Source organism: Prinia subflava, chromosome 35, assembly GCF_021018805.1.
Source record: "Prinia subflava isolate CZ2003 ecotype Zambia chromosome 35, Cam_Psub_1.2, whole genome shotgun sequence".
Classification (NCBI taxonomy): Eukaryota; Metazoa; Chordata; class Aves; order Passeriformes; family Cisticolidae; genus Prinia; species Prinia subflava.
This window is the reverse complement of record NC_086281.1, coordinates 918,149-983,399: the sequence shown is the minus strand read 5'-3', so window position 1 is coordinate 983,399 and position 65,251 is coordinate 918,149. Positions and strand designations below refer to the sequence as shown.

The 65,251-nt window shown below is 50.0% G+C and overlaps 2 protein-coding genes across 3 annotated transcripts; one reads left to right on the top strand and one right to left on the bottom strand.

The window, feature by feature from the left end:
* The first annotated feature begins 4,581 nt into the window (after positions 1–4,581).
* On the top strand, positions 4,582–41,447 carry COPA (COPI coat complex subunit alpha). Its single transcript, XM_063421109.1, is given in 21 exon segments — positions 4,582–4,723; positions 5,951–6,090; positions 6,425–6,510; positions 8,349–8,487; positions 10,500–10,662; positions 12,527–12,673; positions 16,743–16,932; positions 19,187–19,282; positions 20,502–20,590; positions 21,963–22,086; positions 22,755–22,844; positions 24,432–24,541; positions 24,653–24,730; positions 25,769–25,837; positions 26,887–27,023; positions 30,596–30,782; positions 33,395–33,505; positions 35,384–35,545; positions 38,991–39,089; positions 39,091–39,186; positions 41,006–41,447. Coding segments are annotated over 21 exon segments (2,382 nt in total). The 5' UTR covers positions 4,582–4,714; the 3' UTR covers positions 41,066–41,447.
* A 1,148-nt stretch (positions 41,448–42,595) lies between these two features.
* On the bottom strand, positions 42,596–46,844 carry LOC134563339 (protein S100-A11-like). Of its 2 annotated transcripts, none has more exons than XM_063421207.1 (3): positions 46,685–46,844; positions 44,278–44,415; positions 42,596–42,869 (listed from the first exon to the last, which is right to left on the bottom strand). In XM_063421207.1, exons 1-3 carry the CDS (start codon positions 46,685–46,687, stop codon positions 42,723–42,725), a joined length of 288 nt encoding a protein of 95 aa, XP_063277277.1. In that variant the 5' UTR covers positions 46,688–46,844; the 3' UTR covers positions 42,596–42,722. The 2 variants fall into 2 exon arrangements, with proteins under 2 accessions (XP_063277277.1, XP_063277276.1); XM_063421206.1 differs by lacking the exon at positions 46,685–46,844 and adding an exon at positions 44,542–44,569 and having other exon boundaries at positions 44,278–44,480.
* Positions 46,845–65,251: the final 18,407 nt, after the last annotated feature.

Here is a 65,251-nt window from a genome sequence, read left to right as displayed (position 1 = left end):
TAAATCTCTTATTTCCATCCTTTATTTATCCCTAAAAATCCCTTTTTAAAATCTCATTTTCACTTTATTTATCCTTAAAAATCCCTTTTTAAAATCTCCTTTTTTTTGCTTTATTTATCTTTAAAAATCGCTTTTTAAAATATCATTTTTCACTTTATTTACCTTTAAAAATCCCTTTTTTAAATCTCATTTTCCTCTTATTTCTCCTTAAAAATCCCTTTTTAAATCCCATTTTCCCTTTATTTATCCTTAAAAATCTCTCCTTTTTTTTCCCTCTATTTTTCTCCCTATTTTAATTAAAAATCTCCTTTTTAACCCCCTTTCCCCCCTTATTTCTCTTTAAAAATCTCCTTTTTAAACTCTGTTTTTTCCCTTATTTATTATTAAAAATCCCTTTTTAACCCCATTTTTTCCCTTTATTTCTCCTTAAAAATCTCTTTTTTTTACTCTATTTTGCCCTTATTCATTATTAAAAATCCCTCTTTTAAATCCCATTTTCCCTTTATTTATCCTTTAAAATCTCCTTTTTTAAACTCTGTTTTTCCCCTTATTTATCCTTAAAAATCTCCTTTTTAACCCCATTTTTCCCCTTTATTTATCCTTAAAAATCTCCTTTTTAAATCCCATTTTTCCCCTTTATTTCTCCTTAAAAATCCTCTTTTTAAATCCCATTTTTCACTTTATTTCTCCTTAAAAATCCTTTTTAACCCCATTTTCTTCTTAAAAATCCTTTTTTAAATCTCTGTTTTCTCTCGTTTCTCCTTAAAAATCTCCTTTTTTAAACTCTGTTTTTTCCCTTATTTATTATTAAAAATCCCTTTTTTAAACCCCATTTTTTCCTTTATTTCTCCTTAAAAATCTCCTTTTTTAACTCTGTTTTTTCCCTTATTTATTATTAAAAATCCCTTTTTTAACCCCATTTTTTCCTTTTATTTCTCCTTAAAAATCTCTTTTTTTACTCTATTTTCCCCTTATTCATTATTAAAAATCCCTCTTTTAAATCCCATTTTCCCTTTATTTATCCTTTAAAATCTCCTTTTTTTAACTCTGTTTTTCCCCTTATTTATTACTAAAAATCCCTTTTTAAATCCCATTTTTCCCCTTTATTATCCTTAAAAATCCCTTTTTTAACCCCATTTTCTTCTTAAAAATCCCTTTTTTAAATCTCTGTTTTCTCTCGTTTCTCCTTAAAAATCTCCTTTTTTAACTCTGTTTTTCCCCTTATTTATTATTAAAAATCCCCTTTTTAACCCCATTTTTTCCCTTTATTTCTCCTTAAAAATCTCTTTTTTAAAAATCTTTTTGCTCTTATTTCTCCTTAAAAATCTCCTTTTTTTAACTCTGTTTTTTCCCTTATTTATTATTAAAAATCTCTTTTTTAACCCCATTTTTTTCCCTTTATTTCTCCTTAAAAATCTCTTTTTTTCCCCCAAAATCCCTTTTTTCCCCAAAATTCCCCTTTTTTTCCCAAATTTCCTTCCCCCCTTTCCCAAATCCCTTTTTCTCCGGAATTCTCCCCAAATTCCCCTCCCAGCTGCAAATTCCTGCAATTTTTCCTCCACCCCCTCCCGATTTTTTGGGCCGTTTCAACCAAAAAAAAAACCCTAAAAATTTATTTTTAAAAACCCCCAAAATTTATTTTATTTCCCCTCCTAAAATTCCCCATAAATCCCTTTTATTTTTTTGGGAATTCACATTCCAAGCTTTGATTTATCGGGATAAAACCTCCAAAATTCTCTTTATTTTTTATTTTTTTGGGAATTTCCAGCTGCTCCCTCTGTCAAAAAACACTAAAAAAAAAAAAGAATTTGGGGATTTTTCCAAGGATTTATTTGAATTTATTTTATTTCCCTGCTGGGGTGGATTTGGAAGGAAATAAAGCAAAAAATTCTCTTTTTTTTTGGGAATATTGGGAGGATCAATCAAATCCTTGGATTTGATGGAGGGAGCAGCTGGAGCCCGGGAAAATAAAAAATAAAAAATAAAAAATGAGGGAAAAAAGGAAAATTTTACAGCCGGGGGAGGGAGGAGGAAGGTTTGGGGGAAAAAACCTCAAATCTGGGAATTTTGGGGGAAAAACCTCAAATCCCAGAATTTTTTGGGGAAAATCCCTCAAATCCTGATTTTTTTTTTTTTGGGAAAAATCCCTGATTTTTTGGGGAAAAATCCCCCAAAACCCTGATTTTTTTGGGGAAAATCCCTCAAATCCTGATTTTTTTTTTGGGAAAAATCCCTGAATTTTGGGGAAAAATCCCAGATTTTTTGGGGAAAAATCCCTCAGAATCCCAGATTTTTTTGGGAAAAATCCCTCAAAACCCTGATATTTTTTTTTTTTTGGAAAAATCCCTGATTTTTTGGGGGAAAATCCCTCAAAATCCCAGATATTTTTGGGAAAAATCCCTCAAATCCTTGATTTTTTTTTTTTGGGAAAAATCCCTGATTTTTTGGGGGGGAAAATCCTTCAAATCTCTGATTTTTTTGGGGGGAAAAATCCCTCAAAATCCCAGATATTTTTGGGAAAAATCCCTCAAAACCCTGATTTTTTTTTTTTTGGGAAAAATCCCTGATTTTTTGGGGGGAAAATCCCTCAAATCCAGGAATTTTGGGGGGAAAATCACTCAAATCTCTGATTTTTTTTTTTGGGGAAAAATCCCTCAAATCTGGGAATTTTGGGGAAAAATCCCTCAAAACCCTGATTTTTTGGGGGGAAAAATCCCTCAAATCCCAGATTTTTTTGGGGAAAATCCCTCAAATCCTGATTTTTTTTTTTGGGAAAAATCCCTGATTTTTTGGGGAAAAATCCCCCAAATCTCTGATTTTTTTGGGGGGAAAAATCCCTCAAATCCCAGATTTTTTTGGGGAAAATCCCTCAAATCCTTGATTTTTTTTTTTTTTGGGAAAAATCCCTGATTTTTTGGGGAAAAATCCCTCAAATCTCTGATTTTTTGGGGGGCAAAAATCCCTCAAAATCCCAGATTTTTTTGGGAAAAATCCCTCAAAACCCTGATTTTTTTTTTTTTTGGGAAAAATCCCTGATTTTTTGGGGAAAAATCCCCCAAATCTCTGATTTTTAGGGGGAAAATCCCTCAAATTCCCAGATATTTTTGGGAAAATCTCTCAGATCCCAGATTTTTTTTTTTTTTAAATCCCTCATTTTTTGGTGGAAAAATCCCTCAAATCCCTGATTTTTGTGGGAAAAAACCCCTGAAATTTCACTTTTTTTTGGGAGGAGGAACCCTTCGAATTCCAGTTTATTTTTTGGAGAAAATCCCTTAAATCCCACTTTTTTGGGAGGGAAATCCCTCAAATCCCAAATTTTTGGGAGGGAAATCCCTCAAATCCCCCAAATCCCCATTTTTTGTGGGGGGGAAATCCCTCAAATTCCACTTTTTTTTTTAGGAAAATCCCTCAAATCCCACTTTTTTTGGAGGGAGAACCCTTGAATTCCACATTTTTTCCATTCCCTCGATCCCATTGATCCCATCCCAATCCCATCCCATAAATCCCGTCCTGATCCCATTAATCACATCCTATAAATCCCATAAATCCCATCTGATCAATCCCATTGATCCCATAAATCACATAAATCCCATAAATCCCATCTGATCAATCCCATCTGATCAATCCCATTGATCCCATCCCAATCCTATCCCATCAATTCCATCAATCCCATCCTGATCCCATCCTATAAATCCCATCCTGATCCCATCCCATCAATCCCATCCCATAAATCCCATTGATACCATCCTGATCCCATCCTGATCCCATCAATCCCATCCCATAAATCCCATAAACTCCATAAATCCCATTTGATCAATCCCATCCGATCAATCCCATAAATCCCATCAATCCCATCAATCCCATCCTGATCCCATCCCATAAATCCCATAAACCCCATCAATCCCATCATATAAATCCCATAAATCCATAAATCCCATCCCATAAATCCCATCCTATAAATCCCATAAATCCCATCCCATAAATCCCATCCTATAAATCCCATCCCATAAATCCCATTGATCCCATAAATCCCATAAACCCCATTCCATGAATCCCATCGATCCCATCCTGATCCCATTGATCCCATCCTGTAAATCCCATAAATCCCATCAATCCCATTTTATAAATCCCATAAATCCCATTGATCTCATCCTATAAATCCCATTGATCCCATCCCGATCCCATCAATCCCATCCCATAAATCCCATTTGATCAATCCCATCCTGATCCCATCCCAATCCCACTGATCCCATCCCATCAATCCCATCCCATAAATTCCATAAATCCCATTGATCCCATCGATCCCATCCTTATCCCATCCCATCAATCCCATCAATCCCATCAATCCCATCAATCCCATCCCATCAATCCCATCAATTCCATAAATTCATGCCATAAACACCATCAATCCCATTGATCCCATCAATCCCGGATTTATTCCCGGTTTTTTTTGGGATCACAGCTCCGGAGGGGAAGCGCTCCTCGGGGCTCACGGCCGTGTGGGAGCCCCACAAACCCCAAAAATCCCATAAATTCCATCCCAAAAATCCCAAAAATCCCATTGATCCTATCAATCCCATAAACCCCATCCCATAAATCTCGGATTCTGGGATTTATTCCCGTTTTTTTTGGGATCGCAGCTCCGGAGGGGAAGCGCTCCTCGGGGCTCACGGCCGTGTGGGTGGCGCGGAACCGATTCGCCGTCCTGGACAGGATGCACTCGGTGAGAATCCCAAAAATCCGGGAAATCCGGGAAATCTGGGAGATCTGGGAAATCTGGGAAATCTGGGAAATCCGGGAAATCTGGGAGATCCGGGAAATCTGGGAAATCTGGGAGATCTGGGAAATCTGGGAAATCTGGGAGATCTGGGAAATCCGGGAAATCTGGGAAATCTGGGATCCAGGGGGGGCTGATCCCAAAAAAATGGGTTGGGATAATGGGGATTGGGATAATGGGAATTGGGATAACTGGGATTGGGATAACGGGGATTGGGAAAACAGGGATGGGATCCAGGGGGCCTTATCCCAAAAAAAAGGGTTGGGATAATGGGAATTGGGACAATGGGAATTGGATCCAGGGGGGCTTATCCCAAAAAAAAGAATTGGGGTTGGGATAATGGGAATTGGGATAATGGGGATTGGGATAATGGGGATTGGGATAACGGGGATTGGGATAACAGGAACTGGATCCAGAGGGGGCGGATCCCAACAGGAAAAGTGGGAAATTGGGATGATGGGGATCAACTCCAGAGGCTCCTGATCCCAAAAAAATGGGATGGGAAAACCGGGAATGGGACTGGAGAGGGGAATGGAGGATCCTGAGGGAGCTGGGAATGCTCATCCCGGAGAAAAGGGGGATCCAGGGGGGATTTGGGATCCAGGGGGGATTTGGGATCCTCCAGGGGGATTTGGGATCCTCCAGGGGGGATTTGGGATCCTCCAGGGGGGATTTGGGATCTGATCCCAGGGAACGGGGCTGGGACAGGAGGGAACGGCCTCGAGCTGGGCCAGGGTTGGAAATTTGGGATGATTTTCCCTTCTGGAATTCCTGAAAAATCCCCAAAAATCCCCAAAAATCCCTAAAAAAATCCTGAAAAAATTCCAAAAAAAGCCCGGAAAAATCCCCCAAAAATCCCAAAAAAATCCCCAAAAAATCCCCAAAAAATCTCCAAAAAATCCCCAAAAAATCCCAAAAAATCCCCAAAAAATCCCCAAAAAATCCCCAAAAAATCCCCAAAAAATCCCCCAAAAAATCCCAAAAAATCCCCAAAAATCCCCAAAAAATCCTAAAAATCCCCCCAAAATCCCCAAAAAATCCACAAAAAAATCCCCAAAAAATCCCCAAAAAATCCCCCCAAAAATCCCCAAAAATCCCCAAAAAATCCCAAAAAATCCCAAAAAAAATCCCTAAAATTCCCTAAAAATCCGGGAATTCTCTTCCCGGGGGCAGATCCTGATCAAGAACCTGAAGAACGAAATCACCAAGAAGGTTCCGGTGCCCAACTGCGACGAGATTTTCTACGCGGGCACCGGGAACCTCCTCCTGCGCGACGCCGACTCCGTCACGCTCTTCGACGTCCAGCAGAAAAGGTGGGAATTCCCTGGGATTTTCTGGGATTTTCTGGGATTTTCTGGGAATTTTCTGGGAATTTCCTGGGGATTTCTGGAATTTTCTGGGAATTTTCTGGGATTTTCTGAGAATTTCCTGGGGATTTCTGGGATTTTCTGGGAAATTTCTGAGAATTTCCTGGGATTCCCTGGGGATTTCTGGAATTTTCTGGGATTTTCTGGGGATTTTCTGGGATTTTTCTGGGAATTTTCTGGGATTTTGGGACCCATGGGTGGTTTTGGTGTCCCGGGGGTGTTTTTGGTGTCCCGGGGTGTGTCTGGGGCCGTTCCCGACGCCTGATCCGTGTTTTTCCAGGACCCTGGCGTCGGTGAAGATCTCCAAGGTCAAGTACGTGATCTGGTCGGCCGACATGTCCCACGTGGCGCTGCTGGCCAAGCACGGTGAGCGCGGGGGATCCCGGCGGATCCCGGGGGATCCCGGGGGCCTGGGATTGCCTGGGGCATTCCCGCTGCCGTTCCCGTTATTCCATTCCCGTCATTCCCGCTGCTGTTCCCGTTATTCCATTCCCGTTATTGTCATTCCCATTGTTGTCATTCCCATCATTCCCACTGCTATTCCCATTGTTCCCATTGCTGTTCCCATTATTGTCATTCCCATTGTTGCCATTCCCGTTATTCCCATTGTCATTCCTGTTGTTCCCATTGTTGCCATTCCCATCATTCCCATTCCCATTCCCGTTATTCCCATTGTCATTCCCGTTGTTCCCATTGCCATTCCCGTTATTCCCATTGCCATTCCCATCATTCCCATTGTCATTCCTGTTGTTCCCATTGTCGTTCCCATTGTTCCCATTGCCATTCCCATTGTTCCCATTGCCATTCCCGTTATTCCCATTGCCATTCCCGTTGTTCCCATTGCCATTCCCGTTATTCCCATTGCCATTCCCATTATTGTCATTCCCATTGTTGTCATTCCTGTCATTCCCACTTCCATTCCCGTTATTCCATTTCCGTTGTTCCCATTGCCATTCCCGTTATTCCATTCCTGTTATCTCATTCCTGTTATTCCATTCCCACTGTTGTCATTCCCGTTATTCTATTCCCGTTGTCATTGCCGTTCCCATCATTCCTATTGTTCCATTGTCGTTACTCCATTCCCGTTATTTCATTCCCACTGCCGTTCCCGTTGTCGTTCCCGCTGTCATTCCCATTATTCCATTCCTGCTATTCCATTCCCGCTGTCATTCCCGTTGTCATTCCTGTTATTCCATTCCCATTATTCCATTCCCGTTGTCATTCCCGCTGTTCCATTCCCGTTGTCATTCCCATTACTCCATTCCCATTGTCATTCCCATTATTCCATTCCCGTTATTCCATTCCCACTGTTCCATTCCCATTGTTCCATTCCCATTGTCATTCCTGCTACTCTGTTCCTGCTGTTGTCATTCCCGTTGTCATTCCCACTGTTCAAATCCCATTGTCATTCCCATTGTTGTCATTCCCGCTGTTCCATTCCCATTCCCATTGTTCCATTCCCGTTGCTCCATTCCCATTCCCGTCGTCATTCCCGCTATTCCATTCCCGTTCCCGTTGTCCCATTCCCATTCCCGTTGTCATTCCCGTTGTTCCACTCCCATCGTCATTCCCGCTGTTCCATTCCCTCTGTTCCATTCCCATTCCCATTATCTCGTTCCCGCTATTCCATTCCCATTCCCGTTATCCCATTCTGGTTATCCTGTTCCCCCCACAGCCATCCTGATCTGTAACCGCAAGCTGGAGTCCTGTTGTCATTCCCGTTATCCCATTCCCGTTATCCCATTCCCGTTATCCCATTCCCGTTATTCCATTCCCGTTATTCCATTCCCATTACTCCATTCCCGTCGTCATTCCCATTTTTCCATTCCTGTTTTTCCGTTCGCAGCCATCCTGATCTGTAACCGCAAGCTGGAGTCCCGTTGTCGTTCCCGTTGTCATTCCCGTTGTCATTCCCGTTGTCATTCCCGTTGTCATTCCCGTTATCCCGTTCCCGTTATCCCATTCCCGTTGTCATTCCCGTTGTCATTCCCGTTGTCATTCCCGTTATCCCGTTCCCGTTATCCCGTTCCCGTTATCCCGTTCCCGTTGTCATTCCCGTTTTTCCGTTATCCCGTTTTTCCCCCCGCAGCCATCCTGATCTGTAACCGCAAGCTGGAGTCCCGTTGTCATTCCCGTTATCCCGTTCCCGTTGTCATTCCCGTTATCCCATTCCCATTCCCGTTATCCCGTTTTTCCATTCGCAGCCATCCTGATCTGTAACCGCAAGCTGGAGTCGCTGTGCCAGATCCATGAGAACATTCGGGTCAAGAGCGGCGCCTGGGACGAGAGCGGCGTCTTCATCTACACCACCAGCAACCACATCAAATACGCCGTCACCTCGGGGTCAGCGCCGGAACCGGGACAGGACCGGGATAAAACCGGGGATAAAACCGGGACAGAACCGGGACAGGACCGGGGATAAAACTGGGATAAAACTGGGACAGGACCGGGGATAAAACTGGGATAAAACTGGGGATAAAACCGGGACAGAAACAGGGATAAAACTGGGACAGAACCGGGGCAAAACCGGGACAGGACCGGGAGAAAACCGGGGATAAAACCGGGACAGAACCGGGGCAGGACCGGGACAGGACCGGGAGAAAACCGGGGATAAAACCGGGACAGAACCGGGGCAGGACCGGGACAGGACCGGGACAGGACCGGGGCAGGACCGGGGCAAAACCGGGAGAAAACCAGGGATAAAAACAGGGATAGAAACGGGACAGAACCGGGACAAAACCAGGGATAAAACCGGGGATAAAACCGGGGCAGAGCCGGGGAGAAAACCGGGATAAAACTGGGATAAAACCGGGACAGAACCAGGACAGGACCGGGGATAAAACTGGGGAGAAAACCAGGGAGAAAACCGGGACAGAACCGGGGCAGGACCGGGACAGGACCGGGGCGAAAACCGGGAGAAAACCAGGGAGAAAACCGGGACAGGACCGGGGAGAAAACCGGGGATAAAAACAGGGATAAAACCGGGGATAAAAACAGGGATAAAACCGGGAGAGAACCGGGACAGGACCGGGGAGAAAACCGGGGAGAAAACCGGGACAGAACCGGGACAGAACCGGGGAGAAAAACCGGGGATAAAACTGGGAGAAAACTGGGATAAAACCGGGGCAGAACCGGGAGAAAACCAGGGATAAAACCGGGGATAAAACCAGGACAGAACTGGGGATAAAACTGGGATAACACCGGGATAAAACAGAGATAGAAACGGGGATAAAACCGGGAATGAGACCGGGGATAAAACCAGGACAAAACTGGGAATGAGACTGGGGATAAAACCAGGACAGAACTGGGAATGAGACTGGGGATAAAACTTGGACAAAACTGGGATAAAACCGGGACAAAACCGGGATCACACAGGGTATAAAACCGGGATAGAAACGGGGTCACACAGGAGATAAAACCCAGAGAAAACCGGGGTCACACAGGGGATAAAACTGGGACAAAACTGGGATAAAACCAGGATCAGACTGGGATCAGATTGGGGATTCACTGGGATCAGACTGGGATCAAACTGGGATCAAACTGGGAGCGCTGGGGGTTCACCAGGATCAAACTGGGATCAAACCAGAGATCAAACCGGGATAGCTGGGATCAAACCGGGAATGCTGGGATCTCACCGGGAATTCCCCGGGAATGCCGGGATCTCACCGGGATGGGTGGGATTTCCCCGGGAACGCCGGGATCTCACTGGAATTCCCCGGGAATGCCAGGATCTCACTGGGAATTCTCCGGGATTTCCCCGGGAACGCCGGGATCTCACTGGAATTCCCCGGGAATGCCAGGCTCTCACTGGGAATTCTCCGGGATTTCCGTGGGAATGCCGGGATCTCACCGGGAATTCTCTGGGAATCCTGGGATCTCACTGGAATCCCCCAGGAATGCCGGGATCTCACTGGAATTCCCCGGGAATGCCGGGATCTCACCAGGATGGGTGGGATTTCCCCGGGAATGCCGGGCTCTCACCGGAATCCCCCGGGAATGCCGGGATCTCACTGGGAATTCCCTGGGAATTCCAGGATCTGACCGGGAATCCCCCGGGAATGCCAGGATCTCACTGGGATGGGTGGGATTTCCCCGAGAACGCCGGGATCTCACTGGGAATTCCCCGGGAATTTCAGGATCTGACCGGGAATCCCCTGGGAATGCCGGGATCTCACCGGGAATGCCAGGATCTCACCAGGATGGGTGGGAATCCCCCGGGAATGCCGGGATCTCACCGGGAATGCCGGGCTCTCACCGGGATGGGTGGGATTTCCCCGGGAACGCCGGGATCTGACTGGAATTCCCCGGGAATGCCGGGATCTCACCGGGAATTCTCCGGTTATCCCCCCGGGCAGGGACCACGGCATCATCCGCACGCTGGACCTGCCGATCTACGTGACGCGGGTGAAGGGGAACAACGTTTACTGCCTGGACCGCGAGTGCCGGCCCCGCGTGCTCACCATCGACCCCACCGAGTTTAGGTTCAAACTGGCCCTCATCAACAGGAAATACGATGAGGTCTGGAAATCCTGGAAATCTGGGATTGGGAATGGGGGAAAAACGGGAGAAAATGGGAGAAAACGGGAGAAAACGGGAGAAAATGGGGTTGGAATGGGGATCCCAATGGGCAGTGCCGGCCCCGCGTGCTCACCATCGACCCCACCGAGTTTAGGTTCAAACTCGCCCTCATCAACAGGAAATACGACGAGGTCGGGAAATCCCGGAAATCCCGGAAATCTGGGATCGGGAATGGGGAAAAAATGGGAGAAAATGGGAGAAAACGGGAGAAAATGGGGTTGGGAATGGGGGATCCCAATGGGGAGTGCCGGCCCCGCGTGCTCACCATCGACCCCACCGAGTTCCGCTTCAAACTGGCCCTCATCAACAGGAAATACGACGAGGTCGGGAAATCCCGGAAATCTGGGAAATCCGGGATTGGGAATGGGGGAAAATGGGAGAAAATGGGAGAAAATGGGGTTGGAATGGGGGATCCCAATGGGCAGTGCCGGCCCTGTGTCCTCGGCATCGACCCCACCGAGTTTAGATTTAAACTCGCCCTCATCAACAGGAAATACGACGAGGTCGGGAAATCCGGGATCAGGAATGGGAAAAATGGGAGAAAATGGGAGAAAATGGGAGAAAATGGGGTTGGGAATGGTGGGAAACCATGGATGAGCCTCGGGTTGAGCTCAGCATCGACCCCACTGAGTTTAGGTTCAAACTGGCCCTCATCAACAGGAAATACGACGAGGTCGGGAAATCTGGGATTGGGAATGAGGAAAAATGGGAGAAAATGGGAGAAAATGGGAGAAAATAGGGTTGGAATGGGGGATCCCAATGGGGAGTGCCGGCCCCGCGTGCTCACCATCGACCCCACTGAGTTCCGCTTCAAACTGGCCCTCATCAACAGGAAATACGACGAGGTCGGGAAATCCCGGAAATCTGGGAAATCTGGGATTGGGAATGGGGAAAAAATGGGGCAAAAATGGGAGAAAATGGGGTTGGGAATGGTGGAAAATGGTGGATGAGCCTCGTGTTGGGCTCGGCATCGACCCCACTGAGTTTAGGTTCAAACTGGCCCTCATCAACAGGAAATACGACGAGGTCGGGAAATCCCGGAAATCTGGGAAATCTGGGATTGGGAATGGGGAAAAATGGGAGAAAATGGGAGAAAATGGGGTTGGGAATGGGGGAAACTGGAAAAGCTGTTCCCGAGGATTTGGGAAGAGCTTTCCCAAGGATTTGGGATTTGGGAAGAGCCTTTCCCAAGGATTTGGGAAGAGCTTTTCCCGAGGATTTGGGAATTGGGAATTGGGACTGGCAGAGCCTTTCCCAAGGGTTTGGGATTTGGGAATCAGGGCTGGCAAACCTTTCCCGAGGATTTGGGAAGAGCCTTTCCCGAGGATTTGGGATTTGGGAATCAGGGCTGGCAAACCTTTCCCGAGGCTTTGGGAAGAGCCTTTCCCAAGGATTTGGGATTTGGGAATCAGGGCTGGCAAAGCCTTTCCCGAGGCTTTGGGAAGAGCCTTTCCCAAGGATTTGGGATTTGGGAAGAGCCTTTCCCAAGGCTTTGGGAAGAGCCTTTCCCGAGGATTTGGGAAGAGCTTTCCCGAGGATTTGGGAAGAGCTTTCCTGAGGATTTGGGAAGAGCTTTCCTGAGGATTTGGGAAGAGCTTTTCCAAGGCTTTGGGAAGAGCTTTTCCCGACGATTTGGAATTTGGGAATCGGGACTGGCAGAGCCTTTTCCAAGGCTTTGGGAAGAGCCTTTCCCGAGGATTTGGGAAGAGCTTTTCCGAGGATTTGTGAAGAGCTTTCCCATGGATTTGGGAAGAGCTTTCCCGAGGCTTTGGGACGAGCTTTTCCAAGGATTCCTGGCCCCCAGGTGCTGCACATGGTGCGGAATGCCAAGCTGGTGGGGCAGTCCATCATCGCCTACCTGCAGAGGAAGGGCTACCCCGAGGTGGCGCTGCACTTCGTCAGGGACGAGAAAACGCGCTTCAGCCTGGCCCTGGAGTGCGGGAATATCGAGGTGAGAGGGAAATTGGGAATATTCCTGGATAAATCAGGGTGTTCTGGGACAGAAACGCGCTTCAGCCTGGCCCTGGAGTGCGGGAATATCGAGGTGAGAGAATATTCCTGGGGAAATTGGGAATATTCCTGGATAAATCGGGGTGTTCTGGGACAGAAACGCGCTTCAGCCTGGCCCTGGAGTGCGGGAATATCGAGGTGAGAGGGGAATCGGGGATATTCCTGAGAAAATCTGGGATATTCCTGAGGAAATCGGGAATATTCCTGGATAAACCGGGGTGTTTTGGGGTGAAATCAGGGGAAATTGGGACAGAAACGCGCTTCAGCCTGGCCCTGGAGTGTGGAAATATCGAGGTGAGGGGGGAATTGGGAATATTCCTGGATAAATTGGGAATATTCCTGGATAAATTGGGAATATTCCTGGATAAATCGGGGTGTTTGGGGACAGAAACGCGCTTCAGCCTGGCCCTGGAGTGCGGGAACATCGAGGTAAATTTGGGAATATTCCTGGATAAATCAGGGTGTTTTGGGACGGAAACGCGCTTCAGCCTGGCCCTGGAGTGCTGGGAACATCGAGGTGAGAGAGAAATTGGGAATATTCCTGAGAAAATCTGGGATATTCCTGGGGAAATTGGGAATATTCCTGGATAAATTGGGGTGTTTTGGGACAGAAACGCGCTTCAGCCTGGCCCTGGAGTGTGGGAACATCGAGGTAAATTTGGGAATATTCCTGGATAAATCAGGGTGTTTTGGGACGGAAACGCGCTTCAGCCTGGCCCTGGAGTGCGGGGAACATCGAGGTGAGAGAGAAATTGGGAATATTCCTGGGGAAATCTGGGATATTCCTGGGGAAATCTGGGATATTCCTGGATAAATCGGGGTGTTCTGGGACAGAAACGCGCTTCAGCCTGGCCCTGGAGTGCGGGGAACATCGAGGTGAGAGGGAAATCGGGAATGTTCCTGGGGAAATTGGAAATATTCCTGGATAAATTGGGAATATTACTGGGGAAATTGGGGTGTTTGGGGAGAAATCAGGGGAAATTGGGGCACAACCGCGCTTCAGCCTGGCCCTGGAGTGCGGAAACATCGAGGTGAGGGGGAAATCGGGAATATTCCTGGGGAAATTGGGAATATTCCTGGATAGATTGGGGTGTTTTGGGGGAAATCAGGGGAAATTGGGGCACAACCGCGCTTCAGCCTGGCCCTGGAGTGCGGGCAACATCGAGGTGAGGGGAAATCGGGGACATTCCTGGGGAAATCAGGAATATTCCTGGGGAAATTGGGGTGTTTGGGGGTGTTTTGGGACAGAAACGCGCTTCAGCCTGGCCCTGGAGTGCGGGGAACATCGAGGTGAGAGGGAAATTGGGAATATTCCTGGGGAAATTGGGAATATTCCTGGATAAATTGGGGTGTTTGGGGGAAATCAGGGGAAATTGGGAATATTCCTGGGGAAATTGGGAATATTCCTGGATAAATTGGGGTGTTTGGGGTGAAATCAGGGGAAATTGGGAATATTCCTGGATAAATCGGGGTGTTTTGGGGGAAATTGGGGTGTTTTGGGACAGAAACGCGCTTCAGCCTGGCCCTGGAGTGCGGGGAACATCGAGGTGAGGGGGGAATTGGGAATATTCCTGGGGAAATTGGGAATATTCCTGGATAAATTGGGGTGTTTGGGGAGAAATCAGGGGAAATTGGGGCACAACCGCGCTTCAGCCTGGCCCTGGAGTGTGGAAACATCGAGGTGAGAGAATATTCCTGGGGAAATTGGGAATATTCCTGGATAAATCAGGGTGTTTTGGGACAGAAACGCGCTTCAGCCTGGCCCTGGAGTGCGGGGAACATCGAGGTGAGAGGGAAATTGGGAATATTCTGGGGAAATCAGGAATATTCCTGGATAAATTGGGAATATTCCTGGATAAATTGGGGTGTTTTGGGGGAAATCGGGGTGTTTTGGGGTGTTTGGGGGTGTTTTGGGACAGAAACGCACTTCAGCCTGGCCCTGGAGTGTGGGAACATCGAGGTGACATCAGCTCAGGGACATTCCAGGAGATCGTTGGGTTTTCAGGGATTTTGGGATGCTCGGGGAAGTTCGGTCTTGGATTTTTTGGGACATTCCCTGGCACAGATCGCCCTGGAGGCAGCCAAGGCCCTGGTGGACGACAAGGGCTGCTGGGAGAAGCTGGGGGAGGTGGCTCTGCTACAATCTCCAGTCCCATTCCCCACTCCTAACACCATTCCCGACCCCTCTGAGCCCATTCCCGACCCCTCTAATTCCCGGAATTCCCTGGAACAGATCGCCCTGGAGGCGGCCAAGGCCCTGGACGACAAGGGCTGCTGGGCGAGGCAGCTCTGCTGCAATCCCCGCTCCCATTCCCCAATTTTAACCCCTCTAATCCCATTCCCGACCTTTCTGAGCCCATTCCCGACCCCTCTAATTCCCGGAATTCCCGGAATTCCCTGGAACAGATCGCCCTGGAGGCAGCCAAGGCCCTGATGGACAACAAGGGCTGCTGGGAGAGGCGGCTCTGCTGCAATCCCTGCTCCCATTCCCCAATTTTAACCCCTCTAATCCCATTCCTGATGTCCCTAACCCATTCCCAACCCCTCTAATTCCCAAAATTCCCTGGAATTCCCTGGAACAGATCGCCCTGGAGGCAGCCAAAGACAAGGGCTGCTGGGGGAGGCGGCTCTGCTGCTATCCCCGCTCCTGGAATTCCAAAATCCCTGTTCCAAATCCCCAATTTTAACCCCTCTAACCCATTCCTGACCCCTCTAATTCCCAAAATTCCCTGGAATTCCCTGGAATAGATCGCCCTGGAAGCAGCCAAGGCCCTGGACGACAAGGGCTGCTGGGAGAAGCTGGGCGAGGTGGCTCTGCTGCAATCCCTGCTCCCATTCCCCAGTTTTAACCCCTCTGAGCCCATTCCTGATGTCCCTAACCCACTCCCGACCCCTCTAGTTCCCGAAATTCCTGGAATTCCCTGGCACAGATCGCCCTGGAGGCAGCCAAGGCCCTGGTGGACGACAAGGGCTGCTGGGAGAGGCAGCTCTGCTGCAATCCCTGCTCCCATTCCCCATTTTTAACCCCTCTAACCCATTCCCGACCCCTCTAACCCCATTTCTGATGTCCCTAACCCACTCCCGACCCCTCTAATTCCCAAAATTCCTTGGAATTCCCTGGAATAGATCATCCTGGAAGCAGCCAAGGCCCTGGGGGACGACAAGGGCTGCTGGGAGAAGCTGGGAGAGGCGGCTCTGCTGCAATCCCTGCTCCCATTCCCAACCCCATTCCCCATTTTTAACCCCTCTAACCCCATTTCTGACCCCTCGAATTCCCGGAATTCCCGGAATTCCCTGGAATAGATCGCCCTGGAGGCAGCCAAGGCCCTGGACTACAAGGGCTGCTGCTTCCAGGGCAGCTCTGCTGCAATCCCCGCTCCCATTCCCCATTTTTAACCCCTCTAATCCCATTCCCGACCCCTCTGAGCCCATTCCCGACCCCTAAAATTCCCCAAATTCCTTGGAATTCCCTGGAACAGATCGCCCTGGAGGCAGCCAAGGCCCTGGACGACAAGGGCTGCTGGGAGAGGCAGCTCTGCTGCAATCCCCACTCCCCGAATTCCAAAATCCACGTTCCAAATCCCCATTTTTAACCCCTCTAACCCATTCCTGACCCCTCTAATTCCCAAAATTCCCGGAATTCCCTGGAATAGATCGCCCTGGAGGCAGCCAAGGCCCTGGACGACAAGGGCTGCTGGGAGAAGCTGGGCGAGGTGGCTCTGCTACAATCTCCAGTCCCATTCCCCAATTTTAACCCCTCTAACCCCACTCCCAACCCCTCTAACCCCATTCCCGACCCCTAAAATTCCCAAAATTCCTTGGAATTCCCTGGAATAGATCGCCCTGGAGGCAGCCAAGGCCCTGGATGACAAGGGCTGCTGGGAGAGGCAGCTCTGCTGCAATCCCCACTCCCATTCCCCATTTTTAACCCCTCTAACCCATTCCCGACCCCTCTAACCCCATTTCTGACCCCTCTAATTCCCGGAATTCCTTGGAATTCCCTGGAACAGATCGCCCTGGAGGCAGCCAAGGCCCTGGACGACAAGGGCTGCTGGGAGAAGCTGGGGGAGGTGGCGCTGCTGCAGGGGAACCATCAGGTGGTGGAGATGTGCTACCAACGCACCAAGAACTTCGACCGCCTCTCCTTCCTCTACCTCATCACCGGCAACCTGGAGAAGCTGAGGAAGATGATGAAGATCGGTGGGGAGAGCCCCGGGGGAATCCCGGGAATTTGGGAGGGATGGGGGGTCCTGGAATTTGGGAAGGAGAGGAGAGGGCTCCTGGAAAAATCCCTGGGTTTTGGGAGGGATGAAGGGTCCTGGAAAACTACAGGAGTTTGGGAAGGAGAGGAGGGGGCTCCTGGAAAAATCCCTGGGTTTTGGGAGGGAGGGGAGGGATGGGGGGTCCTGGGAAAATCCCAGGAGTTTGGGGGGGAGGGGAGGGGGTCCTGGGAAAGCTCCTGGAATTTGGGAGGGATGGGGGGTCCCGGAAAAATCTGGAATTTTGGGAAGGAGGGGACAGTGGGATCCAGTGGGGATGGAACTCCTGGAAAACTCCTGGAAAACTGGAATTTGGGAAGGGAAGAGTGGGATCCAGTGAGGATGGAGCTCCTGGAAAACCCCTGGGATTTGGGAAGGAGGGGAGGGATGGGAGGTCCTGGGAAAATCCTGGAATTTTGGGAAGGAGGGGACAGTGGGATCCAGTGGGGATGGAGCTCCTGGAAAAACCCGTGGGATTTGGGAGGGAGGGGAGGGAGGGGGGGTTCTGGAAAATCCCGGGAATTTGGGAAGGAGGGGAGGGATGGGGGGTCCTGGAAAAATCCTGGGATCTGGGGGGGATGGGGGGGGGGGGTCCTGGAAAATCCCGGGATTTGGGGAGAGATGAGGGGTCCTGGAAAACCTGGGAGTTTGGGAGGGATGGGGGGTCCTGGAAAAATCCTGGGATCTGGGGGGGATGGGGGGTCCTGGAATTTGGGAAGGAGAGGAGAGGGCTCCTGGAAAAATCCCGGGAATTTGGGAGGGAGGGGAGGGAGGGGGGGTTCTGGAAAATCCCGGGAATTTGGGAGGGAGGGGAGGGAGGGGGGGTCCTGGAAAAACCCCTGGAATTTGGGAGGGAGGGGAGGGAGGGGGGGTTCTGGAAAATCCCGGGAATTTAGGAAGGACGGGGAGGGTTTGGGGGCTCCTGGAAAAATCCTGAAATTTGGGAAGGGAACAGTGAGATTCAGTGGGGATGGGGCTCCTGAAAAGCTCCTGGAATTTGGGAGGGAGGGGAGGGATGGGGGCTCCTGGCAAACCCCTGGAATTTGGGAATGAGGGGGCGGAGCTCTTGGAAAACTCTGGGAATTTGGGAAGGAGGGGATGAAACTCTTGGAAAACCCCTGAATTTTGGGAATGAGGGGATGGAGCTCCTGGCAAACCCCTGGGATTTGGGAAGAAGGGGATGGGGCTCTTGGAAAACTCTGGGAATTTGGGAAAGGGGTCAGTGGGATCCAGTGAGGATGGAGCTCATGGAAAACTCCTGGAATTCAGGAAGGAGGGGATGGGGCTCCTGGAAAACCCCTGGATTTCGGGAATGATGGGATTGGGCTCTTGGAAAACTCCGGGAATTTGGGAAGGAGGGGATGGGACTCCTGAAAAACTCTGGGAATTTGGGAAAGAGGGGTCAGTGGGATCCAGTGGGGATGGAGCTCCTGGAAAACCCCTGGAATTTGGGAATGAGGGCATGGGGCTCCTGGAAAAACCCTGGGATTTGGGAATGAGGGGATGGAGCTCCTGGCAAACCCCTGAATTTTGGGAATGAGGGGGTGGAGCTCTTGGAAAACCCCTGGATTTCGGGAATGAGGGGATGGAGCTCCTGGAAAACTCTGGGAATTTGGGAATGAGGGGATGAAACTCTTGGAAAACCCCTGGGATTTGGGAAGGAGAGGATGGGGACTCCTGGAAAACCCCTGGAATTCGGGAATGAGGGCATGGGGCTCCTGGAAAACTCTGGGAATTTGGGAATGAGGGGATGAAACTCTTGGAAAACCCCTGGGATTTGGAAAGGAGAGGATGGGGACTCCTGGAAAACTCCAGGAATTTGGGAATGAGGGGGTGGAGCTCCTGGCAAACCCCTGGAATTCGGGAAGGAGGGGATGAAACTCTTGGAAAACCCCTGGAATTCGGGAATGAGGGCATGGGGCTCCTGGAAAACTCTGGGAATTTGGGAATGAGGGGATGGGGCTCTTAGAAAACCCCTGGATTTCGGGAATGATGGGATGGAGCTCCTGGCAAAACCCCTGGATTTCGGGAAGCGGAAGAGCGGGATCCAGTGAGGATGGAGCCCCATGCAAACCCCTGGAATTTGGGAATTCAGGGATGGGGCTCTTGGAAAACTCTGGGATTTCGGGAACGCGGGGTCGGGCACGCGGGTGATTCCCGATCCTCCCGGGATTCCCGGGATTCTCCCGGCGCAGCCGAGATCCGCAAGGACCTGAGCGGGCACTACCAGAACGCGCTGTACCTGGGGGACGTGGCCGAGAGGGTGCGGATCCTGCGCAGCTGCGGCCAGAGTGAGACATTCCCAAGGGAATTCGGGAATTCCGGGAATGCCGGGAATGGGGAGACGCTCCCGGCGGGAATTCCGGGAAATTCTGGGCATGGGGAGATGCTCCCGGCGGGAATTCCAGGAATTCTGGGCATGGGGAGATGCTCCTGATGGGAATTTCAGGAATTCCGGGCACAGGGAGATGCTCCCGACGGGAATTCCGGGAATTCTGGGCGCGGGGAGTCATTCCTGATGGGAATTCCGGGCATGGGGAGATGTTCCCGACGGGAATTCGGGGAATGGGGAGATGCTCCCGACGGGAATTCTGGGCATGGGGAGATGCTCTTGATGGGAATTTCAGGAATTCCGGGCACAGGGAGATGCTCCCGACGGGAATTCCGGGAATTCTGGGCACGGGGAGACGCTCCTGACGGGAATTCTGGGCATGGGGAGATGTTCCTGACGGGAATTCGGGAATTCCGGGCACGGGGAGTCGTTCCCAGCGGGAATTCCGGGCACGGGGAGATGTTCCTGATGGGAATTCCAGGAATTCTGGGCATGGGGAGACGCTCCCGATGGGAATTCCAGGAATTCCGGGCATGGGGAGACATTCCTGATGAGAATTCCGGGAATTCCGGGCACAGGGAGCTCTTCCGGATTAGAATTCCAAGCGCAGGGAGCCCTTCCTGACAGAAATTCAGGAATTCCAGGCACAGGGAGCCCGTCCTGGTGGGAATTCAGGGAGTTCTGGGCACAGGGAGCCCTTCCCAATAGAAATTTGGGAATTCCAGGCACAGGGAGCCCTTCCCGACAGAAATTCAGGAAATTCAGGAATGGGGGGCCGTTCCCAAAGGGAATTCTCTCCTGGGTGCTCGGGAAAGGCTCTTGGGTCCCCAAGCACTTCTGTTATTCCCAAGGTCATTCCCGTTTTTCCAGTGGCTATTCCCAGTATTTCCCATTATTCCCGAGTCCATTCCCAATTTTTCCCGTGCCTATTCCCAGAATTTCCTATTATTCCCGGGGCCATTCCCAATTTTTCCAGTGCCTATTCCCAGAATTTCCCGTTATTCCAAAGTCCATTCCCAATTTTCCCAGTGCCTATTCCCAGTATTTCCCATTATTCCCGACTCCATTCCCAATTTTCCCAGTGCCTATTCCCAGTATTTCCCATTATTCCCGGGACCATTCCCATTTTTTCCAGTGCCTATTCCCAGAATTTCCAGTGGTTATTCCCGTTTTTCCAGAGTCCCTGGCGTTCCTGACGGCCGCCACCTACGGGCTGGACGAGGAGGCCGAGAGCCTGCGGGAATCCTTCGATCCCGAGAAGGAGACGGTGGGAAAACGCCGGGAAAACACCCGGAAAACACCGGGAAAACACCCGGAAAACGCCGGGAAAACGCCGGGAAAAAAACGGGAAAAAACCGGGAAAACACCAGGAATTCGGGAGGGAGGGAATGGTGGGGATGGGGGGAAATCCTGGAAAACTCCAGGAATTCGGGAAGGAGGGGATGGAGCTCCTGGAAAACTCCGGGAATTTGGGAAGGGAACAGTGGGATCCGGTAGAGATGGGAGAACTCCTGGAAAACCCCTGGAATTCAGGAAGGAGGTGACGATGGAGAGCAGGTCCCGATCCCTCAGGGCAGGGCCGGGATCCCGAGGATCAGGGGGTTTTCCCCTGGCTCATTCCGAGGTTTTCCTGCCTCACCCCGAGGTTTTCCCGGCTCATCCCGAGGTCTTCCTGCCTCATCCCAAGGTTTTCCTGAGAATCAGGAGGTTTTCCAGAGGATCAGTGGGGTTTTCCTGCCTCATCCCGAGGTTTTCCCGCCTCATCCCGAGGTTTTCCCCCCTCATCCCGAGGTTTCCCCCGGCTCATCCCGAGGTTTTCCGGGCTCACCCCGAGGTTTTCCGGGCTCATCCCGAGGTTTTCCCGCCTCATCCCGAGTTTTTCCCGAGGATCAGTGGGGTTTTCTGGGCTCATCCCGATTTTCCCCGGCTCATCCCAAGGTTTTCCTGAGAATCAGGAGGTTTTCCAGAGGATCAGTGAGGTTTTCCTGGCTCATCCCGAGGTTTTCTGGGCTCATCCCGAGGTTTTCTGGGCTCATTCCGAGGTTTTCCCGCCTCATCCCGAGGTTTTCCTGCCTCCTCCCAAGGTTTTCCTGCCTCATCCCGAGGTTTTCCTGAGAATCAGGAGGTTTTCCCGAGGATCAGTGAGGTTTTCTGGGCTCATCCCGAGGTTTTCTGGGCTCATCCCGAGGTTTTCCCCGCCTCATCCCGATTTTCCCCGGCTCACCCCGAGGTTCTCCCACCTTACCCCGAGGTTTTCCCGCCTCACCCCGCGGTTTTCCGGGCTCATCCCGAGGTTTTCCTGAGGTTTTCCTGAGGATCAGTGGGGTTTTCCCACCTCATCCCAAGGTTTCCCTGCCTCATCCCGAGTTTTTTCCCGAGGATCAGTGGGGTTTTCTGGGCTCATCCCGATTTTCCCTGGCTCATCCCGTGGTTTTCCTGCCTCATCCCAAGGTTTTCCTGAGAATCAGGAGGTTTTCCCGAGGATCAGTGAGGTTTTCTGGGCTCATCCCGAGTTTTTCCCCGAGGATCAGTGGGGTTTTCTGGGCTCATCCTGAGGTTTTCCCGAGGATCAGTGGGGTTTTCTGGGCTCATCCCGATTTTCCCCGGCTCATCCCGAGGTTTTCCCCGGTGCTCCCCAGATCCCGGCCGTGGATCCCGAGGCGCGGCTGCTGCAGCCGCCGGCGCCGGTGCTGCCCCTGGACACCAACTGGCCCCTGCTGACCGTGTCCAAAGGCTTCTTCGAGGGCTCCATCGCCGGGAAAGGTCGGAATTCCCGGAATTCCCGGAGTTCCCGGCGTTCCCGGGGCGTTTGGGATCAGCACTGGGACGATTCTCCCGTGAAAAACCCATGGAATGTTCTGGAACGTTGTGGGAAAAGGGGATGGGGAAGGAGGTGGGGTGGGAGGAACTGGGAATGGGATCGGGACTGGGATTGGGCAGGGCTGTGGGAATTCATGGAATGAGCTAATGAGCGGCTGGAAAAGGGAATGGGGAATTCCTGAGGGAGCTGGGAATGCTCATCCCGGAGAAAAGGGGGATCCAGGGGGGATTTGGGATCCTCCAGGAGGGATTTGGGATCCTCCGGGGGGATTTGGGATCCTCCGGGGGGATTTGGGATCCTCCAGGGGGGATTTGGGATCCTCTGGGGGGATTTGGGATCTGATCCCAGGGAACGGGGCCGGGACAGGAGGGAACGGCCTCGAGCTGGGATCAGATTGGAAATTTGGGATGATTTTTCCATGGAAAAAGGGTTGGGAATCATCACGGGGTCGGATCCCATCCCTGGAGGAATCCCTGGAATCCTGGGCGATCCACCCCACCCCGAAACTCTGCGGAATTCCAGCCCGAGGGAATCAGAATTCCAGGGGTTTTCCCCTCCTGGAATTCTTTCCCGAGGGTTTTTCCATGATTTTTTTTTTTGGTTTTTCCAGGGAAAGGAGGAGCCCTGGCCGCCGACATCGACATGGACGCCGTGGGCACCGAGGGCTGGGGCGAGGACGCCGAGCTGCAGCTGGATGAAGGTGGGAAAATCCCGGAATTCCGCTGATTCCCCTTGGAATCCCCTCTGGAATCCCCTCTGGAATTAATCCCTCTGGAATTCCCTCTGGAATTAATCCCTCTGGAATTAATCCCTCTGGAATTCCCTCTGGAATCCCCTCTGGAATTCCCTCTGGAATCCCCTCTGGAATTCCCTCTGGAATTAATCCCTCTGGAATTAATCCCTCTGGAATTAATCCCTCTGGAATTCCCTCTGGAATTAATCCCTCTGGAATTAATCCCTCTGGAATTAATCTCTCTGGAATTAATCCCTCTGGAATTAATCCCTCTGGAATTCCCTCTGGAATCCCTCTGGAATCCCTCTGGAATTAATCCCTCTGGAAACCCTCTGGAATCCCTCTGGAATTAATCTCTCTGGAATTAATCCCTCTGGAATCCCTCTGGAATTAATCTCTCTGGAATTAATCCCTCTGGAATCCCCTCTGGAATTAATCCCTCTGGAATTAATCCCTCTGGAATTAATCCCTCTGGAATTAATCCCTCTGGAATTAATCCCTCTGGAATCCCCTCTGGAATCCCCTCTGGAATTCCCTCTGGAATCCCTCTGGAATTAATCCCTCTGGAATCCCCTCTGGAATTCCCTCTGGAATTAATCCCTCTGGAATCCCCTCTGGAATTCCCTCTGGAATTAATCCCTCTGGAATTCCCTCTGGAATCCCTCTGGAATTAATCCCTCTGGAATTCATCCCTCTGGAATTCCCTCTGGAATCCCTCTGGAATTAATCCCTCTGGAATTAATCCCTCTGGAATTCCCTCTGGAATCCCTCTGGAATCCCTCTGGAATTAATCCCTCTGGAATCCCCTCTGGAATTTCCTCTGGAATTAATCCCTCTGGAATTCCCTCTGGAATCCCTCTGGAATCCCTCTGGAATTAATCCCTCTGGAATCCCCTCTGGAATTCCCTCTGGAATTAATCCCTCTGGAATCCCTCTGGAATTAATCCCTCTGGAATCCCTCTGGAATTAATCTCTCTGGAATTAATCTCTCTGGAATTAATCCCTCTGGAATTAATCCCTCTGGAATTAATCCCTCTGGAATTCCCTCTGGAATTCCCTCTGGAATTAATCCCTCTGGAATTAATCCCTCTGGAATTAATCCCTCTGGAATTCCCTCTGGAATTCCCTCTGGAATGAATCTCTCTGGAATTCCCTCTGGAATTAATCTCTCTGGAATTAATCCCTCTGGAATTCCCTCTGGAATCCCTCTGGAATTAATCCCTCTGGAATTCCCTCTGGAATTAATCCCTCTGGAATTTCCCTCTGGAATCCCCTCTGGAATTAATCCCTCTGGAATCCCTCTGGAATTAATCCCTCTGGAATTCTCTCTGGAATTCCCTCTGGAATTAATCCCTCTGGAATTAATCCCTCTGGAATTAATCCCTCTGGAATTCCCTCTGGAATCCCCTCTGGAATCCCTCTGGAATTAATCCCTCTGGAATTCCCTCTGGAATCCCTCTGGAATTAATCCCTCTGGAATTCCCTCTGGAATTCCCTCTGGAATCCCTCTGGAATTAATCCCTCTGGAATGAATCCCTCTGGAATTCCCTGCAGACGGATTCGTGGACGCCGGGGAAGGGTTCGGCGAGGAAGGAGCGGGAAAAGGGCAGGAGGAAGGAGGAGGATGGGAAGTGGAAGAGGATTTGGATCTTCCCCCCGAGCTGGTAGGAGGATCCTTGGGAATTCCTTGGGAATTATTCCTTGGGAATTCGGGGAGCGTTGTCTGGGATGGTCCAGCCGGGATTGCAGCTGGAATTCCGGGATTTTCCCCTCAGGACGTTCCCGCCGGCGCCGGGGGAGCGGCTGAGGACGGATTCTTTGTGCCCCCCACCAAAGGCACCAGCCCAGCCCAGGTAAAATCCTGGATTTCCTTGGAAAACTGGGAATTTCCTGCTTTTCCCCTTCTTTTTTGGTTGGGTTTTTTTTGGGATTTATGAGCCCAGCATGGGAATTTCATTGTGGGAACTCTGCCTGTCCCAATCCCACCTGGATCCTTTTTCCTTTTTCCTTTTTCCTTTTCCCTTTTTCCTTTTTCCTTTTCCCTTTTTCCTTTTCCTTTTTCCTTTTTCCTTTTTCCTTTTCTCTTTTCCATTTTCTCTTTTCCCCTTTTCCATTTTCCCTTTTCTTCTTTTCCCTTTCCCCTTTTCCCTTTCCCCTTTTCCATTTTCCCTTTCCCTTTTCCCTTTTCCATTTTCCCTTTTCCCTTTTCCCTTTTCCATTTTCCCTTTTCCCTTTTCCCTTTCCTTTTCCCCTTTCCCCTTTCCCCTTTCCCTTTTCCCTTTTCCCTTTTCCCTTTTCCCCTTTCCCTTTTCCCCTTTCCCTTTTCCCTTTTTCCCCTTTTCCCTTTTCCCTTTTCCCCTTTCCCTTTTCCCCTTTCCCTTTTCCCTTTTCCCTTTTCCTTTTTCCCCTTTTCCCTTTTTCCCTTTTCCCTTTCCCTTTTCCCTTTTCCATTTCCTTTTTTTCCTTTTTCCCTTTTCCCCTTTCCCTTTTCCCTTTTTCCTTTTCCCCTTTCCCTTTTCCCTTTTCCCTTTTCCCTTTTCCCTTTTCCCTTTTCCCTTTTCCCTTTTCCCTTTTCCCTTTTCCCTTTTCCCTTTTCCCTTTTCCCTTTCCCCTTTCCCTTTCCCTTTTCTTTTTCCCTTTTTCCTTTTTCCTTTTTCCTTTTTCCTTTTCCCTTTTCCCTTTTCCCTTTTCCCCTTTCCCGTTTCCATTTCCATTTCCCCTTTCCATTTCCATTTCCATTTTTATTTCCATTTCCGTTTCCATTTCCATTCCCATTCCCATTCCCATTTCCGTTTCCATTTCCATTTCCGTTTCCATTTCCATTTTTATTTTTATTTCCATTTCCATTCCCATTCCCATTTCCATTTCCATTTTCCTTCCCTCTTTTCCAGGTGTGGTGTAACAACTCCCAGCTCCCTGTGGATCACATCCTGGCGGGATCCTTCGAGACAGCCATGAGGGTGAGTTTCCCCTGGAATTTTTCCTGGAAAAACGCCGCCTTTCCCTTTTATTTTCCCTTTTATTTTCCCCTTTTATTTTCCCCTTTTATTTTCCCCTTTTATTTTCCCTCTTTATTTTCCCTCTTTATTTTCCCCCTTTCTTTTCCCCCTTTCTTTTCCCCCTATTTTTTCCCCATTTTTCTTCTTTAATTTTCCCCTTTATTTTCATTTTCCCCCTTCATTTTCCCTCTTTATTTCCCACTTTATTTTCCCCCTTTATTTTCCCCCTTTATTTCCCCTTTTATTTCCCCTCTTTATTTCTCCCCTTTCTTTTCTCCCTTTTTTTCCCCATTTATTTTTCTTCTTTATTTCCCCCTTTATTTTCATTTTCCCCCTTTATTTTCCCTCTTTATTTCCCCTCTTTATTTCCCCCTTTATTTTTCCTCTTTATTTTCTCCCTTTCTTTTCCCCCTTTCTTTTCCCCCTTTTATTTCCCCCCTTTATTTTCCTCCTTTATTTTCCCCCTTTATTTTCCCCTTTTATTTCCCCCTTTCTTTTCTCCCTTTCTTTTCCCTCTTTCTTTTCCCCCTTTCTTTTCCCCCTATTTTTTCCCCATTTTTCTTCTTTATTTTCATTTTCCCCCTTTATTTTCCCCCTTTTATTTCCCCCTTTATTTTCTCCCCTTATTTTCCCCCTTTATTTTCCCCTTTTATTTCCCCTCTTTCTTTCTCCCTTTCTTTCCCCCCTTTATTTCCCCCCTTTATTTCCCCCCTTTATTTTCCCTCTTTATTATCCCCTTTTATTTTCCCCTTTCTTTTCCCCATTTTTCTTCTTTATTTTTCCCCTTTATTTTCATTTTCCCCCTTTCTTTCCCCCCTTTATTTTCCCTCTTTATTTTATTTCCCCCTTCATTTCCCCCTTCATTTCCCCCTCTCCACCCGAATATTCCACATTTTTCTCACCCCCCATCCCCATTTCCCCACAGACCCGACCCCAATCGACGCCTGAGCTCTGCCCAATCCATTTTTTCCCAAATCCAGGATTTTATATCTTTATTTTTCCCCCATCAGCTGCTCCATGACCAGGTGGGGGTGACCAATTTCGGGCCCTACAAGCAGCTTTTCCTGCAGACCTTCTCCCGCGGCCGCAGCGCGTTCCAGGCCCTGCCCGGCCTGCCCGCGCTCTACGGCTTCCCCCACCGCAACTGGTGAGTGCTGCCCTCATTCCGGGGGTTTTCTGGGATTTTCTGGGATTTTCCAGGATTTTCCAGGATTTTCTGGGATTTTCCGGGATTTTCTGGGATTTTCCGGGGATTTTCTGGGGATTTTCTAGGGATTTTCTAGGGTTTTCCAGGGATTTTCAGGGATTTTCCAGGCTTTTCTAGAATTTTCCAGGGATTTTCAGGGGTTTTCCAGGCTTTTCCAGGGATTTTCCAGGGATTTTCCAGGCTTTTCTAGGAATTTTCCAGGGATTTTCCGGGGATTTTCTAGGATTTTCCAGGATTTTCCAGGGATTTTCTGGGATTTTCTGGGGATTTTCTGGGATTTTCTGGGATTTTCTGGGGATTTTCCGGGATTTTCTGGGATTTTCTGGGGATTTTCTGGGATTTTCTGGGATTTTCTGGGATTTTCCAGGATTTTCCAGGGATTTTCCAGGGATTTTCTGGGATTTTCTGGGATTTTCTGGGATTTTCTGGGATTTTCCGGGGATTTTCTAGAATTTTCCAGGGATTTTCAGGGGTTTTCCGGGATTTTCTGGGGATTTTCTGGGATTTTCTGGGATTTTCTGGGGATTTTCCAGCCTTTTCCAGGGATTTTCCAGCTTTTTCTAGGGATTTTCCAGCCTTTTCCAGGGATTTTCTAGAATTTTCCAGGGATTTTCAGGGGTTTTCCAGGCTTTTCTGGGGATTTTCCAGGATTTTCTGGGATTTTCCGGGATTTTCTGGGATTTTCCAGGATTTTCTGGGATTTTCTGGGATTTTCTGGGGATTTTCCAGCTTTTTCTAGGGATTTTCTGGGATTTTCTGGGATTTTCAGGGATTTTCTGGGATTTTCTGGGATTTTCTGGGATTTTCTGGGATTTTCTGGGATTTTCTGGGATTTTCCGGGGATTTTCCGGGATTTTCTGGGATTTTCCAGGGATTTTCTGGGGATTTTCCAGGATTTTCCAGGGATTTTCCGGGGATTTTCTGGGGATTTTCCGGGGATTTTCTGGGTTTTTCTGGGATTTTCCGGGATTTTCCGGGATTTTCTGGGATTTTCGGGGATTTTCCAGGGATTTTCTGGGATTTTCCGGGATTTTCTGGGATTTTCCGGGGATTTTCTGGGGATTTTCTGGGGATTTTCCGGGATTTTCTGGGGATTTTCTGGGGATTTTCTGGGATTTTCTGGGGATTTTCCGGGATTTTCCGGGGATTTTCCGGGATTTTCTGGGATTTTCCGGGATTTTCCAGGATTTTCTGGGGATTTTCTGGGATTTTCTGGGGATTTTCTGGGATTTTCCGGGATTTTCCGGGATTTTCCAGGGATTTTCTGGGATTTTCTGGGGATTTTCCGGGGATTTTCTAGAATTTTCCAGGGATTTTCAGGGGTTTTCCGGGATTTTCCAGGGATTTTCCAGGATTTTCTAGGGATTTTCCAGGGATTTTCCAGGGATTTTCCAGCCTTTTCCAGGCTTTTCCAGCCTTTTCCAGGGATTTTCCAGGGGTTTTCCAGCCTTTTCCAGGGATTTTCCAGGGATTTTCCGGGATTTTCCAGGGATTTTCCAGCCTTTTGCAGGCTTTTCCAGAGATTTTCCAGGTTTTTCCAGGGATTTTCCAGTCTTTTCTAGGGATTTTCTGGGATTTTCCAGGGGTTTTCCAGCCTTTTCCAGGGATTTTCCAGGATTTTCCAGGGGTTTTCCAGCCTTTTCCAGGGATTTTCCAGGATTTTCCAGGGATTTTCTGGGATTTTCCAGAGATTTTCCAGTTTTTTCCAGGGATTTTCCAGCCTTTTCTAGGGATTTTCCAGCCTTTTCCAGGGGTTTTCCAGGGATTTTCCAGGGGTTTTCCAGCCTTTTCTAGGGATTTTTCAGGCTTTTTCCAGGGATTTTCCAGCTTTTTCCGGGGATTTTCCAGGATTTTCCAGGGATTTTCCAGCTTTTTCCAGGGTTTTTCCAGGCTTTTCCAGCCTTTTCTAGGGATTTTCCAGGCTTTTCCTGGAGAGAATTCCCGGATTTTGGGAATTTGGGAGGTTGGGGGTGATTCCTGTGTGGACACCCGGAGGGAGGTGTGAGAATTCCTTGGGTTTGTGGAGAGAGCTGGGAATTGTTGGGATGTAGAAATGGGATTGGGGTAAAATCCAAACTGGATCCTCGTGGATCTGAGGAGAAAACGTGGGAATTGTCCAGGGAATGTGGCTGGAAAAGGGAATGGAGGATCCTGAGGGAGCTGGGAATGCTCATCCCGGAGAAAAGAGGGATCCAAGGGGGATTTGGGATCCTCCAGGGAGGATTTGGGATCCTCCAGGGGGGATTTGGGATCCTCCAGGGGGGATTTGGGATCCAGGGGGGATTTGGGATCCTCCAGGGGGGATTTGGGATCTGATCCCAGGGAACGGGGCCAGGACAGGAGGGAACGGCCTCGAGCTGGGATCAGATTGGAAATTTGGGATGATTTTTCCATGGAAAAAGGGTTGGGAATCATCGGGAGGGGCTCGGGGAGGGTCGGATCCCATCCCTGGAGGGAATCCCTGGAATTCTCGGACTGCCCTGGGGAGAAAAATGGGAATCCTGAGGGGAGAAATGTGGGAATTCCCGAGGGGTAAACATGGGATTTCTGAGGAGAAAATGTGGAATTTCTGAGGAGGAAACGTGGGATTTCTGAGGGGGAAGACGTGGCATTCCTGAGGGGAAATGTGGGAATTCCAATCCCAGGGTGTCCCAGGAACTCCCCTGGCTTCTCCTGGGATTCTCACAACCCTTCCCCTGATCCCTAAATCCCCAAAAAAATCTCCTAAAATTCCCCAAAAAATCTCCTAAAATTCCCCCAAAAATCTCCTAAAATCCCCAAAAAATCTCCAAAAATTCCTAAAAAAATCTCCAAAAATATCTCCTAAAATTCCAAAAAAATCTCAAAAAATCCCCCCAAAAATCTCCAAAAATCCCCAAAAAATCTCCAAAAATTCCCAAAAAAATCCCATAAATCCCCCAAAAAAATCTCATTAAATCCCCCCAAAAAATCTCCAAAAATCCCCCAAAAAATCTCCAAAAATCCCAAAAAAATCTCCCAAAATCCCCCAAAAAATCTCCAAAAATCCCAAAAAAATCTCCAAAAATTCCCAAAAAAATCTCATAAAATTCCCAAAAAAATCTCCAAAAATCCCCAAAAAAATCTCCAAAAATCCCCCCAAAAATCTCCAAAAATTCCCCAAAAAATCTCCAAAAATTCCTAAAAAAATCTCCAAAAATTCCAAAAAAATCTCCTAAAATTCAAAAAAAATCTCCAAAAATCCCCAAAAAAATCTCCAAAAATCCCCAAAAAAATCTCCAAAAATCCCCCCAAAAAATCTCCAAAAATCCCCAAAAAATCTCCTAAAATCCCCCAAAAAATCTCATTAAATCCCCCCAAAAAATCTCCAAAAATCCCAAAAAAATCTCAAAAAATTCAAAAAAAAAATCTCATTAAATCCCCCAAAAATCCCCAAAAAAAGTCTCCAAAAATCCCCAAAAAATCTCAAAAAATCCCCAAAAAAATCTCCTAAAATTCCCTAAAAAATCTCCTAAAATTCCCCAAAAACTCAGGAAGGAGGCGGGGGTGAAGAACGCGCTGCCGGCCGTGGGGCTGAAGCTGGGCGAGCTGATCCAGCGGCTGCAGCTCTGCTATCAGCTCACCACCGCCGGCAAGTTCGAGGAAGCCGTGGAGAAATTCCGCCTCATCCTGCTCAGCGTGCCCTTGCTGGTGGTGGAAAACAAACAGGAGATTGCTGAGGTGAGGGAGGGGAAATGTGGGGAAATGTGGGGTTATTGAGGGGAAAAATGTGGGGATTATTGAGGGGAAATGTGGGGAAATGTGGGGTTATTGAGGGGAAAAATGTGGGGATTATTGAGGGGAAAAATGTGGGGATTATTGAGGGGGAAATGTGGGGATTTCTATGGGGAAATGTGGGGATTTCTATGGGGAAATGTGGGGATTATTGAGGGGAAATGTGGGGAAATGTGGGGTTATTGAGGGGAAAATGTGGGGAAATGTGGGGAAATGTGGAGATTTCTATGGGGAAATGTGGGGATTTCTGAGCGGAGAAATGTGGGGAAATGTGGGGATTTCTATGGGGAAATGTGGGGATTTCTGAGGGGAAATGTGGGGATTATTGAGGGGAAATGTGGGGATTTCTGAGCGGAGAAATGTGGGGAAATGTGGGGATTTCTATGGGGAAATGTGGGGATTATTGAGGGGAAATGTGGGGAAATGTGGGGTTATTGAGGGAAAAATGTGGGGATTATTGAGGGGAAATAGGGGATTATTGAGGGGGGAAACGTGGATTTGTGAGGGGGGAATGTGGGAATTCCTAAGGGGGAAAACGTGGAATTTCTGAAGGGGAAAACATGGAATTCCTGAAGGGGAAAACATGGAATTCCTGAGGGAGAAATGTGGGAATTCCTGAGGGGGAAATGTGGAATTTCTGAAGGGGAAAACATGGAATTCCTGAGGGAGAAATGTGGGAATTCCTGAGGGGGAAATGTGGGGATTATTGAGGGGGGAAATGTGGAAATAACTGAGGAGATAATGTGGGAATTACTGAGGGGGGAATGTGGGGATTTCTATGGGGAAATGTGGGGATTATTGAGGGGAAATGTGGGGATTTCTATGGGGAAATGTGGGAATTTCTATGGGGAAATGTGGATTTCTGAGGGGAGAAATGTGGGGATTCCTGAGGGGGGAAATGTGGGATTTCTGAAGGGAAAAGTGGGGATTTCTGAGAGGAAATATGGGGGTTACTGAAGGGAAATGTGGGGATTCCTGAGGCAGAAAATGTGGAATTTCTGAGGGGAGAATGTGGAAATTTCTTAGGTGAAATGTGAGAATTAGTGAGGGGGAAATGTGGAAATTACTGAGGGGGGAATGTGGGGATTATTGAGGGAAAATGTGGGGAAATGTGGGGATTTCTGAGCGGAAAAATGTGGGGAAATGTGGGGATTTCTATGGGGAAATGTGGAAATTTCTGAGGGGGGAATGTGGGGATTATTGAGGGGAAAATGGGGGATTATTGAGAGGAAATGTGGGGATTTCTATGGGGAAATGTGGGGATTATTGAGGGGAAATGTGGGATTAGTGAGGGGGAAATGTGGGATTAGTGAGGGGGAAATGTGGGGATTATTGAGGGGGAAATGTGGAAATAACTGAGGGGAAATGTGGAATTTCTGAGGGGGAAATGTGGGGATTTCTGAGGGCGGAATGTGGGGATTACTGAGAGGGGAAACATGAGGATTTCTGAGGGGAAATGTGGGATTTCTGAGGGGGGAAAATGCGGGAATCTTGAGGACGGTATGTGGGAATTCCTGAGGGGGAAAATTGAGGAATTACTGAGGGAAAAAACCATGGAATTCCTGAGGGGGAAATGTGGGAATTCCTGAGGGGGAAAATGTGAGAATTACTGAGGGGAAAACCAGAATTCCTTGGGTTAAACATGCAAATCCTGAAGGGGGAAATGTGGGAATTACTGAGGGAAAAAACACAGAATTCCTGAGGGGAAAATGTGAGAATTACTGAGGGAAAAAAACATGGAATTCCTTGGGTTAAACATGGGAATCCTGAGGGGGGAAATTTGGGAATTACTGAGGGGGGAAATTTGGGAATTACTGAGGGAAAAACGAGAATTCCTTGGGTTAAACATGGGAATCCTGAGGGGGGAAATGTGGGAATTACTGAGGGGAAATGTGGGAATTCCTGAGGGGGAAAATGTGGGAATTACTGAGAGGAAAACCGGAATTCCTTGGGTTAAACATGGGAATCCTGAAGGGGGAAATGTGGGAATTACTGAGGGCGGAAATGTGGGGATTATTGAGGGGAAAACCAGAATTCCTTGGGTTCAACATGGGAATCCTGAGGGGGAAATGTGGGAATTACTGAGGGGGAAATGTGGAAATTACTGAGGGGGGAATGTGGGGATTTCTGAGGGGAGAAATGTGGAAATTTCTGAGGGGAAATGTGGAATTCCTGAGGGGGAATGTGGGAATTACTGAGGGAAAAACCAGAATTCCTTGGGTTAAACGTGGAAATCCTGAGGGGGGAATGTGGGAATTACTGAGGGGGGAAATTTGGGAATTCCTGAGGGTAGAAATGTGGATATTACTGACAGGGGAATGTGGGGATTTCTGAGGGGGAAATGTGGGAATTACTGAGGGAAAAACCAGAATTCCTTGGGTTAAACATGCAAATCCTGAAGGGGGAAATGTGGGAATTACTGAGGGGGGAAATGTGGGAATTACTGAGGGGAAAACCAGAATTCCTTGGGTTCAACATGGGAATCCTGAGGGGGAAATTTGGGAATCCCAATGCCGATGTCCCCAGGGCAGGGTTTGATCCCTGTTTTTGTCCCCAAGGCGCAGCAGCTGATCACCATTTGCCGGGAATACATCGTGGGATTGTCCATGGAGATCGAGAGGAAGAAGCTGCCCAAGGAGACGCTGGAGCAGCAGAAGAGGATCTGTGAGGTGAGGGAGGGCTGAGGGGAAATGTGGGAATTCCTGAGGGGAAAACAGGGAATTTCTGAGGGGAAAACAGGGAATTTCTGAGGGGAAAAAGTGGGAAATTCTGAGGGGGAAATACAGGGATTACTGAGGGGAAATGTGAGAATTTCTGAGGGGTAAAATGTGGAATTTCTGAGGGGAAAAAGTGGGAATTTCTGAGGAGAAAAAGTGGGAAATTCTGAGGGGGAAATACAGGGATTACTGAGGGGAAATGTGAGAATTTCTGAGGGGGAAACGTGGAATTTCTGAGGGAGAAATGTGGGAATTCCTGAGGGGGAAAACATGGAATTTCTGAGGGGAAAACATGGAATTTCTGAGGAAGAAATGTGGGAATTCCTAAGGGGAAAACGTGGAATTTCTGAGGGGAAAACAGGGAATTTCTGAGGGGGAAAATGTGGAATTTCTGAAGGGGAAAACATGGAATTCCTGAGGGGGAAATGTGGGAATTCCTGAGGGGGAAAATGTGGAATTTCTGAAGGGAAAAACATGGAATTCCTGAGGGGGAAAATGTGGAATTTCTGAGGGGGAAAACATGGAATTCCTGAGGGGGAAATGTGGGAATTTCTGAGGGGGAAAATGTGGAATTTCTGAGGGGAAAAACAGGGAATTTCTGAGGAGAAAAAGTAGGAATTTCTGAGGGGAAATATGGGAATTCCTGAGGGGGGAAAATACGCAATTCCTGTGGGGAAAACGGTGGCAATTTCTATGCAGAAAAGGTGAGAAATTCGGAGAGGAAATGTGAGAATTCCTGAGGCGAAAAATGTGGAATTCCTGAGGGGAAAAATACAGAATTCCTGAGGGGAGAAATGTGGGATCCCTGAGGGGGGCGATGTGGGAAAAAACTCAGTGTAAATTCAGAATTCCGCCTTCAACACAAAACACCGCAGGGGCTGCCTGGAAAAGAGGAATTCCCTGTCACAATTCTCTTTATCCCAAAGGATTTTAACTGGATTTTAACTGGATTTTAACTGGATTTTAACTGGATTTTAACTGGATTTTAACGGGATTTTAATGGGATTTTAACGGGATTTTAACTGGATTTTAACTAACTGGATTTTAACTGGATTTTAACTAACTGGATTTTAACTAGATTTTAACTAGATTTTAACTAGATTTTAACTGGATTTTAACTGGATTTTAACCGGATTTTAACTAACTGGATTTTAACTGGATTTTAACTAGATTTTAACTAGATTTTAACTAGATTTTAACTGGATTTTAACTAGATTTTAACTGGATTTTAACTAGATTTTAACTGGATTTTAACTGGATTTTAACCGGATTTTAACTAGATTTTAACTGGATTTTAACTGGATTTTAACTGGATTTTAACTAACTGGATTTTAACTGGATTTTAACCGGATTTTAACTAGATTTTAACTAGATTTTAACTAGATTTTAACTAGATTTTAACTAGATTTTAACTGGATTTTAACTAACTGGATTTTAACTGGATTTTTACTAGATTTTAACTGGATTTTAACTAGATTTTAACTGGATTTTAACTAGATTTTAACTGGATTTTAACTAACTGGATTTTAACTAGATTTTAACTAGATTTTAACTGGATTTTAACTGGATTTTAACTGGATTTTAACTAGATTTTAACTGGATTTTAACTGGATTTTAACTAGATTTTAACTGGATTTTAACTGGATTTTAACTAGATTTTAACTGGATTTTAACCGGATTTTAACTAACTGGATTTTAACTGGATTTTAACTAGATTTTAACTGGATTTTAACTAGATTTTAATGGGATTTTAACTGGATTTTAACTAACTGGATTTTAACTAGATTTTAACTGGATTTTAACTGGATTTTAACCTGCTTTTCCTGGCAGATGGCCGCCTACTTCACGCACTCCAACCTGCAGCCCGTGCACATGATCCTGGTGCTTCGCACCGCCCTCAACCTCTTCTTCAAACTCAAGAATTTCAAGAGCGCCGCCACCTTCGCCCGGCGCCTGCTCGAGCTCGGCCCCAAGCCCGAGGTGGCTCAGCAGGTGAGACCCCAAATGGCCTTGTCCCCAAATGGCTTTGTCCCCAAATGGCCTTGTCCCCAAATGGCCTTGGCCCCAAATGGCCTTGGCCCCAAATGGCCTTGTCCTCAAATGGCCTTATCCCCAAATGGTCTTGTCCCCAAATGGTCTTGGCCCCAAATGGTCCTGTCCCCAAATGGCCTTGTCCCCAAATGGCCTTGTCCCCAAATGGCCTTGTCCCCAAATGGTCGTGTCCCCAAATGGCCTTGTCCTCAAATGGCCTTGTCCCCAAATGGCCTTGTCCCCAAATGGCCTTGTCCTCAATGGCCTTGTCCCCAAATGGTCTTGGCCTCAAAAGGCCTTGTCCCCAAATGGCCTTGTCCCCAAATGGCCTTGTCCCCAAGTGGCCCTGGCCCCAAATGGCCCTGGCCCCAAATGGCCCTGTCCTCAAATGGTCTTGTCCCCAAATGGCCCTGTCCCCAAATGGCCCTGTCCCCAAATGGCTTTGTCCCCAAATGGCCTTGTCCCCAAGTGGCCTTGTCCCCAAATGGCCTTGGCCCCAAGTGGCCTTGTCCCCAAATGATCTTGTCCTCAAATGGTCCTGGCCTCAAATGGCCTTGTCCCCAAATGGCCTTGTCCTTGAATGGCCTTGTCCCCAAATGGACCTGGCCTCAAATGGTCCTGGCCTCAAATGGTCTTGTCCCCAAATGGCCTTGTCCCCAAATGGCCCTGTCCTTGAATGGCCTTGTCCCCAAATGGACCTGTCCCCAAATGGCCCTGTCCCCAAATGGCCTTGGCCCCAAATGGCCTTGTCCCCAAATGGCCTTGTCCCCAAATGGCCTTGGCCCCAAATGGCCTTGTCCTCAAATGGTCTTGTCCCCAAACGGTCATGTCCCCAAACCCAAGCTGAGGCTCTCAGGTGTGAAACCCCTGCTGTGACTCCATTTTTGGGGTGTCCCTGTCCCCAAACCTGAGGCCCTCAGGTCTGAAACGCCCACTCTGACCCATTCTGGGGGATGTCCCTGTCCCCAAACCAAATCTGAGGCTCTCAGGTGTGAAATTCTTGCTCTGATCCCATTTTTGGGGTGTCCCTGTCTCCAAATCCGAGCTGAGACCCTCAGGTGTGAAACCCCTGCTGTGACTCCATTTTGGGTGTCCCTGCCCCCAAACTCAATCTGAGACCCTCAGGTCTGAAACCCCTGCTGTGACCCCATTTTTGGGTGTGCTGTGACCCCATTTTGGGGGTGTCCCTGTCCCCAAACCAAATCTGAGACCCTCACCTGAGGAACCCCCATTTTGGGGGTGTGCTGTAACCCCATTTTGGGGTGTGCTGTGACCCCATTTTGGGGTGTGCTGTGACCCCATTTTGGGGTGTGCTGTGACCCCATTTTGGGGTGTCCTGTCCCCAAACCTGAGCTGAGGCTCTCAGGTGTGAAACCCCTCACCCATTTTGGGGGTGTGCTGTGACCCCATTTTGGGGTGTGCTGTGACCCCATTTTGGGGTTGTGCTGTGACCCCATTTGGGGGTGTGCTGTGACCCCAATTTGGGGTGTGCTGTGACCCCATTTTGGGGTGTGCTGTGACCCCATTTTGGGGGTGTGCTGTGACCCCATTTTGGGGTGTGCTGTAACCCCAAAACCCATTTTTGGGGTGTCCCTGTCCCCAAACCTGAGGCCCTCAGGTATGAAACCCCTCACCCCATTTTTGGGGTGTGCTGTGACCCCATTTTGGGGGTGTGCTGTGACCCCATTTTGGGGTGTGCTGTGACCCCATTTTGGGGGTGTGCTGTGACCCCATTTTGGGGTGTGCTGTGACCCCATTTTGGGGTGTGCTGTAACCCCATTTTGGGGTGTGCTGTGACCCCATTTTGGGGGTGTGCTGTGACCCCATTTTGGGGTGTGCTGTGACCCCATTTTGGGGGTGTGCTGTGACCCCATTTTGGGGTGTGCTGTGACCCCATTTTGGGGTGTGCTGTAACCCCATTTGGGGGTGTGCTGTGACCCCATTTTGGGGGTGTGCTGTAACCCCATTTTGGGGTGTGCTGTGACCCCATTTTGGGGTGTGCTGTGACCCCATTTTGGGGTGTGCTGTGACCCCATTTTGGGGTGTCCCTGTCCCCAAACCTGAGCTGAGGCTCTCAGGTGTGAAACCCCTCACCCATTTTGGGGGTGTGCTGTGACCCCATTTTGGGGTGTGCTGTGACCCCATTTTGGGGTTGTGCTGTGACCCCATTTGGGGGTGTGCTGTGACCCCAATTTGGGGTGTGCTGTGACCCCATTTTGGGTGTGCTGTGACCCCATTTTGGGGGTGTGCTGTGACCCCATTTTGGGGTGTGCTGTAACCCCAAAACCCATTTTTGGGGTGTCCCTGTCCCCAAACCTGAGGCCCTCAGGTATGAAACCCCTCACCCATTTTTGGGGTGTGCTGTGACCCCATTTTGGGGGTGTGCTGTGACCCCATTTTGGGGTGTGCTGTGACCCCATTTTGGGGGTGTGCTGTGACCCCATTTTGGGGTGTGCTGTGACCCCATTTTGGGGTGTGCTGTAACCCCATTTTGGGGTGTGCTGTGACCCCATTTTGGGGGTGTGCTGTGACCCCATTTTGGGGTGTGCTGTGACCCCATTTTGGGGGTGTGCTGTGACCCCAATTTGGGGGTGTGCTGTGACCCCATTTTGGGGTGTGCTGTGACCCCATTTTTGGGGATGTCCCTGTCCCCAAACCTGAGACCCTCAGCTGAGGAACCCCCATTTTTGGGTTGTGCTGTGACCCCATTTTGGGGTGTCCCTGTCCCCAAACCTGAGCTGAGGCTCTCAGGTATAAAACCCCTCACCCATTTTTGGGGTGTGCTGTGACCCCATTTTTGGGGATGTCCCTGTCCCCAAACCTGAGACCCTCAGCTGAGGAACCCCCATTTTGGGGGTGTGCTGTGACCCCCATTTTTGGGGTGTCCCTGTCCCCAAACCCCAGCCAAGACCCTCAGGTGTGAAACTCCTGCTCTGACCCCATTTTTGGGGTGTCCCTGTCCCCAAACCTGAGACCCTCAGCTGAGGAACCCCCATTTTTGGGGGTGTGCTGTGACCCCCATTTTTGGGGTGTCCCTGTCCCCAAACCTGAGACCCCTCAGCTGAGGAACCCCCATTTTTGGGGGTGTGCTGTGACCCCCATTTTTGGGGTGTCCCTGTCCCCAAACCTGAGCTGAGACCCTCAGCTGAGGAACCCATGCTGTGACTCCATTTTGGGGTGTCCCTGTCCCCAAACCAAACCTGAGGCCCTCAGGTCTGAAATGCCCACTGTGACCCCATTTTGGGGTGTCCCTGTCCCCAAACCTGAGACCCTCAGGTGTAAAACCCCTCACCCATTTTAGGGGTGTCCCTGTCCCCAAACCTGAGCTGAGGCTCTCAGGTGTGAAACCCCTCACCCATTTTTGGGGTACCCCATTCCCCTCCCTCACGTCTCCGCCGCTCCCCAGACGCGCAAGATCCTCGCGGCGTGCGAGAAGAACCCCGTGGACAGCCACCAGCTCAACTACGACCAGCACAACCCGTTCGACATCTGCGCCGCCTCCTACCCGCCCCATCTACCGCGGCAAAGCCGTGGAGAAATGTCCCCTCAGCGGCGCCTGCTACGGCCCCGAGTTCCGGGGACAGATCTGCCGCGTCACCACGGTGAGCGCCGGGGACAGCCATGCTTGGGAGGGGCTCTGAGGAGGGGTCCCTGTTGTGCTTAGGGCGGACATTTTGTGTTTAGGGCGGACATTTTGTGTTTCCTGAGGGGATTTGGGCCAGGAGAGGCCTGGGGGAGTTGGGTCCTCAAATATCTGTGGAGATATCTTAAATATCTGTGGAGATATCTCAAATATCCATGGAAATATCTTCAATATTCATGGAAATATCTCCAATATCTGTGGAAATATCTTCAATATCCATGGAAATATCTCAAATCTCTGTGGAGATAGCTCAAGTATCTGTGGAGATATCTCAAATATCTGTGGAGATATCTCAAATCTCTGTGGAGATATCTCAAATATCTGTGGAAATATCTTCAATATCCATGGAAATATCTCAAATATCTGTGGAGATATCTCAAATATCTGTGGAGATATCTCAAATATCCATGGAAATATCTCAAATATCTGTGGAGATATCTCCAATATCCATGGAAATATCTTCAATATTCATGGAAATATCTCCAATATCTGTGGAAATATCTTCAATATCCATGGAAATATCTCAAATCTCTGTGGAGATGCCTCAAATATCTGTGGAGATATCTCAAATATCCGTGGAGATATCTCAAATATCCATGGAAATATCTCAAATCTCTGTGGAAATACCTCAAATATCCATGGAAATATCTCAAATCTCTGTGGAGATATCTCAAAATATCCATGGAAATATCTCAAATATCCATGGAAATATCTCAAATATCTGTGGAGATATCTCAAATATCCATGGAAATATCTCAAATGTCCATGGAAATCTCTCCTCTCGGGAGATCTGGGCTCTGAGGGGTCCCTGTTGTGTTTAGGGCGGACATTTTGTGTTTCCTGAGGGGATTTGGGGTCTTTCCCACCAGGAGAGGCCTGGGGGAGTTGGGGCTGCTTGGTGTGGAGGAGGCTGAGGGGGGAAAATTGTCCATCCATGGAAATAATTCAAATATCTTTGGAGATATCTCAAATCTCCGTGGAAATATCTCAAAGCTCCATGGAAATATCTCAAATCTCTGTGGAGATATCTCAAATCTCTGTGGAGATATCTCAAATCTCTGTGGAGATATCTCAAATATCCATGGAAATATCTCAAATATCCATGGAAATATCTTCAATATCCATGGAAATATCTCAAATCTCTGTGGAAATATCTCAAATCTCTGTGGAGATATCTCAAATATCCATGGAAATATCTCAAATATCCATGGAAATATCTTCAATATTCATGGAAATATCTCCAATATCTGTGGAAATATCTTCAATATCCATGGAAATATCTCAAATCTCTGTGGAGATATCTCAAATCTCCATGGAAATATCTCAAATCTCCATGGAAATATCTCAAATCTCCGTGGAAATATCTCAAATCTCTGTGGAAATACCTCAAATATCTGTGGAGATATCTCAGATATCTGTGGAGATATCTCAGATATCCATGGAAATATCTCAAATATCTGTGGAGATATCTCAAATCTCTGTGGAGATATCTCAAATATCCATGGAAATATCTTAAATATCCATGGAAATATCTTCAATATCCCCTCATATCTCTCAAATTTCCACACAAATCCCTCAAATTCACACCCAAATCCCCCCAAGGGATCTCAGGATTGCCCCCAGACCCTTCCCAGTGCTCCCAGCACAACCCCAGCAGCAATAACCACAAACCCAACCCCTAAATCCCGAATTTTCACCCCTAAACCCTGAACTTCCATCCCTAAATCCCGAATTTTCACCCCCTAAATCCCAAATTTTCACTCTCCTTGTCCCCGCAGGTGACGGAGATCGGGAAGGACGTGCTGGGGCTGCGCATCAGCCCCCTCCAGTTCCGCTAGGAATTCTCCTGGATGAGGAAATTCCCACCCCAGCCCCTCCCCTTGGCCATTCCCATCCTTTTTTCCCGGTTTTCCCCCACTCTGGAATTCCGGGTTGTTCCCACGTTTAGCAGGAATTTTTCTCCTCCTTCCCAGATCCATTTTCCTGCGCTTTTATCCCAAGTTTTTTTTCCAGAGGGGGAAGGGAGGCTCTTCCCAAATCCTGCTCCCCTTTAAAATTCCCAAAAATTCCCTGGAAAACGCCGGGATTGGCTCCGTAAATCCTGAATCCAGGGAGATCCTGCTCCCTCTGGAAGCGGCTCCGCGTTCGTTGACTCCTTGCGTCGTCTTCGTGGCAGTTTAATGAGCTCCCCTCGTTAATAAAGCTCGTTAATCACCCGGATTTTCCCATTTTGCAGCTCAGGACACACAGAAAAAAAAATTTGGGATTGAATCCATTTTCCCAGCTCTGTTTGGAGGGCTGGGAATTTTCTAGAAGATGGGATTGGGCGCTCCTGGAGTGATTCAGAGCTGGGTGTGTTAATTAGTGAGGTGTAATTAACGCCCCAATTAACCCCCAGGGCTTGTCCTGCACCTCCTGGTGGAGTTTTGTCCTTTGGAATTCCCGGCTTTGGCCCCAGGGCAGGGAAAAGGCTCCGGGATTCCCAAATTTCCGGGATTCCCAAATTTTGGGATTCCCAAATTTCACGATTCCCAAATTTCACGATTCCCAAATTTCGGGATTCCCAAATTTCACGATTCCCAAATTCCGGGATTCCCAAATTTTGGGATTCCCAAATTTTGGGTTGGTTCCGATCCCTGGAGGGGGGAGAGGGGTGGGAATAAAAACAGGGGGAGGATCCAGGGCTGCGATTCCAGGGATTGTCCTGCTGGGAATGTCCAGGGAACAGCAGGAAAAGGGAATGGAGGATCCTGAGGGAGCTGGGAATACTCATCCCGGAGAAAAGGGGGATCCAGGGGGATTTGGGATCCTCCAGGGGGGATTTGGGATCCAGGGGGGATTTGGGATCCTCCAGGGAGATTTGGGATCCTCCAGGGGGATTTGGGATCATCCAGGGGGGATTTGGGATCCTCCAGGAGGGATTTGGGATCCTCCAGGGGGGATTTGGGATCCTCCAGGGGGGATTTGGGATCTTCCAGGGGGATTTGGGATCCTCCAGGGGGGATTTGGGATCCTCCAGGGGAGATTTGGGATCCTCCAGGGGGGATTTGGGATCCTCCAGGGGGGATTTGGGATCTGATCCCAGGGAACGGGGCCGGGACAGGAGGGAACGGCCTCGAGCTGGGCCAGGGGTGGAAATTTGGGATGATTTTTCCATGGAAAAAGGGTTGGGAATCATCGGGAGGGGCTCAGGGAGGGTGGGATCCCATCCCTGGAGGGAATCCCTGGGTGAGGATCCCTTTGGAATTCTCTCCCCACCTCGCCCATCCCGGAATCCCTCGGGATCGGCGCCGTTTTCCCGCCAAACCTCGGGCTTTTAAAACTTTTAAACCTTTTAAACCTTTCAACCTTTTAAACCTTTTAAACCCTTTAAACCTTTTAAACCTTTTATTTATCCACAAAAAGCCGGGCGGGGGGAAAAGGGGGAACGCGGCCGTTCCGTCACTTCCGTGGAATGTTCCAGAAGGGATCCGGGAGGATCCGGAGCCTCCGGAATCAGGGTTTTTTGAGGACCAGGGAGTCGTGGCAGGCCACGGCGATGCCCCCGATGAGGTTCAGGAATTCCTGGAAGTCCAACTGGCCGTCGCTGTTGATGTCCAGCTTCTTCATCATCCTGTCCACCACGCCCGGGTCCTTCTGGTTCTGGGGAAAAATCCGGGAATTGGCGCCCGGGATCAGCGGGAATTCCCTGCCCGGGGAGTGCTGGACTGGTTTGAGGTGGAAAAGCCGGGAATTGGCGCCTGGGATCAGCAGGAATTCCCTGCCCGGGGAGGGAGGGGAGCATGGGGATGGTTTGGGGTGGAAAAGCCGGGAATTGGCGCCCGGGATCAGCAGGAATTCCCTGCCCGGGGAGTGCTGGACTGGTTTGGGGTGGAAAAGCCAGGAATTGGCGCCCGGGATCAGCGGGAATTCCCTGCCCGGGAAGGGAGGGGAGCGTGGGGAGTGCTGGGATGGTTTGGGGTGGAAAAGCCGGGAATTGGTGCCCGGGATCAGCGGGAATTCCCTGCCCGGGGAGTGCTGGACTGGTTTGGGGTGGAAAATCTGGGAATTAGTGCCTGGGATCAGTGGGAATTCCCTGCCCGGGGAGGGAGGGGAGTGCTGGGATGGTTTGGGGTGGAAAATCCGGAAATATCCACAGTCCCACCCACTCCAAACCCCATCCCAGGGATCCCATGGATCCCATCCCATCCCACCCTATGGATCCCATCCCATCCTGATCCCATTGATCCCATCCCGATCCCATTGATCCCATTTATCCCATTGATCCCATCCCACTGATCCCATCTTAATCCCATGGATCCCATCCCATAAATCCCACCCCTTCTCCTTGCTCCCATGGATCCCATTGCTCCCACTGCTCCCGTGGATCCCAGCCTGTGGACTCTGTGGATCCCATTGCTCCCATGGATACCATTGCTCCCATGGATCCCACTGCTCCTGTGGATCCCATCCCGTGGATCTCACTGGTCCCATCCTGTGGATCCCATCCCATGGATCCTGTAGATCCCATCCTATGGATCCTGCAGATCCCATCCCATGAATCCCATCCCATGGATCCCATGGATCCCATTTCTCCCACTGCTCCTGTGGATCCCATCCTGTGGATCCTTTGGGTCCCAGCCCATGGATCCCATTGCTCCCATGGGTCCCATCCCATGGATCCTGTAGATCCCATCCCATGGGTCCCATCCCACTGCTCCCATGGATCCCATCTCATGGATCCTGCAGATCCCACCCCATGGATCCCATCCCGTGAATCCCGTAGATCCCGTGGATCCCGTAGATTCCCAACCTGTGGATCCTGTGGATCCCATCCAGTGGATCCTGTGGATCCAATGGATCCCATCCCCGTGGATCCCACCCCGTGGATCCCGTGGATCCCACCCCATGGATCCCATGGATCCCGTGGCTCCCATGAGTCCATTCCCATGGATCCTGCAGATACCATCCCATGGATCCCGTGGATCCTGTGGATCCCGTGGATCCAATGGATCCCACCCTGTGGATCCCGTGGATCCCATGGATCCCGTGGATCCCATGGATCCCGTACCTTGGTGAAGGCGGCCAGCTCGGTGTCCATGAAGGCGCGGAATTCCCGCTTGGAGAGGGTGCAGGCGTCGCCCTCGCGGCCGGCGTAGCGCTGGAACACGGCCAGCAGCGACTCGATGCAGCGCTCCGTCTCCGTGGGCTGCGGGGACAGGGGGTTGGGATGGGCCGGCTGTGCCAGGAGTGATCCCGGGGATTTTTGGGAACCTCCTGTGCCCATTCCAGCTGTGCCAGGGGCAATTCCAGGGATTTTTGGGATCGGGGGAACCTCCTGTGCCCATTCCAGCTGTGCCAGCGGCGATCCCGGGATTTGGGATCGGGGGAACCTCCTGTGCCCATTCCAGCTGTGCCAGGGACAATCCCAGGGTGTTTTCTTGGGATCAGGGGAACCTCCTGTGCCCGTGCCAGCTGTGCCAGGGACAATCCCAGGGTGTTTTTTTGGGATCAGGGGAGCCTCCTGTGCCAGTTCCAGCTGTGCCAGAGGTGGTCCCAGGATTTGGGATTGGGGGAACCTCCTGTGCCCGTTCCAGCTGTGCCGGGAGTGATCCCGGCGATTTTTGGGATCAGGGGAACCTCCTGTGCCCGTTCCAGCTGTGCCAGGGGCGATCCCAGGGATTTTTTGGGATCAGGAGAGGGTAGGGGAGTTTCCCGTGCCCCTTCCAGCTGTGCCAGCAGCAATCCTGGGATTTTTGGGATCGGGGGAACCTCCTGTGCCAATTCCAGCTGTTCCAGGAGCAATCCTGAATTTTTTGGGAAGCAGGGCAAGGCCCCCTCTGCCCATTCCAGGAACTATCCCGATTTTTTTTGGGATGAGGGAAAGGCCAGAGGAGCCTCCTGTGCCAGTTCCAGCTGTTCCAGGAGCAATCCTGAATTTTTTGTGCCCCCTCTGCCCATTCCAAGAGCAATCCCGATTTTTTGGGTCCCTTCTGCCCATCCCAAGAGCAATCCCGATTTTTTGGGTCCCCTCTGCCCATTCCAAGAGCAATCCCGATTTTTTTGGGCCCCCTCTGCCCATCCCAAGAGCAATCCCGATTTTTTGTGCCCCCTCTGCCCATTCCAAGAGCAATCCCGATTTTTTGTGCCCCCTCTGCCCATCCCAAGAGCAATCCCGATTTTTTGTGCCCCCTCTGCCCATCCCAAGAGCAATCCCGATTTTTTTGGGCCCCTCTGCCCATCCCAAGAGCAATCCCGGTTTTTTTGGGCTCCCTCTGCCCATTCCAAGAGCAATCCCGATTTTTTGGGAAGCAGGGACGATCCTGAGGCTCCTCCCGCGCCCACCCCGGCTGTGCCAGGAGCAATCCCGGTTTATTTCGGGACGAGGGCAGGGCTCTGCCGGACCCGTTCCGCCGCATTTCTCCCGGGATTTGGCTCCCGGGCGCAGCGGGAGCGGCTCCTGGAAAATCCCCCGGGGAGGCGGCGGCTCCGCCCTTTGGATCGCGCCGATTTTGGGGAGATAATCCCGTTTTTTCCCCCTCTTTTCTCCCGGTTTTTCCCTGTTTTTCCCCCTTTTACCCCATTTTTTCCCTTGTTTTTCCGCTTTTATCCCATTTTTCCCTTGTTTTTCCCCTTTTATCCCGTTTTTTTCCTTGTTTTTCCCCTTTTATCCTGATTTTTTCCGTGTTTTTCCCATTTTTCCCTGCTCTTCCTCATTTTCCTCCCGATTTTTTCCCCTCGTTTCCCCCCATTTTTCTCCCGTTTTTTCCCGTTTCCTCCCTGTTTTTTTCCCTGCTTTTTCTCCTGTTTTTTCGGATTTTTGCCCCTTTTTTCTCATTTCCCTTCCGGGTTTTGCCGCTGTTTCTCCCCGTTCCTCCCACCCCCATTTTTGGCCGTTATTTCCCTTTTTTCCCCCTCAGCTTTTCCCCAGTTTTCCCCCTGCTTTTTCCCAGTTTTCCCCCTGTTTCCCCCCTGTTTCCCCCCTTCTTTTCCGTATTTTTTTCCCTTTTTTCCAGATTTCACCCCTGTTTTTTCCCATTTCCCTTCCGGGTTTTGCTCCTGTTTTTTTCCCGTCCCTCCCCATTTTTCGCCTTTTTTTCCTTATTTTCCCTCAGCTTTTTCCCTGTTTTTTCCCCTGCTTTTCCCTCTTTTTTTCCCTGTTTCCCCCCCATTTTTCCTTCCCTCGGACCCATTCCCGGCCCCCTCCCCGCTCCATTTTTGGGCCGTTTTGTGACAAAATCCCCTTTTTCCCTCCCCTCCCCCTCTCCCAAACCCCTCAGGACCCTCATTCCCTTTTCCCTGGAAAAATCCCTTCCCTTGGGACCTCTCGCTCCCATTTTGGGGCCGTTTCGTGGAAAAAAAAAAAAAGAAATAAAGAAAAAAAATTCCCCTTTCCCCTCCTCATTCCCGGGAATTTCCCTCATTCCCGGGAATTTCCCGCATTCCCGGGAATCCCCCGCATTCCCGGGAATCCTCACCATGGCTGGGACAGGCGGCGCGCTCCGCTCGGGGTTGGAATTGTTTGAAAAAGAAAAAAAATTAAAAATAAAAAGAGGAAAAGTTGTGGAGCCCCGCCCGGGGTGAGTCAGCGCCGGCCGCGTTGGGCAATTCCCGTTTCCAGCGGCAACCGCGGCCCCGCCCGCGCCTCTGGAATGTGCCCGGCCCCGGCCCGGGCATTCCCAAAAATCCAGAATTCCCAAAAAATTGAGAATTCCCCAAAAATTTGAGAATTTCCCAAAAAATTGTAATTCCCAAAAAATTGAGAATTCCCAAAAATTTGTAATTCCCAAAAATTGAGAATTCCTAAAAATTGAGAATTCCCCAAAACTGAGAATTCCCGAAAATTGAGAATTTCCAAAAAAATTGAGAATTCCCCAAAATTGAGAATTCCCCCCAAAAAATTGAGAATTCCTAAAAATTGAGAATTCCTAAAAAATTGAGAATTTCCCAAAAAATGAGAATTCCCAAAAATCGAGAATTCCCAAATAATGAGAATTCCCAAAAATTGAGACTTCCTAAAAATTGAGAATTAATTCCCAAAAATCGAGAATTCCCCAAAAATTGAGAATTCCCAGAAACTGAGATTCCCCAAAAATCGAGAATTCCCAAAAACTGAGAAGTCCTAAAAATCGAGAATTCCCGAAAATTGAGAATTCCCAAAAAATTGAGAATTCCCAAAAATCGAGAATTCCTAAAAATCGAGAATTCCCAAAAATTGAGAATTCCCGAAATTTTTATCCCGGGTTGGTCCCTTGGGATGACCCCGGAGTCGAACTCGGGGTGGGGTGGAGGGAAAATCCCCCCCCAAAAAAATCTTCCTGGAGAGGGTGGGAAAGGAAAAGGGGGAAATTCCCAAAAAAAGGTGATTGGAACTGGGAATGTGTGATCGGAACTGGGAATGTGTGATTTAAACTGGGAATGTGTGATCGGAACTGGGAATGTGTGACTGGAACTGGGAATGTGTGATCTGAACTGGGAATGTGTGATTTAAACTGGGAACGTGTGATCGGAACTGGGAATGTGTGACCCGAACTGGGAATGTGTGATTTAAACTGGGAATGTCTGATCGGAACTGGGAATGTGTGATCTGAACTGGGAATGTGTGACTGGAACTGGGAATGTGTGATCTGAACTGGGAATGTGTGATCGGAACTGGGAATGTGTGACCCGAACTGGGAATGTGTGATCGGAACTGGGAATGTGTGATTTAAACTGGGAATGTGTGATCGGAACTGGGAATGTGTGACCCGAACTGGGAATGTGTGATCGGAACTGGGAATGTGTGATTTAAACTGGGAATGTGTGACCCGAACTGGGAATGTGTGATCGGAACTGGGAATGTGTGATTTAAACTGGGAATGTGTGATCGGAACTGGGAGTGTGTGATCTAAACTGGGAATGTGTGATTTGAACTGGGAATGGGTGATTTAAACTGGGAATGTGTGACTGGAACTGGGAATGTGTGATCTGAAGTGGGAATGTGTGACCCGAACTGGGAATGCCTGACCCAAACTGGGAATGCCTGATCCAAACCGGGAATGCCCAATCCAAACTGGAAATGTGTGATCTGAACTGGGAATGCCTGATCTGAACTGGGAATGCCTGATCTGAACTGGGAGTGCCTGACCCAAACTGGGAATGCCCGACCCAAACTGGGAATGCCTGACCCAAACTGGGAATACCTGACCCAAACTGGGAATGCCTGACCCAAACTGGGAATGCCTGACCCAAACTGGGAGTGCATGACCCAAACTGGGAATGCCCGACCCAAACTGGGAATGCCCGACCCAAACTGGGAATGCCCGATCCAAACTGGGAGTGCATGACCCAAACTGGGAATGCCCGACCCAAACTGGGAATGCCCGACCCAAACTGGGAATGCCTGACCCAAACTGGGAGCGCCTGATCCCAGCTGGGCCCCCCTCCCCGCCCTCCCGTCCCCCGGAAGGCGACGCACGGAGCCGCTGCAGGAATCAGCTCTTTATTCCCATTTTCCATGCGACAAAAGGGAAGGAAAAGGAAAAGGAGGAGAGGGAGAATCCCCCACCCACCACCGGCACCCTGGGGTGCTCCAAACCCCCGAGCCTGGAGCTGGAATTCTGCTGGAATCAAGGAAAAAAAGGTGATTTTTTTTTCCCAAAAAGGCCCCAAAATCAGGAATTATTTTGGGTTTTCAATTCAGAACTCAGAGGAGCCCCCGGGGTCCCAGGGGGACCTGAAGTGACACCCCAGGGTGCAAAAGAGGACAGAGGGACCCAAGGACTCCAATTAGAGCAGAAAAAGTGATTAAATATCGAGGGGCGCCCCCGGCAGGGAGGCGGGAGCCCCAAATCCGGGGGGATCGCGCTTCCTGCTGAGGATTTATTCCAGGGAAACGCCCCCAAACCCCTCTGGACACCGCGGGATCCTCTGGAATCCATTCCCGACCCTCCAAAGGACCCGGAGGGGCTCCAGGGAGAGGCAGATCCCCCTCAGGATGTCTCGGATTGATCCCTCGGGGCCTCCTGGCCCTGCTTGGTCCCACCTTGGGGATCGCCGGATTCCCGCGGGTTCCTCTCGCCCGGTTCCTCCCCGGGAGCCTCCTCTCCCTCCCGGGTTCCCTCCCCGCGGGTCTCCCCGGGATCTCTCCTCTCCCCATCCCGGCATTCCGGAGCCTCCGGAGCCGCGGGGCCGCTCTTGGCCCGGCCGTCCTCGCGCTCTCTCCGCTGGCGGCCGGATCCGGGATCCCTCAGGATCTTCTGGGATCCCTCAGATCCCCGGGGTTGATCCAACGGGGCCTTCTGGGATCCCTCACCCTGGGCTTGATCCCGCGGGACCTTCTGGGATCCCTCGCCCTGGGGTTGATCCCGCCGCGCCTCGGCGCTCTCGTGGCGCCGCCGGATCTCCTCGGATTTCACCCTCTCGCCTTTCGCCTCCTCCACCACGGCGGAATCTCCATCCTTCCCCTTCTTTCCGGATCTTTCCGGGCGCTCCTCGGGGTTTCCCTGCGGCTCGGGGTGGCCACCGCTGCGGTCACTCGGTGGCTGCGGGCACACGGAGCAGGTGCGGACGCGCACGGGCCGGCCGCGCCCGCCGGGCTGGTGGCACACGATCTCGTAGGTGGCGGCCTTGGTGTCATCCAGGTTCTGCAGGACGTGCACCAGGTAGGAAACGGTCTGAGGCTCCAGGGGCTCGGGGAGCAGCCGCACCTCGGGCCGCACCTCGGGGTCAGCGGGGCGGTACCGGACCCTGAGCTCGCTGACGGGCGGGTCCCGGCCTGGGGGACAGAGATCGGCCGTGTCCACGTCCAGGGTCTGGTACGGGCAGGATCCCTGCTCCAGCTCCTCTTCGTCTTCTTCCTCCAGGACCTCCAGCCTGATCTCCTCACGCGCCTCTCTCTGGTCACTGCTGGTCACTTCTGCCGCCCTGGCCCGCGTCCGGCGGCTGCGGCGCTCAGAGACCTCCAGGTCCCGCTGTCGATCGATTCTCCTCTCCCTCACGAGATCTTCCCTCTCTTGGACCCCAGAAATTCTCCTCTCAGTTTCCACTTCTCCTTCAACCTCACGGGGCCGTTCCCTCTGTCTCAGCTCCTCTCGTTGTTCCCATTCCCGGATCTCTCGGCGCACTTTGACGTCGGCTTCTGCTGCTGCTGCCACTGCGACCTCTCTTCTCCTTTCATACATTTCTCGTTCTCTCCTTGCATCAACTTCAGCTTCACGGATTTCACGCTCTCGTCTGTCCCGTGTCTCTCTCCGGTCAATGGCAGCCACTTCTTCCTCCCTTTCCCGTGTGCGGCGCTCAAACCCCTCCAGTTCCAGGTCCCGTTCCCGATCAATTCTCGTCTCTCTCACAAGATCTTCCCTCTCTTTTCTGGGGCAAATTCTTCTTTCTTCCTCCTCACGGGGTCGTTCCCTCTGTCTCAGCTCCTCTTGTTGTTCCCGTTCCCGGATCTCTCGGCGTACTTTGATGTCGGCTTCTGCTGCTGCCACCGAGGTCTCTCTGTCCCTCTCGTACCTCAGAGTTTCTCGTTCTCTCCTTCCCTCAACTTCAGCTCCACGGATTTCACGTTCCCGTCTCTCCCGTGTCTCTCTCCGGTCAATGGCAGCCACTTCTTCCTCCCTTTCCCGTGTGCGGCGCTCAAACCCCTCCAGCTCCAGGTCCCGTTCCCGATCGATTCTCCTCTCCCTCACAAGATCCTCCCTCTCTCTTCTGGGGCAAATTCTTCTTTCTTCTTCCTCATGGGGCCGTTCCCTCTGTCTCAGCTCCTCTCGTTGTTCCCGTTCCCGGATCTCTCTGCGCACTTTGACGTCGGCTTCTGCTGCTGCCACCGAGGTCTCTCTGTCCCTCTCGTACCTCAGAGTTTCTCTTTGTCTCCTCCCATCAGTTCCAATCTCGCGGATTTCACGTTCCCGTCTCTCCCGTGTCTCTCTCTGGTCAATGGCAGCCACTTCTTCCTCCCTTTCCCGTGTGCGGCGCTCAGAGATCTCCAGCTCCCGTTCCCGATCAATTCTCGTCTCCCTCAGGGTCTCTTCCCTCTCTTTTCTGGGGCAAATTCTTCTTTCTTCCTCCTCATGGGGCCGTTCCCTCTGTCTCAGCTCCTCTCGTGGTTCCCGTTCCCGGATCTCTCTGCGCACTTTGACGTCGGCTTCTGCCTCTGCCACTGAGGTCTCTCTGTCCCTCTCGTACCTCAGAGTTTCTCTTTGTCTCCTTGCATCAACTTCAGCTTCACGAATTTCACGCTCCCGTCTCTCCCGTGTCTCTCTCTGGTTGATCACAGCCACTTCTTCCTCCCTTTCCCGTGTGCGGCGCTCAAACCCCTCCAGCTCCAGGTCCCGTTCCCGATCGATTCTCCTCTCCCTCACAAGATCGTCCCTCTCTCTTCTGGGGCAAATTCTTCTTTCTTCCTCCTCACGGGGCCGTTCCCTCTGTCTCAGCTCCTCTCGGCGCACTTTGACGTCGGCTTCTGCTGCTGCCACTGAGGTCTCTCTGTCCCTCTCGTATCTCAGAGTTTCTCGTTCTCTCCTTGCGTCTACTTCAATCTCACGAATGTCACGTTCCCGTCTCTCCCGTGTCTCTCTCTGGTTGATCACAGCCACTTCTTCCTCCCTTTCCCGTGTGCGATGCTCAAACCCCTCCAGCTCCAGGTCCCGTTCCCGATCGATTCTCGTCTCTCTCACAAGATCTTCCCTCTCTTTTCTGGGGCAAATTCTTCTTTCTTCACCCTCTCGAGGTCCTTCCCTACTCCTCAGCTCCTGTCGATTTTCCCGTTCCCGGATCTCTCTGCGCACTTTGACGTCGGCTTCTGCTGCTGCCACTGAGGTCTCTCTGTCCCTCTCGTACCTCAGAGTTTCTCTTTGTCTGCTTCCATCAACTTCAGCTTCACGGATTTCACGCTCTCGTCTCTCCCGTGTCTCTCTCTGGTTGATCACAGCCTCTTCTTCCTCCCTTTCCCGTGTGCGGCTCTCAGAGATCTCCAGCTCCCGTTCTCGATCAATTCTCCTCTCCTTCAGGGTCTCTTCCCTCTCTCTTCTGGGACAAATTCTTCTTTCTTCCTCCTCACGGGGCCGTTCCCTCTGTCTCAGCTCCTCTCGGCGCACTTTGCTGTCGGCTTCTTCTGCGGCCACTGAGGTCTCTCTGTCCCTCTCGTACCTCAGAGTTTCTCTCTGTCTCCTTCCATCAACTTCAGCTTCACGGATTTCACGGTCCCGTCTGTCCCGTGTCTCTCTCTGGTTGATCACAGCCACTTCTTCCTCCCTTTCCCGTGTGCGGCTCTCAAACCCCTCCAGCTCCAGGTCCCGTTCCCGATCGATTCTCCTCTCCCTCAGGGGCTCCTCCCTCTCTCTTCTGGGGCAAATTCTTCTTTCTTCCTCCTCACGGGGCCGTTCCCTCTGTCTCAGCTCCTCTCTGCGCACTTTGATGTCGGCTTCTTCTGCGGCCACCGAGGTCTCTCTGTCCCTCTCGTACCTCAGAGTTTCTCGGTCTCTCCTTGCATCAGTTCCAATCTCACGAATTTCACGCTCCCGTCTCTCTCGTGTCTCTCTCTGGTTGATCACAGCCACTTCTTCCTCCCTTTCCCGTGTGCGGCGCTCAGAGATCTCCAGCTCCAGCTCCCGTTCCCGATCGATTCTCCTTTCCCTCAGGGGCTCCTCCCTCTCTCTTCTGGGGCAAATTCTTCTGTCCTCTCCCTCATGGGGCCGTTCCCTCTGTCTCAGCTCCTCTCGTTGTTCCCGTTCCCGGATCTCTCGGCGCACTTTGACGTCGGCTTCTGCTGCTGCCACTGAGGTCTCTCTGTCCCTCTCGTACCTCAGAGTTTCTCTCTGTCTCCTTGCATCAACTTCAGCTTCACGGATTTCACGCTCTCGTCTGTCCCGTGTCTCTCTCCTGTCAATGGCAGCCACTTCTTCCTCCCTTTCCCGTGTGCGACGCTCAGAGATCTCCAGGTCCCGTTCCCGGTCGATTCTTGTCTCCCTCACGAGATCTTCCCTCTCTCTTCTGGGACAAATTCTTCTTTCTTCCTCCTCACGGGGCCGTTCCCTCTGTCTCAGCTCCTCTCGTTGTTCCCGTTCCCGGATCTCTCTGCGCACTTTGACGTCGGCTTCCGCTGCTGCCACTGAGGTCTCTCTGTCCCTCTCGTACCTCAGAGTTTCTCGTTCTCTCCTTCCCTCAACTTCAGCTCCACGGATTTCACGTTCCCGTCTCTCCCGTGTCTCTCTCCGGTCAATGGCAGCCACTTCTTCCTCCCTTTCCCGTGTGCGGCGCTCAAACCCCTCCAGCTCCAGGTCCCGTTCCCGATCGATTCTCCTCTCCCTCACAAGATCCTCCCTCTCTCTTCTGGGGCAAATTCTTCTTTCTTCTTCCTCATGGGGCCGTTCCCTCTGTCTCAGCTCCTCTCGTGGTTCCCGTTCCCGGATCTCTCTGCGCACTTTGACGTCGGCTTCTGCCTCTGCCACTGAGGTCTCTCTGTCCCTCTCGTACCTCAGAGTTTCTCTTTGTCTCCTTGCATCAACTTCAGCTTCACGAATTTCACGCTCCCGTCTCTCCCGTGTCTCTCTCTGGTTGATCACAGCCACTTCTTCCTCCCTTTCCCGTGTGCGGCGCTCAAACCCCTCCAGCTCCAGGTCCCGTTCCCGATCGATTCTCCTCTCCCTCACAAGATCGTCCCTCTCTCTTCTGGGGCAAATTCTTCTTTCTTCCTCCTCACGGGGCCGTTCCCTCTGTCTCAGCTCCTCTCGGCGCACTTTGACGTCGGCTTCTGCTGCTGCCACTGAGGTCTCTCTGTCCCTCTCGTATCTCAGAGTTTCTCGTTCTCTCCTTGCGTCTACTTCAATCTCACGAATGTCACGTTCCCGTCTCTCCCGTGTCTCTCTCTGGTTGATCACAGCCACTTCTTCCTCCCTTTCCCGTGTGCGATGCTCAAACCCCTCCAGCTCCAGGTCCCGTTCCCGATCGATTCTCGTCTCTCTCACAAGATCTTCCCTCTCTTTTCTGGGGCAAATTCTTCTTTCTTCACCCTCTCGAGGTCCTTCCCTACTCCTCAGCTCCTGTCGATTTTCCCGTTCCCGGATCTCTCTGCGCACTTTGACGTCGGCTTCTGCTGCTGCCACTGAGGTCTCTCTGTCCCTCTCGTACCTCAGAGTTTCTCTTTGTCTGCTTCCATCAACTTCAGCTTCACGAATTTCACGCTCCCGTCTCTCCCGTGTCTCTCTCTGGTTGATCACAGCCACTTCTTCCTCCCTTTCCCGTGTGCGATGCTCAAACCCCTCCAGCTCCAGGTCCCGTTCCCGATCGATTCTCGTCTCTCTCACAAGATCTTCCCTCTCTTTTCTGGGGCAAATTCTTCTTTCTTCACCCTCTCGAGGTCCTTCCCTACTCCTCAGCTCCTGTCGATTTTCCCGTTCCCGGATCTCTCTGCGCACTTTGACGTCGGCTTCTGCTGCTGCCACTGAGGTCTCTCTGTCCCTCTCGTACCTCAGAGTTTCTCTTTGTCTGCTTCCATCAACTTCAGCTTCACGGATTTCACGCTCTCGTCTCTCCCGTGTCTCTCTCTGGTTGATCACAGCCTCTTCTTCCTCCCTTTCCCGTGTGCGGCTCTCAGAGATCTCCAGCTCCCGTTCTCGATCAATTCTCCTCTCCTTCAGGGTCTCTTCCCTCTCTCTTCTGGGACAAATTCTTCTTTCTTCCTCCTCACGGGGCCGTTCCCTCTGTCTCAGCTCCTCTCGGCGCACTTTGCTGTCGGCTTCTTCTGCGGCCACTGAGGTCTCTCTGTCCCTCTCGTACCTCAGAGTTTCTCTCTGTCTCCTTCCATCAACTTCAGCTTCACGGATTTCACGGTCCCGTCTGTCCCGTGTCTCTCTCTGGTTGATCACAGCCACTTCTTCCTCCCTTTCCCGTGTGCGGCTCTCAAACCCCTCCAGCTCCAGGTCCCGTTCCCGATCGATTCTCCTCTCCCTCAGGGGCTCCTCCCTCTCTCTTCTGGGGCAAATTCTTCTTTCTTCCTCCTCACGGGGCCGTTCCCTCTGTCTCAGCTCCTCTCTGCGCACTTTGATGTCGGCTTCTTCTGCGGCCACCGAGGTCTCTCTGTCCCTCTCGTACCTCAGAGTTTCTCGGTCTCTCCTTGCATCAGTTCCAATCTCACGAATTTCACGCTCCCGTCTCTCTCGTGTCTCTCTCTGGTTGATCACAGCCACTTCTTCCTCCCTTTCCCGTGTGCGGCGCTCAGAGATCTCCAGCTCCAGCTCCCGTTCCCGATCGATTCTCCTTTCCCTCAGGGGCTCCTCCCTCTCTCTTCTGGGGCAAATTCTTCTGTCCTCTCCCTCATGGGGCCGTTCCCTCTGTCTCAGCTCCTCTCGTTGTTCCCGTTCCCGGATCTCTCGGCGCACTTTGACGTCGGCTTCTGCTGCTGCCACTGAGGTCTCTCTGTCCCTCTCGTACCTCAGAGTTTCTCTCTGTCTCCTTGCATCAACTTCAGCTTCACGGATTTCACGCTCTCGTCTGTCCCGTGTCTCTCTCCTGTCAATGGCAGCCACTTCTTCCTCCCTTTCCCGTGTGCGACGCTCAGAGATCTCCAGGTCCCGTTCCCGGTCGATTCTTGTCTCCCTCACGAGATCTTCCCTCTCTCTTCTGGGACAAATTCTTCTTTCTTCCTCCTCACGGGGCCGTTCCCTCTGTCTCAGCTCCTCTCGTTGTTCCCGTTCCCGGATCTCTCTGCGCACTTTGACGTCGGCTTCCGCTGCTGCCACTGAGGTCTCTCTGTCCCTCTCGTACCTCAGAGTTTCTCGTTCTCTCCTTCCCTCAACTTCAGCTCCACGGATTTCACGTTCCCGTCTCTCCCGTGTCTCTCTCCGGTCAATGGCAGCCACTTCTTCCTCCCTTTCCCGTGTGCGGCGCTCAAACCCCTCCAGCTCCAGGTCCCGTTCCCGATCGATTCTCCTCTCCCTCACAAGATCCTCCCTCTCTCTTCTGGGGCAAATTCTTCTTTCTTCTTCCTCATGGGGCCGTTCCCTCTGTCTCAGCTCCTCTCGTTGTTCCCGTTCCCGGATCTCTCTGCGCACTTTGACGTTGGCTTCTGCTGCTGCCACCGAGGTCTCTCTGTCCCTCTCGTACCTCAGAGTTTCTCTTTGTCTCCTCCCATCAGTTCCAATCTCGCGGATTTCACGTTCCCGTCTCTCCCGTGTCTCTCTCTGGTCAATGGCAGCCACTTCTTCCTCACTTTCCCGTGTGCGGCGCTCAGAGATCTCCAGGTCCCGTTCCCGATCGATTCTCCTCTCCCTCACAAGATCCTCCCTCTCTCTTCTGGGGCAAATTCTTCTTTCTTCCTCCTCACGGGGCCGTTCCCTCTGTCTCAGCTCCTCTCGGCGCACTTTGACGTCGGCTTCTGCTGCTGCCACTGAGGTCTCTCTGTCCCTCTCGTACCTCAGAGTTTCTCTTTGTCTCCTTCCATCAGTTCCAATCTCACGGATTTCACGCTCCCGTCTGTCCCGTGTCTCTCTCCGGTCAATGGCAGCCACTTCTTCCTCCCTTTCCCGTGTGCGGCGCTCAAACCCCTCCAGTTCCAGCTCCCGTTCCCGATCCACCCTCCTCTCTCTCATTCTCCCTCTTCTTCTGGCGTCCTCTCTTCCTTCCCTCTCCTGCTCCTCCCGGCTCTCCCTCTCCCTTTGTGCAGGTTCCCGTTCTCTCTTTGTCCTCCCCCATTCCCCGACCTCGATCTCTAACGGTTCCTCCAGGTACGACTGGTGCGGCCTCCTGGACTCGGGACATTCCAGCCCGGCCACCCGGCAGCTTCTCCCTTCCTCCTCCCTTTGTTCCAGCTCGCACCGGCGGTGGCGGCTCCTCTCCTCCCGCAGCCCCTCGGCCTCCCTTGGCCGGTTGTCACCTCCTCCATCTTCTCCTCGTGGCCGCCGGGTTCTTTCATCACTCCCGGGCTCCCGGCGGTTCCACCGGTCCGGCCGCGGTTGTGGTTCCAGGCGCTGCCTGCCCGTCCTCACGTCTGCCGGTTCTTCCTCCTGGCTCCCGTCCCGTTCTCTCCTCTCCCGGGCCTCTCCTCGCCTCTCTGGCTCCGGGGGCTGCCGCCTGCTCCGGCTCTGCTCCAGCAGCTCCTGGCTCCGTTCCCGGTATTCCCGAGGGATCGTCTCCCCCGGCTCCCCGTCCCTCCCGCTCCGCGTGCGGCGTTCCCGCTGATCCCTCCTCGTTCCCTCCGAGATTTCCACCTCCCCTGAGACCCTGAGGTCTCGTTGCAGCTCAACTTCTTCATTTCTTTCCCAGATTTGTCGTTCCTCCTCTTCCTCCTCCTCCCGGAGCTGCCGGCGGCTCCCTCTGCTGCGGAATTCCGGCTCCCGGAGGGATTTCCCGCTGGTCGGGATCTTTGTCTTCTGCACCAGGAATGGGGCCCTGGGCTGGAACCAGAAGCAGCACTTGGCCACCCGGAACACGAGGAGGAGGAACTCGTTAAAATCGATGTCCCCGTCCCCACCCCACTCCAGGAACTGCAGGATCTTCTCGATGGTCTGGGGGTCGTGCGGTTTCTGCGGGGGGAAAAAACACAGGGTGAGGGGAAAAAAGGGAATTTTGTCTCCCTGCTTTTCGGGGGAGAAATGCAAAAATGGGAAAAATCGCAGGAATTCTCCTTCGGCCTCTCATAATTTCACTTTCAGGGCTCAGCACCAGCTGTGGGAATTCATTCCCCATTTTTCTGGCTGTTCCCCGGCTGCAGCTGAGCAGCTCTTTCCTTTTTTTGGGATTTCTCCTTTCGTAGGAGAAATTTCCATGAAGCAAAACCAAACCTCCCCCCTCCATTTCATTCCCAAGCTTTTGCCTTTTTTCAGTGGCAAAAGGGGTCGGAAGAGTGGCGGGAGCAGTCGCAGAATCCCAGGATTGGGAAAAAGCTCCGAGATCTTTGAGTCCAGCCTGGGATTCACCCCCCAGATCAACATCCAGGAATTCCTTGGACACCTCCAGGAATGTGGATCCAACCCTCCCTGAGCCCCTTAGCTCCCAACTCTTTTTCCATGGAAAAATCATCCCAAATTTCCAATCTGATCCCAGCTCGAGGCCGTTCCCTCCTGTCCCAGCCCCGTTCCCTGGGATCAGATCCCAAATCCCCCCTGGAGGATCCCAAATCCCCCCTGGAGGATCCCGAATCCCCCTGGAGGATCCCGAATCCCCCCTGGAGGATCCCAATTCCCCCCTGGATGATCCCAAATCCCCCCTGGAGGATCCCAAATCCCCCCTGGAGGATCCCAAATCCCCCTGGAGGATCCCAAATCCCCCTGGAGGATCCCAAATCCCCCTGGAGGATCCCAAATCCCCCTGGATGGTCCCAAATCCCCCCTGGAGGATCCCAAATCCCCCCTGGAGGATCCCAAATCCCCCCTGGAGGATCCCAAATCCCCCTGGATGATCCCAAATCCCCCCTGGATCCCCCTTTTCCCCAGGCTGAACATCCCCACCTCCCTGGGGATCCTCCATTCCCTTTCCCCGGCACAAAACAACCCAACCCTTGGCTGAACCCTCCCCGTTCCCTTCCAGAATCTTCCATTCCCAAACCCCGGCGGGGCTCACCACGAGGGCGTCCCCGAATTCCCTCCGGATGAGCTCCCTGGCGGCGCCGCGGCTCAGCCCGGAGCCGGCCCCGTCTCCCCGGGCGTGGCGCTGGAAGACGCCGACGATGGTGGCGACGCTGTCCAAGAACGGGGACATCCTGCAGGTCCGAGCGAGCCTGGGGGGTGACAGGAGCGGGGACAGAGGGGTAAATATGATATAATAAATATAATTTAAATATTATATATAAATATAGTGTTATAAATCTAATTTATTAAATAATTCTTAAGTAACGTTATTAAATAATTGTTAAATAATTAATCAATCAATCAATCAATAAAATAAATAAATAAATCAATAATTAATGAATATTAAGTAAATATTAAATATTATTAAATATTATCAAATAATATTATTAAATAATATCTAAAAATTAATAAATTAATAAAACAAATAAATTAATAATTAATAAATATTAAGTAAATGTTAAATATTATTATTAAATATTATTAAATATTATTAAACAATATTATTATTAAATATTATTATTGAATATTATTAAAATTAATAAATTAATAAAATACATAAATTAATAATTAATAACTATTAAACAATGTTATTAAAATATTAAAAATTAATAAATTAATACAATAAACTAATAATTAATAAATGCTAAAGAATATTATTAAATAATATTTAAAATTAATGAATGAATAAATAAATAAATAAATAATGTTAAACAATATTATTAAATAATACTTAAATATAATAAAAATATATAAAAATATGTAAGGATTTCTCTCAGAAAAAGGAAAAAACCGCAGGGTGGATGGAAGGGATTGAAGGGGATTGGCTGGAAGGGTGAACAGGAGCAGAAAAATGATTATTGGAATTTTGGAAGCTGAAAATTTCAGGTTTTCTGTGCTAAAATCCTCTGACCCTCAAGAAAACACCACGTTTGACTTGAATGGACTTCCAAAATCCGGTGATGGCACTGTGGGTGTGGAATTTGAATATTATTGTGTGATCTCAGTGAAAAATTTAGATTTCAAATTTTAGTATGTAGTAATAAATACGGGGCAAGATGGAGGATCTTGGGCGTTGTCTGCGTCCTTCTTCTTCACCTTCTTCTTCGTGGTTTTGGGTGGTTTTTTCTAATTTGGTGAAAAAGGTCCTTGGGTGGTCAATTATTGGGTTAAAAATATAAATAATACAGGTGTCATCTCGTTATTGGGTGATTATCGCTTAAATAAACTTAGAAAGAGCTAAGCCATTTTATCTCCGTTTTCTTCCATTTTATCTCCATTTTATCTTAATTTTATCTCCATTTTGTCTCCATTTTATCTCCATTTTGTCTCCATTTTATCTCCATTTTCCCTCCATTTTCCCTCAATTTTCCTCCATTTTATCTCCATTTTATCTCCATTTTATCTCCATTTTCCACCATTTTCCCTCCATTTTATCTCCATTTTGTCTCAATTTTATCTCCATTTTCCCTCCATTTTCCCTCCTTTTTATCTCCATTTTATCTCCATTTTCCCTCCATTTTATCTCCATTTTATCTCCATTTTCCCTCCATTTTCCCTCCATTTTCCCTCCATTTTATCTCCATTTTACCTCAATTTCCCTCCATTTTATCTCCATTTTGTCTCCATTTTGTCTCCATTTTCTCTTCATTTTCTCTTAATTTTATCTCCATTTTCCCTCCATTTTCCCTCCATTTTCCACCATTTTATCTCCATTTTCCCTCCATTTTATCTCCATTTTATCTCCATTTTCCTTCCATTTTCTACCTTGCTGCTTAGAGCCTGTACAATAGACAAGAACTGATAAACACCGAATCCGAAGACGAAAACTTCAACTCCTTTTTGTTAATCCCGGCTCAGACATGAAGAAAAGAAGACAAAAACCTCTCAGGTGAATTTATGGTGAATTTATGGTGAATTTATGGTGAATTTATGGTGAATTTATGGTGAATTTATGGTGAAATTTATGGTGAATTTATGGTGAATTTATGGTGAATTTATGGTGAATTTATGGTGAATTTATGGTGAATTTATGGTGAATTTGTGGTGAATTTATGGTGAATTTATGGTGAATTTATGGTGAATTTATGGTGAATTTATGGTGGCAGCACCGCAGCCAATGTCCAAATTTTCCTTCTGGTGAGTTCTGTTGGGTTTGGCTTTGGTTTCGGTTGTGTTGGGCAGAGATGAAAAATATAAAAAGGATTTCTAGAAATCTAAAAATCCTGCGATTTCTGCAATAAACCGATTTTTCGGGTGCATGAGGGGCTCTGGATCCTTCAAGGATCCCCTTGGGAAGAAGGAGGAGAATTCCCGGCCCTGCATTCCGGGGTTTTAGTGGGATGGGGAGTGGCCCCGGCTGAGGCGTCGCGGTGACGTCGGAGCGGGAACGGTGACGGGGACGCGGCGGGAGGGCGGTGACTCAAGAGGCGCCTCCAAATCCTGGCCCGTGGGGTCATCCCGTGGGATATTTCCCTTGGAATGCGCCCCAAAGATCGCCCAGTCCAACCCTTCTGCTCTCCACGGACGTCTCCAAGGTCTCCACGGAGCTTTTCCTCTCCACGGAGCGCTCCCAACCCTTCCCCAGCCCTTGGAGCATCTCCGTGGCCTCATTCCAGGAGGTTTCCATGATCCATCCCGGCGAGAGGAGCCTCAACCCAACCCAAGACAAGATCTGGGGCAGAAACCTCAAAGGCTGCGCCTGGAAAACCTCGGGGGCCTCCTCCTTCCCTCCTTCCTTCCTTGTGGGATCCCACCGGGAATCTCCGCGCCCGATCTGATCCCGGGGATCAGATCCTCGCCTCCGGAACGTGCCCGGGCACACGAGCGCTGCCTGCCCCACGGAAACCCCGGGAATTCTGTGGAGAAGGAGCCAACTCGAGGAATTCCCGAAATTCCCTTCCCTCATGGACAACTCAACAACTCCAATGGGGAGATTCCCTGAAAAACGCTGGCAGTGATGCTCCCGTCCACCGCGAATCGCAGAGAAACGCCAATATTCCCAACCAAGGGAATATTCCCAGCAAAGGGAATAATCCTAACAAAGAGAATACTCCAAATAAAGGGGATACTCCCAACAAAAGAAATAATCCCAACGAAGAGAATATTCCCAATGAAGAGAATATTCCCATGAAGAAAATATTCCCAACCAAGGGAATATTTCTAACAAAGAGAATATTCCCAACAACAAGAATATTCCCATCAAAGAGAATATTCCCAATGAAGAGAATACTCCCAAAAAAGGGAATAATCCCAATAAAGGGAATATTCTTGAAGATGAGAATACTCCCAAAAAAGGAAATATTCCCAACGAAGGGAATATTCCCAACGAAGAGAATATTCCCAAGAAAAGGAATGTTCCCAACAAGGAGAATATTCCCAACAAAGGAAATATTCCCAATGAAGAGAATATTCCCAACAAAAGGAATATTCCCAACACAGGTAATAATCCCAACAAAGGGAATATTCCCAACAAAGGGAATACTCCAAAAAAAGGGAATATTCCCAACGAAGAGAATATTCCAAACAAGGGGAGTATTCCCAACAAAGGAAATATTCCCAAAAAAGGGAACATTCCCAACAAAGGGAACATTCCCAAAAAAGGGAACACTCCCGACAAAGAGAACATTCCCGACAAAGGGAACATTCCCAAAAAAAGGAACATTCCCAAAAAAGGGAACATTCCCAAAAAAAGGAACATTCCCAACAAAGGGGACATTCCCGACAAAAGAAATATTCCCAAGAAGAGGAACATTCCCAGCAAAGGGAACATTCCCAACAAAGAGAACATTCCCGACAAAGGGAACATTCCCAAAAAAAGGAACATTCCCGACAAAGGGAACATTCCCAAAAAAGAGAATACTCCCAAAAAAGGGAACATTCCCGACAAAGAGAACATTCCCAACAAAGGAAATATTCCCAAAAAAGGGAACATTCCCGACAAAGGGAACATTCCCGACAAAGGGAACATTCCCAAAAAAAGGAACATTCCCAAAAAAGGGAACACTCCCGACAAAGAGAACATTCCCGACAAAGGGAACATTCCCAACAAAGGGAACATTCCCGACAAAAGGAACATTCCCGACAAAGGGAACACTCCCAAAAAAGGGAACATTCCCAAAAAAAGGGAACATTCCCGGCAGAGCCACTCACCCAAGTCACCGGCGGGATCCGTGGGATTCCAGGGAAGCCGTGCGGAGCGAGGGGAGCGCCGGGAGCTTTTATAGGGTCCCCGTTGGGCTTGGACAGGAGCCACCCTCTGTGGACGTTGTCCTGATTCATCCCGGGCCAAGCCCAGTCCCAAACGGGTTATTTGGGCTTTATCAACCCTTCCCTATCATTTTCACCCCGAAATAGCAGCGGCTCTTCAGGCCGGATCCGCCTAATCCTGGAAAATCCTGGCTGGAAAATCCTTTTACGGTCGCATTTCGGGGTTTTTTTATTTATTTTTGGTTTTGGCGAGGGGGTAAAATGTGGAAGGGCTCCAGGGAGGAAGGGTGGATTTCAATGTAAATATTTGTGTTGTGGGTGGGAGTTTGTGTCTTTAAAAAAAAAACCACATCAAAACGGGAATTCGTGTTTAAGTGGAATGAATTAAATTCATTAAATCTGTTTAATTAAATTAATTACATTAATTACAAAGAAAATTTAAAGGGTTGATGGCGACAGAGCTCGGGACAATCACGATCTTTAGGATCTGCAGAATTGGTCTCACAATTCCAGAGGGGATTTTGGTTTCTTTTTTTGGGTTTTTCCTTCAGAATTTCAAGCCTGAGGTCACTGAGGTTTGGATCAGGCAAAGGGAAGAAGATTTCAGCCCTAAAATCTGGGTGAGATCCCCAAATCTGCTGATTTTGGCTCTTTGTTGCGTTTTATTCTTATTTTTCCTTCCTATTAATAAGGATTTGACCCAATATAAAAAATAGAACCAGCCACAAGCATTTTTAAATGATCAAACGAATTTTTGAATGAATTTTTCAGGAAAATTTTTGAAAAATTTTTGAGGAAATTTTAATCAGCTGATGGCTTTTCATAGAGGAAAACCTCGATAAAACTTCTGGTATTAATTGGACAATTCTAATTTCAACCTCACTCGATTTTAATTAAAATTAAATTAAATTAAATTAAAAATAAAAGCTGAGAGGTCAATTAATACTGAATTCCCTCCGGCTGCCCTCAGGTGTGTAATTACCTCACGATCTCCTAATTTTTTTATTTTTAATTTAATTTTCGAACGGCAAATTAATTAATTATCCCTTTATCCCCCCCCAGGAGCTCTCCCACACTCGGAGGAAATCAGGAAAATTCCAGAACGTGGATTTGGGGGGCTCGAGGTGACGGGGACATCACAGGGAGCAGGAACTCGTCCCGCAGCCTCGCCCGTGGGCGTAGGAGCCCAATTAATTAACGCCGGGTAATTAATAACCTCAGGGACACTCAGCGCAGGGATTGTCCCCAACGTTCATTTTTGGGTTTGTTTTGTTTTTTATTTTGAAATTACCCCGGCGCAAATCGGGCCCCGCCTGGGCCTTAATGACACCCTTGGGACTCTCTAATTTTGGGGTGGATTTGGGGGTGATTATGCAAATGAGGGGGCCCCGTAACTGTCTGGAATCGCCACCCCAGGGGCGCGGGAGCCTCCGGAATCCCACCGGGAAAAGGTCCCCGGCCCCGGCAGCGCTTTCCGGGGATTTGGTGACGTTCCCGGGGTGAGGCAACGAGGCCCCAGGCACGTCCTAAATCCGCTTTTTCTGCCGGATTTTCCCAAAAATGCTTTTCCTAAAGTTCCAGGTACATCCTGGTGGTGCTGAATCTTCTTTTTCTGCTGGATTTTCCCCAAAAATGCTTTTCCTGGGGCTCCAGGCACATCCTAGCAGAGCTGAATCCCATTTTCCCACTGGATTTTTCCCAAAAATGCTTTTCCTAAAGATCCAGGCACATCCCAAATCCCCTTTTCCTGCTGGATTTTTCCCAAAAATGCATTTCCTAAAGATCCAGGCACATCCCAAATCCCCTTTTCCTGCTGGGTTTTCCCCAAAAATGCTTTTCCTAAAGTTCCAGGTACATCCTGGTGGTGCTGAATCTTCTTTTTCTGCTGGATTTTCCCCAAAAATGCTTTTCCTGGGGCTCCAGGCACATCCTAGCAGAGCTGAATCCCATTTTCCCACTGGATTTTTCCCAAAAATGTTTTTCCTGAGGCTCCAGGCATGCCCTGAATCCCCCTTTTCCCACTGGATTTTCCCCAAAAAATGTTTTTCCTGGGGCTCCAGGCACATCCTGAATCCCTCTTTTCCCACTGGGTTTTACCCAAAAATGCTTTTCCTAAAACTCCAGGCACATCCTAGCAGAGCCGAATCCACTTTTCCCGCTGGGTTTTCCCCAAAAACGGGCCAGGTTTTTCCATAGATTCCTCATCCCTGGGCCAGAAAATTCCAAGGATTCCCCAGAAATCCCGAAGAGGGAACCCAAAAATCCCAAAGCAGGAATTGAGCAGAAATTGGGGCA

Excerpts from the sequence above, each read along its gene's own strand:
- LOC134563339 (XM_063421206.1), bottom strand. Across the intron at positions 42,870-44,277 it reads AGCTGGCCGCCTTCACCAAG|AACCAGAAGGACCCGGGCGT; the intron begins GTACGGGATCCA and ends ATTTTTCCCCAG.